General features: G+C 38.5%; 1 protein-coding gene and 1 pseudogene across 1 annotated transcript; both read right to left on the bottom strand.

The window, feature by feature from the left end:
- Positions 1 to 16646: 16646 nt before the first annotated feature.
- On the bottom strand, positions 16647 to 29050 carry IGFBP3 (insulin like growth factor binding protein 3). Its single transcript, XM_072598108.1, has 4 exons — positions 28126 to 29050; positions 23760 to 23986; positions 22236 to 22355; positions 16647 to 19291 (listed from the first exon to the last, which is right to left on the bottom strand). The coding sequence occupies exons 1-4, from the start codon at positions 28499 to 28501 to the stop codon at positions 19166 to 19168; spliced, it is 849 nt and encodes a 282-aa protein (XP_072454209.1). The 5' UTR covers positions 28502 to 29050; the 3' UTR covers positions 16647 to 19165.
- Positions 29051 to 50457: 21407 nt separating this feature from the next.
- LOC140532252 (cyclin-dependent kinase 11B pseudogene) lies at positions 50458 to 51665 on the bottom strand (annotated as a pseudogene).
- Positions 51666 to 72089: the final 20424 nt, after the last annotated feature.

Below are 72089 nucleotides of genomic sequence, written 5' to 3' on the forward strand. Positions count from 1 at the left end.
AACAGCCAGCCACTGGGTCGTCTCTGAATTGCCTGCATGCAAAGTCATACATGTGGTTTGTAGCCAAGAGGCAGACAAGAATCATGATGAATGGTTGATTGGGTTGGTTGTTGTCTGCTCTTGAAGAGGACCAAAATGACATCATTATGCTAGTGTCAAGTTACAGTGGCTGATCAAATCAATACAAGCTGGGAATACTCTGCCACAGGTGGATAGTCCCTGTAAACATTTGTGGTGGGTTCTCTGAATTTGCACGTCTCGCATTTCTTTTGAGCTGCTTCAATTCTGCTTTGCTTACAGAGCACAGCACCTTCTCTGATGAGGGCATGCCATGCTGAGTGGTCCTGTGCCAGTGTCTCCCATGTCACATAATCAATTCCAAAGTTCTTCAGAGACACCTTAAGAGTGTCCTTGTATCACTTTTTCTGACCACCATGTGAGTGCTTGCCATGTGTGAGTTTTCCATAGAATAGTCTTTTTGGCAAGCGTGTATTTGGTATTTGAACAACATTACCAGCATATTGGAGCTGCACTCTGTGCAGTAGAGTTTGAATGCTTCGCAGGTTAGTTCAAGTAAGAACCTCAGTGTCTGGTATCTTATCCTGCCAGGTGATCTTCAGAATCTTCCTAAGACAACACACATGGAAGCGATTCAGTTTCCTGGCCTAGCACTGGTAGACTGTCCAGATTTCATAGGCATACAACAATGAGGTTAACACAATGGCTCTGTAGATCTTCAGTTTGGTTGTCAGTTTAATAACTCCTCTCCCACACTTTCCTTCAGAGCCTCCCAAACACTGATTTAGCTCTGGCAATGTGTGCATCAACCTCATTATCAATGTGTACATCCCTGGAAAGTACACTGCCAAGGCAAGTGAACTTATCCAGGGCATTCAAAACTTCTTAATTTGCTGTAACTAATGGCTCCATGTATGGATGGTGTGATGCTGGCTGATGGAACACCTGTTTTCTTTTTCTTGATGTTAATTAACAATTAAATTAGCACAAGCAGCAGAGAATCAATCCATCCTTTGTTTCATCTCAGCTTCAGAGGCTGCATTGAGCGCACAATCAACTTCAAACAGAAAATTATGCAACAATACTCCCTCCACTTTTGTCTTGGCTTGTAGTCTTTTCAAGTTGAAGAATTTACCATCAGTATGGCAGCTGACCTTGATGCTGTGTTCATTTTCATTGAAGGCCTCTAATAAAATTGCTGAAAACATCATGCTTAAAAGCATGGGAGCAAGAACACAGACTTGTTTCACTCCATTGGTGACTGGGAAAGCATGAAACCATTGTCCATTATCCACAACCCAGGCAAACATGTTATTGTGAAGTTGATGTACAATGCTGATGAACTTCTCCAGGCAACCAGATTTTGACATAATTTCCCACAAGCCCTCACAACTAGCAGTATCAAAGGCCTTGGTCAAATCTACAAGCAATGTGTACAGAACTCTGTTCTGCTCCTGGCATTTCTCCTGGAGTTATCAGGCAAATAACACCATATCTACCATTTCTTGGCCCTTTCTGAAGTCACACTGGCTCTCAGGTAGATGACCATCTTCCAGGTGAAGGGTTAGCCTATTAAAGAGAACTCTGGTAAGAATATTGCCATCAATAACTAAGAGAGAGGATACCCGCTCTCTGTTGTAATTGTCACAGAGCAATCTATTTCCTTTACTTTTATAGAGACAGACAATGGATGTTCTCTTGAACTCCTGGGGGATAACCTCCTCTTGTCATATAACCTGGAAAATTTCAGTCAGCTTCTGTTTGAGCAATGGTCCCCCTACCTTGTAAATATCAGCTGGAATAGAATCAGCACCAGGTGCTTTGCCATGTGAAAGAAGCCTAATGGCCCTCAAAACCTCTTCTTCAGTTGGAGGTTCAGCTAAGGAGGGATTAACGTTAGACTTTGGTAAATGGTCAATGGCCATTGATTGATGCTGGTCTGTTGAGAACACTATGAAAATGTTCAGTCCATCTCTCTAGGATCATGTCCATATCACTAATTAATATGACTGTCAGCACTGAATAGTTGAGGTGCACCTTATGTCTTTGACCCATAAATAGACTTCAGGACATCATAAAAGCACTTTGGATCATTACATGCATTTCTTCTGCCTTCTTGCTGAGCCAAGAATCCTGCATCTCTCTAAGTTTTGCTCATACTTTACTTTTGATAGAATTAAACACTGACTTCTTAGAGATGGGTGAACTCTCCTGCTGGTAAATCCTGTGAAATTCTCATTTTTCATTTATTAGCATCTGAATTGCCCCATCATTTTCGTAAAATCAGTCTTGATGTTTGTGGGTGTTCTGACTCAGATGAGCAAATGCAGTGCTGTACACCAAATCTCTGAAAGCTGCCCATTCCTTTTCTGCTTCACTGTTGTCAGCAATGTGTTGACTCAACTGTCCCTCCAAGTTAGCCACAAATTGTTCCCACTTGGAGAAGAGCTCTAATGTGTTGACAATAATTCTTTTGGTAGCCCTTTTTCCTTGGGGCTGTCACTTTTGTCCAATGCAAATATTTAGCTTGGAGAGGATAAGTCTATGATCAGTCTAGCACTCTGAATCACACATTACCTTCATCTCTCTCATATCATGTCTGTCTCTTCTCTTTACAATCATGTAGTCTATTAAAGGTCAATATTTGTTGTGAGGGTGCACCCACAAAGTTTTATTGCATTTAGGTAAATGGACAACGGTATTGGTCATGAGATGCACAAGTCTTCAATTAGTAAGGGATCATGGCTGTTGCTGTTTCTAACTCCATTGCTTCCTAGTACTCCCTGCCAAGTCTGGTAGTCTGAGCCTACTCCAGCTTTAGAGTCACCCAGAATCATAAGTTTATCCTCTTTTGACACATTGATAATAAGGGTCCCTAGGTCTTCATAAAACTTTTCTCTGACCTTATCAGGGTTTGTCATGGTGGGAGCATAGGCACTGAGGAGGGTACATGGCATTTTCCTGCAAGTGGCAATTGCATTGTCATGAACCTATTGTTGACTCCTTTTGGTTGGCATACAAGCTTGTTGACTAAATTAGTTTTGATTACAAAATCTACATCAGCGTCCCCTTTACTTTGGTGACTACAGAAAAACATGTATCCAGCTCCAACTTGAGTAATCTGACCTTCATTTGCCATCTTTGTTTCACTCAGGGCTGCTATTTGGAAGCAATGCCTGCTGAGTTCTCTCACAACAAAAGCTTATCACCTTTCAGGTGTACTGGATTTTGCATTGTCTTTAAGAGTGTGCACACCCCATGTACTGATGGTGAATGGAATTCTCTTTGTTGAAGTTTTTGTGCATTTTGTTTGTGTTTCAAATGCTTGACACAGTAAGCAGGCTATTGTTGGGTCAGCAGACAATTTTAGGACACCTTTTCTAGCCCCTTACTCACACCAAGAGATGAGCAGTGTAATCCTTAAAAGACTATTCAGATACCCAGGGAGCTGCAAAATCCCACTGCTGCTTCCAGTGAGAAGATGACCCTCTGGCCTGGGTCACCTGTATGCAGGGTTTTGACTATAGCTCCCATAGTATCTGCACCTGTTGCTTCATCCCTTGCCTGTCACTACAAGACTTTGAGATAGGTAAAAATGGTAAAATTGTGGGGGTAATGTCTTTTGATTTGTGTGTAAATTGGACCTAAGTAAAGCATAGCTGAATGAAGTAGTGAGCCTCATTGTTTCCTCCACAGTCATCACAGTCCAGTGGCAGGACAGAGTCAAGATGACTGGTGATGGCTCAAGATGCAGCCATCTTGGATGGATGACCTTGGCATCTTTAATGTCTTGACCAAGCTCTCAGCACTCCACATCGCCTGCTTCAGCTGCCTTCATGGCCATTGGAACAAATTATTCTCATCCACTCATCCTACCAGGGGAAGAATGCTTCACATGCTTGGGGTACACACTCTCCTAATTCACTGATAGGTCTGAGATCTCTCCATTACTCTCAACCTGGTTTAGCTTGCCTGCTAAAAGTTTATCAGGGTGTGGCCGCTATGCATGCTATAGCTTCTTAGAGTCACAGGTGAGAGTTGGGTGGACACCAAAGGTGGAAAGCAACCCTGAAAAGAGCTCAACAGCCTTCCCGCCAAACGTTCCCTGACTATACCCTACACCCCTGATAGACAGAGTGCCAGAGATGGAGTCAGGACAATCTGAATTTGAATCCTGCCCCACATATTACTTCACCCTGGGCAAGTCACTTAATCTATTTCAGCCTCGATTTTATCATTTGCAAAATGGGCATAATAAAGGTGTCCACGTCACCAGGTGCTTGTCTTTAACGACCTATATAAATGTTAGCTGTCACCATTATTACCATCCTTGTGGCTACTGTTGTCATCATTTCTTTATTTGACAGAAGAAGGCAAGAGATAACTGTGCATGATTTTTAAATCCATAGTACACACAAATGCATGAAAGATTTGCAAAAAGGGATAGCTAACACACGACAGTCAGGAGTCAAACATCTCGACAGGTTATAACAGTATTCTTAATCTAATGAGATGAAATCCACCAGCTATTAACTTAAGTCTTTCAAGTAGGTATAAAAATTAATTCAAAATCTAAGACTGGGGAGGCATGGATGGATGGATAGTGCTTATTCTGAAAATGATCTGGGGGTTTTAGTGGACTGGGAGCTCAATATGAGTCATAGGTATTATATGGCAAGGTCTTTAACCTTGTCAGAACTCATCTGGTGCATTCAGTTTGGAGCTCCACTGTTGAAGGGGCTCATTGAGAAGTAAACGATATCCAGAAAGGAGCAGCCAAGATGTGAGTACATCACCTACAGGGACTTTGTGAGAGAGCTGGTCATGTTTACGCTGGAGAAGACTTGAAGGTAGAGTGGGGAGGGACATAATTCCTTCACTGAAGTATTTGATAGATATACATCTCTCCTGTAGAATATAACTTTTATAAGCAACATTTTTATAATGCCTGCTATGTACCAGGTACCCTGCTAAGCACTTTACAACTATTATGTCCTTTGACCCTCAACTCTAAGAGGTAGGTGATATGATTATTCTCATTTTACAGACAAAGAAACTGAGTCAAACATAAACTAAATGACTTGCCCATGGCCAAATTTGTATTTAGGTATTCCTGACTACAGACCTTGCACACTTGAAATGCCTAGCTGCCTCTAAAGAAAAACTCCCCAATGATCAGAGCTGTCCAAAAATGTAACAAACTATCTTCAAAGGGGATGTTTGGAGGGTACCCTTGCCCTGGAAGTCTTCAAGCAGAGAGGCTTCCTTTCTAGAAGGGTTTGTCCTAGGTTACTACTGAGGTATCTGCCAGCTCTCAAACTCTGTGCTTTTGCAGTTCTGTGTTTTGTGTTTGGAAGCTGAGGTCCAGCATTCAAATCCTGGGTCTGCTTTGCATTAACTTCGTGACTTTGAGCAGGGCATCTTATTGATCTGAGTCTTAGCTTTCTCATCTGTCAGGTAAGAAGTTTGATCTGCTGATGCTCTTGCTTAGTCATTTCAGTCATGTATGACTCTTTGTGACCCCAGTTGGGGTTTTCTTGGCAAAGATACTGAAGTGACTTACCACTTCTTCTCCAACTCATTATACAGATGTGGAAATCGAAGCAAACAGAGTTACGTGACTTGCCTAGGGTCACACAGTTAGTATCTGAGGGCATATTAGAACTCAGGTCTTCCTGATTTCAGGCCTGGCTCTCTATCCACTGCACCACCCAGCTTCCACTAGGAGTTTGTCTAGACAGCCTCTAAGATCTCTTTCTAAATCTAGGATCCAAAGTCCTTGGGCCAAACCATTTCTTTTCTTTGGGGCCCATGGGTTTTTTTGTTTTCAATCTGTATGATAATAGCATTAGGCTAGATGGCCAGTCAGAGCCCTCCAGGATTTACATCTTGCTTAAGTCCTACAGAGCTCCTGGAGATACAGGGAGGGTATGTCTAGCACCACCACAGTGAGAACCCAACTCTGATCTCGGATTCTGTCTACTAAACTAGTGCCATCTCTTCCTTCCACCTACCTCCTGCTTTTTAATGGTCTTTTCTTTTTTTTTTTTTTTTGGTCTGGGGAAAATACACTTAATCATTCTATCTCAACCAAATTGGTTCCTTAGTAGTGAGTAGCTCTCTGAACACCAAGTTGCCACATGCTGACAGAATAAATGGTTTACAGTTGAATTAATCTGCATATTCCCCTTATAAGAGAAGGCCAGAGGCCCCAGCCCAGCTGAAGGCACTGAACCAAGACACTTCATACATTTGCAAATGCACACAGCGGCCAAGCGCAGGTCCTGAATATTCAAAAGACACAGAGAAGCCTTTTGAAGGGTAGGTGTGATTGCCCCAGATGGGTCATTTTATTACTAGCTAATTTTCATTATGGGTACATAAAATAAGTTGTCATTTTGAATTGCAAAATGAGGCCTATGTGTAGGGCCCAAAGGCTGGAAGCTCACACACTTCGTTTCAGTGGGAAGTGTTAAGTCTTGGCATTCAGCTAAGTGGCTCAGTGTATTTAATGCCTTTAATGATAGTGATCATGTCAATTAAGATGAAGATGATGGTAGCTCACATATATTTATATTACTGTATACACACGATAACATTTGGTCCTTTCTAATAACCCTTAATGTCATGTTCTTATTTTGATTCTATAAGTCCAGAAACAACAGAAGAGTTAAAATTGTTTGTCTAAGGTCATATAGTCTGTAAATAAAGGAGCCAGGGCCTGCATTCAGGTAGCCTGACTCCTAGCCTAGGGCTGTCTTCACTGAGGATTCTTCCTTCAATTGTAATTTTTATAGCTAGCAAACATCTCTGTGGAGCCATCCATAGTTATTCTGTTAAAGAATAAATAGACAGAAATACAAAACAAAACCAGATAAACCAAAACAAGACTTCTAGGAGACCTTTATTTTTTCAACTCTTTTCAATAAGACTTCTATTGAATGTTGTCATGAGAAGATCAGATGCACCAAAAAAAAAAAAAACCAACCCTCAGCCTTTTGATTTTTTTCTCATTAAAGGTTTTTCACCCTAAGAACGAAGGGTGACTGTTTCATTCGTGAGTTTCTGCACTAGAATAGAATGGCAAAGGTGTTCTGAATTCAGTAAGTCAATTAAAAAGGAAGACTTTCTCAAGTAACAATAATAATAGACCTTCCTGTAAATGATTTTAATGTGACTTTCAAACATATTTGAAATGGATGAACTTTGAGACTGTTGTCTTCTGTCAAGAAAAGGTGCTGCTCTCTGCTCTGGGAAGGTAGCCACTCAAGAGAATTGATGGTTAAAAAAAAATTTTCCTAATAGGTTAAAGAAAATAACGTAATCATTTTATTCCCATCAACTGATCATTTTGGGTTGAAATATGTATTTTTTTAAAATGTTCTCTGTCCTAGCCTCCACCATTGATTTCCCTTATACTTTGACTAATTTGCTTATTCTACAAGGAGCCATGTTGTCATTAGTATGGTGCCACCTTCTACCAATGCAGAACAGATTCAGTCAGATATCTTCTTGACTTGTTGAAATTCATCATAGATTTGGAGATGAATCTCTCTTAACTTAGTTGTGCTAGACCACAGACAATAACAGATATAATCCACAACTGACACCCTACTCAAAGTCAAGGTGGGAAGGACCTATTTTGTTTGCTGGAGGATCCTAAGGTAAGTCAGCATCCCTTGCATGCCAAGGGAAGTCATCCAAGGAGGGTTCCCAATAGAATTTGAATTCCTTGAGGATAGGATTCATTTTTTAAATGTGTATTCCTAGTATCTAACACAATGCCTGTTACACATAGTGAGTGCCTTGAGTAGAGTATTCGTGCCTATTATCCTTTGTAAAAATAAACCAAAAATATTAGGTACTTTTTTATTTCCCTGTGTATATGTGATATCCCTTTATTTTGTTTTTAAGCTGGCTGTAGTGATGAAAACCACCTGTGCCTCTAAGATCTTTAGTTAATTGTGCAAAACTTTCTAATTATCAACTCTGGGTTTTCACTTGTATTGTACTTTATATCCATATGAATCAACATGAATATATAATGATACCAAGTGTGACAAGTATTGGGAGATTGTCATAACTCAGATATCTACCTCAGGTAAAAAGTAGAGTTGTAGAGTTCCCTAACTTACTACACACATAGATATGTGTATGTTAATACTATATATTTATAGAGCAATAAATACATAGACATACATGTATATGTGTATGTATGTGTATGTTTTATACAAAGATTGATATTTATTCAACCAATAATTGCTTCATTATCTCTCAGCTGGAAGTCACCAAGCTTGCCTCTACTTACTCTGACCAATACAAAATGTTAGCCCTGGGGAGGGGAGGTGACACCAGTAGATATATATTATCATTTCTCATAGGATAAGAAGTACTTCTTAATGCTAGGGTCCAGCTCTACCCTGTATGGGGTGATGAATACCTATTTCATAACTTCATAAAATTTTCCTTTTTTATATGTTGTATTTTTCACTTTATTTGCTGTTTCTTCAGATCTTTTTTCTTCTAAATTATCTGATTTTCTCATTTTTCTATTTTTTTCCCCAAGAAACTTTTTCTTCCCTGATAATCAGGAGAAAACAGAGGATGATTTTCTTTTTCACCTTTTCTCAGGTAAGAGCAACCTCCCGTATTGTGCTGACTGAGCTGTTTTTAAGTCCTAGAGGGAAAACTAGCAAAGTATACTTACTGTTCAGGGCTTTGTCAAAATTCCCCTGGAATTCATACTTGCTGGATACAAGAACCTCAGGTGATTGTCATTCTTATTGATAACTTCCATGGCTCATTCTCATGCCAGTCAGGTCTGCTAGCCACACTTTTCAATGAGCTCTATTGGTGTGTTTCTGGGGGCTATAAAAGCATCCTTTACTTATTTAAAGTCTGCTTTTGGCCTTTTGTTGTTATATAAGAAAGCTTACTCCTCTGCCATTGACTGTCAATTAGAAAAGTCTGCCATGGCCCAATACAAACACAAGTTGCCCTCAGGTATTATCAGTGAGGGGCTCCAAAGGTTTAATCAGTGACTTGGATCATGTCTTAGAAGGCTACACTTGTCCAATTTGCAGATGAAAGGAAGTGGGAGGGGAAGCAAATACTTGACTTCTTTCAGGATCTCAAAATAGGTTAGCAGATTAGAAGGATGACCTGACTGGAATAAAATAAAATAAAATTTGATGGGGATAAATACGAACTTCTAGACTTGGATTCAAAAAAATCAATGTCACAGAAACAGAATGTGAAAATCACAATTAAATAATAATCGAAATTTTAATAGATCAAAAAATCAACATGACACAATAGTGTGATAAAGTAGTAAAAAAAAAACAAAACAAAACAGCAAATTCTATTTTAGGTTGTATTCAAAGAGGCAAAATCTAGAGAATGAGAGAAATTACAGGTTTGTCATGTCCTGTCCTGCTCAGGATGCATTTGGAGCATTGTGTAAAGGGCTAGATACCACATTTTATGAAGGACATTAAAAAACAGATGATCTGAGGTGCATCTAGCACTAAGAAACTGAGGAAGAGAAGACTGGTAAGACTAGTAGGAGTTTTCATGAATTTTAAGGTCTGAAATGTGGAAGAAGGATTAAATTTGTTGTGTTTGGTTTTTTGAGGGTAGACTCCTGACAATGCATCTTAAAGGGAATTGGTTGTTTTGGGAGGTAATAGGTCTCCCTCATTGAAGGTGTACAAGCAGATACTGCATAATGCTATAATATAACAATTATATTATAATCTCCACTTGTTGGAGATAATTTTGGTCAGATACATGCTGGACAGATGGCCTCTGAGGATGCTCCCAACTTTAAGGTTTTGCAAAATAGAAATACATTATTACTCTCTGTGCAGCTCCCTGTATTTCCTTTCATATCTCTCTTAATAATATCACATTCTATCTTCCCCTTTGCCACTTTCTGACCATAGCACTCTGTTCCCAACTGAAATGCTCCTAATTCCCCTCACTGAATCATTTATTTTAGCATTTGTAGTCTATGGAACATAAGGTTCATAAAGGTCAATAGAAGTGTGATGTTGTAGAAAGAAAACCTAATTTGGAACAGTTAGTAAGCATTTATTAAGCATCTACTATGTGCCAGGTACTGTGCTAAGCACAGGGATACCAATGCAGAGGATAGTCTCTACTCTTAAAGAGCTCACTGTCTAATGGGGGACACAACCAGCAAGGAACTATTGTACCAAGATATACAGAGTATTCCAAAAGGCTTAGTGCAGTTTCGAACTATTCAAACAAAACTTCACTAAGACTTTTAGGATACCCTGTATACAGGATAAATCGGAGACAGTCAACAGAAGAAAGACACTAGTATTAATGTGGACTAGAAAAGACTTTTTGCAGAAAATGGGATTTTAGCTGTGATATGAAGGAAGCCAGGGAAATCAGAGAGACAAGAGATGAAAAGGTAGAGAATTATAGGCATGGGGGACAGTCAGAGAAAATGCCCAGAATCCAGAGATGGGTATCTTTTGCAAGTAACAGCAAAGAGTTGAGTGTCACTAGATAAAGACAGTACCTCATGAGACGCAAGGTATAAGAAAACTGAAAAGGAAGGAGGGAACCAGGTTATGACAGGCTTTGAATGTCAAATTTTATTTGATCCTAGAAATGGTAGGGAGTCACTGGAGTTTATGATATAGGGGTGAGAGAGATGATCAGAATTCATGGGAGCTAATGAGATCATCGAGCAAAATAGTAGAGAAGGAGAAAAGAAGAAAAGGGTTCAGGACAGAGCCTTGGACTATACTCATAGATAGCAGGCATGACCTAGATGAAGATATCCTAAAATTATCAGTAAGAATAGCAAGCAGCTAATCTTCCAGCAAGTATGGAGTGGAAAGGAAAGACAGGTAAAGGAGGAGAAGCAAGAGAAGGTAGTTTCATGGAAACCTAGAGGGAAGCAAGTATCAAGGAGAAGAGGGCAATAATCCACAGTGTCAAAGCTACTAAGAGGTCAAAAAGGATGAGGATTGAGAAAAAGCCGTTAGATTTGGTGATTAAGTGATCATTGGGAGCTGAGGGAGTGGCAAGAGAGGGAGACAGACAGACAGACAGAGATAAAGGGGGAGGAGGAGGAAGAGACAGAGAGTGAGAGAGAGAGAGAGAGAAGGGAGGGAAGGGAAGGGGACACACACAGAGAGATGGAGAGAGAGAGAGAGAGAGAGAGAGAGAGAGAGAGAGAGAGAGAGAGAGAGAGAGAGAGAGAGAGAGAGACAGAGAGTAGTTTCAAGTGATTGGTCAGTTTGAAAGCCAACCTGAAGAAAGCAGTGAGAAGAAGTCAGAGACACTGAATATCAGCAGCCTTCTCTAAGTGTTCAGCTACAAAAAGAGGAGAGATATGATTGGTGGAGAACAATAGATCAAGTTAAAATTTTTTGAGGATTGAAGACTCATAGATATTTTGGGAGGCAGTAGTACAAGATTAACTAGTGCATGGTTGAGGGAAGAACTCACAGTTCATGATTTATGAAGTCCAACATCCTTTCTCCTACTGCACACTGCCATGATTTGGGCCCAGATCACAATGGCTTGTAGATGAAGGATTGAGTAGTACAAAACTTCAGTAGATATTGGGGACTTTTCATCATAGAGACAATAGTATCAGAGCAAGATGCTTCTTGGAATGGTGGAGCAGTAGCCAGATTTGTACCTCAAAGACATGAGTTTAAGTCTCACATCTGCCATCTATGTGACCTTGGCCAAACACGTCACTTCATAATTCAAGGTTTCATTTTTCTCATCTGTAATATAAAGGGATTGGCATAGATATCCTCTATAATCCCTTCAGGATTCAAGTCTCTGATCCTATGATTAATAACAGCCATGGGTTAGCTAGATTGAATGTGACTGAAATTGGATGAGGGAATTCAGTTAGAATGCTTTTGTGATGGTCTAGCTGACAGGGAGTGAGGGCCTGAACTAGAATCATGGCAGTGGGAATTTTTTTTTTTAATGAGATAACAGATATTCACTTGAGGAAGAGAAGCTAGGTAGGTGATGGAGAAACTGAGGTCTGGAAGGTGGGAAAAGAATCAAGAGATTTTAGTCTTCTAGAAGTTAAGGAAGAAACATTTTCGGTGGGTAGGGAGCAGCAGTGTCATACAATTACTTACCTTTACCTTTGAGCTAGAAGGGAAGGAGTGATACTGAGGAGCTTTGAAATTCAGAAGAGGGGAGTCAGGAGGGATTGGCAGCCAGGTGGTAGAATGGGTAGAGTACCTGACTTGGAGCCAGGAGTTCAAATCTAACCTCAGAATCTTACTAGCTATGTGACCCTTGGGAAGTCACCTCACCTGTTTGCCTCAGTTTCCTCATCTGCAAAATGAGGGTAGGAATATTATCTACTTCCCAGTATTGTTGTGAGGATCAAATGAGGTACTTATTGTAAAAACACTCAGTGCAGTGCCTGTCTCATTGTATCTGTTACATGAATGTTAACTATTATTATTATTTCCTACCAGTTACATGACTTTTGAACCTCTTCATGCCTTCCTTCCCCAGGAAAATCTTAAAAAATCTTGTGTGTGTGTGTGTGTGTGTGTGTGTGTGTGTGTGTGTGTGTGTGTGTAAGGATTAGATATCTTTCCAGAGATTCATAATCTAGTTAGGGAGACAATATGAAGATGTATAAAGGACAAGTTCATGAAACAGTGGGCCACATAGCAAATTCTCAAACGACTAATGGAGACAATTGTCATAGGCATTCAGAAGAAGGAGAGGTCACTTGTGGGCTAAGGTGGCAAGAAAGAAGGATTTGTGGAGGAGATGGGATTGTGTCACAATTAAAAAGTTTCGAGAGACATAGTTTCTGGATAATTTAATCATTGTATTAATAAGGCCAGCAAGTTATTAATGAAAGGATGGTCATTGGCAGTCCATCTTAGACTAATGATCATCATGGTGGTGGGGTTTAAATTTATATACCTTAGTTAGGTGTACAATGAGGTGCTGTGTGTGGAAATCTTATTATCATGAAAGATCTAACCTGCCTGTATCGAATGACACCTTCTGCCCCTCTGATTGGATGGATCCTTTGACTGGCTATGGGCTCCAGTGTTTCTATTTAAGAAGAGGGCTAAGCCGAGTCTTCCCATTTCCCACCACTTTCACTGCTTTTGGATTTTTCAGGACTTCTTTGGACTTCATCTATTTCTCATCTTTCCCAGCCCCAATTTTTAACTTCCTTTTGTGTATTGTCTTTCCTCATTAGATTATAAACCACTTCAGGTCAGGGACTGTCTTTTTTTTTTTTAACTTGGATTTGTATTTCCAATGCTAAACACAGTGCCTGGCACAGAGTAGGTGCTTACTAAATGCTTGTTGACAAAATAAATTACTTCAATAATCTCATTAAAGCAAGAGTTACCTATGTGGCAAGATGGAGAGAGCACTGGACCTGAAGGCAGGAAGACAGTAGTTTAAATCTGGCTTCAGATACTTAGGACCTGTGTGACCCTGAGCAAGTCACTTAACCTCAGTTGACCTCCATTTTCTCATCTGTGAAATAGGGATAATAACAGTATCTGGCTCCCAGGGCTGCTCGGATATATTTATGAAGAGCTTAACGCATAGTAGGTGTTCTATAAATGTTAGTTGTTATTGTCATTATTAGATAGAACACCAGGCTTGACTAGAAGGTAAGAGTTTAAGATCAGACATAATAGGCACTGCTCTGAGGAGCATGTTGCCAACTAGCAAGAGTGTTTGGTGCATGGGGCAAACTTCATAAATACATTTAAAAATAGAGTATCTGCACAAAATGTATCTTTGAATAAGCTTTTAAATACAATTCAGTTGGGGAAAGAGAGGTAGCAGAATATACGAATCCATGGGAGAAGAATCCCTGGGACATTAGTACCCATGAAAAAACAGTTGCCGGGGTAGACAGGAAGCAGGGTCAAGAAAGAGTTCAGCTTCTGTGCAGCCACTGAGAGGGGAGGAAACATATAGTCTGGTAGTGCCTCACTTTAACCATGATTTTAACTAATATTCTTACTGATTCAGTGCTAAACTATGTTATTTCTATGATGCTGAAAGAGCTTCGGTGGTATCAGCACCATCTATTTTGGTGCCCTGGGATACCTTGGTTATATCTTTATCAGGGATGGGTGGAAAAAAAAAGTTATCCAGTCAAAGTGAGGTTAAACAGTATGAATTTAGAATGGATGCGGTAAACATAATCTAGCTCTTTCTCTGGTACTGTTCTGCTGCGGGAGAAGAAAAAGAGGACGGTGGTTTTTAATTTAGGATTGGGAATTGGTGGGAAAGTTGGAGGTCAAGGAAGTAAAAGAATGCTTAAACATATCCCTGAAATGACTAATATGAGGCCCAGAGGCATAAAAGGTAAGAAAAACTAGAGGGAAGATCGGAACAGAGAGAAAAAGAAAGGAGGAAGGATTCTGAGGTATGTGGAGAGGGGCGTGGAGTTTCAGTAATGGTGAAAAACAGGTTCAACTGGATTGAGGAATGGGAAGAGGTAGAAGATTAGAAGGTTGGGCTGGGAGTTCCAGAACTAATTGAGAAGTGATTATTAATAATCAATATCTTGGGAGGTTCAGAACTCTCCCGTTCTTCTAAATTCCTGATCTTAAAAAGTTTCTTGGAGGACTACTGATAATGAGATTAAATTAACTCTCCTTCTCTTAGACTCCATCCAATTTTACAAAGAATTTAATTAAAGGTGGGGAAGACCATTTTGTTTTACTCAAACTTGGGTGGAGACAGATCCTTTTAAGGCTAGAGTAGTTTGTCTGTCCAAGGATCGTTCTCAGCACCTCATTGTACACCTAACTAAGGTATATAAATTTAAACCCCACCACCATGATGATCATTAGTCCAAGATGGACTGCCAATGACCATCCTTTCATTAATAACTTGCTGGCCTTATTAATACAATGATTAAATAATCCAGAAACTATGTCTCTCGAAACTTTTTAATTGTGACATAGTCCCATCTCCTCCACAAATCCTTCTTTCTTGCCACCTTAGCCCACAAGTGACCTCTCCTTCTTCTGAATGCCTATGACAATTGTCTCCATTGGTCGTTTGAGAATTTGCCATGTGGCCCACTGTTTCATGAACTTGTCCTTCATACGTCTTCATATTATCTCCCTAACTAGATTATGAATCTCTTGAAAGATATCTAATCCTTACACACACACACACACACACACACACACACACACACACACACACACCTTCCATACCACCCAGTATAGTGCTTTGTATATAATAAGTGCTCTATAAATACTTAAAGCTCAAAGGAGAAACAACTCCAAAGGTGGAGTCACTAGGATCTTTTTGTAGTCCATTCCTGGACCTTATTATCTTTGTATTCAATTATCTCTTTGAGTCTAACTGATACTGTTCATACTTTAAAAACTTTTATCTTTGGACAATAGAACTGACACTTGGATAATCCCATTTTTTAATCTATTAGAGCTCTTTTTCCACACCTATAAAATAAAAGGACTGCTAAGTTGATATACTATGAACCTATGAGTCTTTCAGATCTTCCCTGATGCCCTCATTGAAATTTACCCATATCCTCTTCCTTGCTAGCTTATCTATTCATAAAGAATGAAGGAGAAAGTACCAGGGGACAAGGTGAACCACAATGGCTTAGAGATCAGTTGACATGTCTATGAGGTCAATGCACACAGAATTGCTTGGTCCTTTGCTTTATCTTAGTCTGGATTGTTCCAGTTTTTCAGAACCTCAGAAAAGATGACAGGTGTTACATACAAACCACAGAGACAGGGGATAAAGATGAGTCGTACCTCAGGGTACAAGGGGGGGGGGGGAAGGGGAGAGGACAAAAGCATCAAAAGAAAACAAAAACAAATAAACAAAAAAACCAACAATAAAGCATTCATAGATTTGTGGAATGTTGTTCGTGTGCCACTACTCAAAAGTGGTAAATATAAAGATTAGGCTGAAATAAATTCACTCGCATTTTAACTAACATCCTTTGCTTCAGGAAGGGGGAGCCAAGAATGATAGTGACCTTTACCTTGGACAGGGAATTGGAGAAGCTGCTATGACTTTTACCAACTGTGTGCATCTAGGCAAACCATTTGCCTTCTCTTAGCTGCAGTTTCCTTATCTATAAAATGGGGGTGATAATCATAATTTCAGTACCTATCTCACAGAATTGTTTGGGGAAGTGCTATGTGATATGATTATCATTCATTTTTATGAATCATAGAATTTCCACTCTCATGTAGTGTTTCAATGGGAAAATAAAAGAATATCCATGTAACTTGCTAGTTAAACCGAGCCCTTGTTTTAATGCAAATAGCAGCGAGAGAAAAGAGCATGTCTCCTTCTCTGGAATGAGTGTGTCTACAATAGTGATAAGAATCCTTTGCACTTCACACCAGGAATGTTTGCTGGGCATAGGGCATAGATTAGATTAAAATCCAGAAGCAGTCAACTCTTGGACAAGGGGGTAAGAGATTCTTTTTTTTAATAGCAAAACCAATTTTATTTACTATTTGTAAATACATTGCAAGACGATTTTTTTTTTTCAAAAAAATACCTTCTCTCAAAAACAAAATAAAAAACAAAAAACCTGGTCAATAGCCAGAATCTGCTGGTTAATCACGAATTTATTTCTTCTCAAGAGAAATCCATTTGAGTTGCAACGGCAGTACACTACACATATTCGGGAATCAAATCAACCTAAGGTATTGATGACTCCAGTTGCTTCAGTCAATCAGAAACCATTTGATTCAAGCTGTCAGTATTCTAGTGGAAATGAGATTGGCCTCTAAAAATAGAGCAGGTCTGTTCTGTAATATATAGAATCCTTTAATCAATTGTCTATATATTTATATTATCTAGTATTTCTAGCACATTATCTAGTGTCATCTAGCATATGTTTCTATTACACTTATTTTGACTATATGGTATATAATATGCTCAAAATTCATTATAAATGTTTCTTCTCTGCATATATTTGTATATCATAAAAAAGAAAACTATTTCAAACTTTAAAAATACAGATGATTCTCTATGTGCTGCTAAACACTGTGTCACTGATGAGTCTCCACTGTTTGCTTATCCTTTGTTTAGCTATTTTTACATTGTTTTAAAAGGGAAAAAATGAACTTTAAAAAATGTTATTGGTTTTTAGAGAACATATTCCCAACAAGAAGCTTGGTTTTAAGGTTGTTGGGTTTACAAATATTATTATGTAGACAGCAGAAAGATAAGATTATAGTTTCTTATGTAGCAGGCCAGAGCCTCAATTTACTCTTTGCTCTTTCTGAGTTATCTGACCTGGGAGCACCATAGAAATGTTTAGAGTTCTGAGCAGTGGTTAAGTCCATCAGAATTCTAAATCAAGGCAAAGAAATAATATTAATGATAACAAATCTGCATTGCCTGTTTTTTTAACTGCTACAAAGGGTCTACAACTTCTCAAAGTATCACTCCCCCTCTTTCCCCATAAAATTCTAGCACATTTCCTCAATACTTCACAAAGCAGTCCATGCTATCTAAAAACATGAAAACATTAACTTATTCACTTACATAAAACCATCTCTTTGCTTCAGAGACAGAGCCACAGAAGTTATCCTGTTACCCAATACAGGAGAGTGAGTCAGTATCTTAAGAAAACAAGAATTAAATTTCTTTTTCTCTTCCTGGTAAAGTCCATTTTCATTTTACAAAACATGAAAATGCCAGTATGGATTCTATTCAACCCACACCATTCAAAATTGTTTAAAAATAATGAGCAAAGTCAGAGAATCAGTCAGTTCAGTGAATATGCAGTGTACCATAGGCTAGTGAGCCATGGCAACATTTGGTTGATGCTTACATTTTCTTTTATATGAAGCAACAAGGACGATCAAATTGCTTTTCATTAACTACTGGAAAGTGGACACACACTCAACTTCCTATCTGCAATAATCAGGCATTCCAAGAACCTCTTTCTAAACTTTGGTTAAAAATCAATTCACCACGGCAAGAAATGAAAATCAAGGCTGTTGCCTGCAGCTGATCCATGCACATTACAGATGGCAGTGGCAGTCACTTGTGCAAAATAAGGCGCATTTGAGCTCCACATTAACTAAAACAAGAAGAAAAAAGAAATACATTGAAATAAAATTTTAAAAAAAGAAAACAAAGGCTCCATCTTGCCCTTGGGTACTACAAACACAAGGCATATACTGAAGGCAAATTATATGGTAGATGTACGATGTGGGATGAAATATCTTAATGGAAGAAATTGTGGAAGATAATTTGTCTAGATTTCATGGTCAAAAATCTATGATTTGAGGGTTTTTCTTAGCTCCAAAAAGTGAAACAAATTTTAATTCATTTTTTTCTTCCACTTGATAATTTATCTTGAAAGGAGAAGGTTATCGCTATTATGACAGGGTTTTTTTTTTTTGTTTCTTTTTAAACTTGCACAGATTCAACGGCATACTTCAAAATGATGGTGTAACATTTCATATTCACATGTTACATTTAAATAAAGTTTATTTAAAAAATTATATTAAATACAGACTAACAGAATATTCATAATATATTTTACAGAGAAAAATAGCCATGTCTTTATTTTAGAAACATGATTCTTTAAAAAGTTCTTTTGAGATTTTTTTTTATAAAACATTTTACCCGTGAAGACTTTTTTTCCCATCAGACCTGTTTAAAGAAAAGCTTAAAATTTTAAATTCCTTATTTGTTCCTTTTATATCTTAAAAAGTGTACACTCTATAAATTCTTTAAAATAACACACAGTATCTTTTGGGATCAAATGGGTCACAGGCTGTTTTCTGTTGTTGTTTTTAAAGTCAGTGGAGACTCCCTGAATCTTGTCTGAAGTGCCTTTTTCTCTGTCTCTGGGGATCAATAGTGCAGATTTACATGGGAATTCAGACCTCCCTCAGTGTTGTAGAGAAGGCAAGGAGGAAGGCAGGAGCAATGGCAGGGCACAGCTGCAGTGTCCATAGAGTTTAAAAAAAATCCCCTAAAAATCATTAAGAGAAGGCGGAACTTGAAACTTCAATGTGGTCCATGCCTTCTCCCAACCACTCCAAAGGTCTCTGATGGGTGAATTCTGTGGCCATACAGAGATTCCATAGGAGTTAGCATCTGGCACTTATTTGTTCTCCAAGTTGTAGCAGTGGGCATCTCCTTTCCCTTTGGCATCATATCCAGGGAGTGGTTGTCCGTATTTATCCACACACCAGCAGAAACCCCTCTTTCTTCCTTTGGATGGGCGGCACTGTAGAAGAAACCACAGAGGTTAGAGGTAGCCTTCTCTTCCTACACCACTATCTTACAAGCGTCTAATGATGACTCTTGCTCTGAGCAAAGGACGATCATCATCAATACTGTTAGGAAGGGAATGTAAAGAACTCCGATTCCCATCTGCAGAGGGCAAGGGTGGGGACATGTAGGCTCACTATTGACACCTCAAGATCATTAAGCATCTAATTAACACAGAACACAAATTATGACTCAGATGATATAAATCTCATAAATTTCATGCCTCTAAGCTATATTTATAACACAATGCACTGTTCACTGTCCATTTAGAAAAAAATGAATTTATATTTTTGGGGAAATAAATGACTATCCGAAGTTATGGTGCTCTACAAAGGCATTTTGCTGTAATGGCAAGACTATTGGATTTAGAGTTAGAATGCAGGGTTCTAAATCCTGGCTCTGTAAATTACTACGTAATTTACAAGCTGTTTAATCTCTCTGAGAATTTCTCATTTATTTTCTCATGTTAAAAAAGGCGGGGACGGGGGAGGGTTGGATTAGATAGCTTTTGGAGTCCCTTCTAGCTTTAATTCTATGATCCTAGGAAGCAATAATTCCTCAGCTGGCCTCTATTTGCTCATGCACTGATGTGGTAACAATACAACAAAAAAAAGTTTATCCATTATTTTGATTTTGAAAGCCAAGGTTAGGCAGGCATCTATTTACTCAGTATTGTAGCTTATATTTGCTAAAGGATCTTGCCAACATGTACCTGACCAAAAGTCTCTTTTACAATATTGCTAACAAGAAATCAGAATCCACTTGAATCTTTTGGCTGAGGGACAGCATGCTCCACCCCTCCAGGCAATCTATTTCATTTTTGCTTAGCTCTAGCTGTTGGGAAACTTTTCTTTACCAGGATTCTCAAACTCCTTCTCTATACCTTTTTCCACTGATCTTAGGACAGACCACTGGACAGCCCCAATCCCTGTTCTAGATATCAGTCTTTCATACATTTGAGAACCATTTTCATGTTCCCCTGCAGGCTCCTCTCCCCCTAGCTAAACATACTCTATTCCTTGTATCAGTTCTCTTCTGAAAGATAAAAACCTTAGATTTATCTCTTTCCCAACTGCTAGTTCATAGGTCATTACACATATTATTTCCCTTAAATGATGTAAGTCATGCTGTGATGATATATGGATGTCCAAAATAAATTATTTTGAAGGGAGTATATATTTGTTCCTATGTTTCTAATGCAATTTCACCTAAAATTTTAGAAAAATGCAAAATTTGGCCTTTTATTAAATAAAGAAAAAGAAAAGAAAGGAACTGGAAAAGAAAATATAGACTTCACACCAAGATGGGTAGGGAGACCACAGTGCAGGTAGAAAGATCCCCTCCATGACTAACCTGTGCATTCTGTTTTGCCTTGGATTGTCTAAGTACTCAGAAAATATGGACCATTTATTTACTTTGGTGTGGATGATGGTGATACCTCTGCATACATTTTTATTAAATTCAATAAAATGCTTCCCTGACCCCCCTCCCCCTCTCCAACGATATTAGTGGCTCTATTGTTTTTTCAGTTGTATCTGATTCTTTGGGACCCTATTTGGAGTTTTCTTGGCAAAAATGCTAGAGTGATTTGCCATTTTCTTCTCCAGCTCATTTTACAGATGAGAAAACTGAGGCAACAGGGTTAAGTGACTTGTCCAGGGTGACATAGCTAATGTGTGAGGCCAGATTTGAACTCAGAAAAATGAATCTTCCTGACTCCAGGCCCAGCATTCTATCCACTGCACCACCTAGCTGCCCATGTTATTAATAATGACAACTTATCTAGCAAGAATTCACATTTAAAAATTGATGGCTTTTTTTTCCCTCCAAAGTAAAATGTATACTGGATTTCAGGGGCATTCAAATTGCCAAAGTCATGCTTGGAAAGCCTAAGATTTAGAAATAACAGAGAATTTAAAGATCAAACGCCCTAAATTGAGAGTTAAAAAAAAAATGTTGAATGATTTCCAAAGTCACAAATGTGCTAAGTAACAGCTCTCAAGCCTATATCTCCTAACTTTAAAATCAATCCCAATAAATGCCTTTTCCACTATGTCAGGAAATACTTCCACATCATTGGAAACTCTGAAAGAGTACCAAGATGAATGAAGGAGGCAGGTCTAAACCAATTAATGGGAGATAAGTAAGAAAAAACTAAAGAAAATTAAAGTATTTCCACATAAACATACTCATTCATATAAGGAAAATCTGCTTTCTTTTTGCCAAAAACATGATTTGTACAATTAGGAGTACATGCTTTTTACTCACCTGACTTGTGCATACTCTAGACAGTTAAGAAAGATTTCTAAAGGAATGAATGACTCATAATCTTTTGATAGTAGTAACAGAAACACATCACCCACTAGTTTTTCTTCTAAGATCATTGGTTTAGACTAGGAGTAACCTCAGAGATCATTTAGTCCAGCCCTCTGTCAAATAATTTTAATCTGACCCAAACTGATTCCCTTTTTACATGAGTTGACCACAATTTCAAATACTGGTGTTGGAAAATGGCTCCATTTTCCAGTTATTTTGCCCCATGGGGCAGAAGGAAGCAGCCTCTGTACAAAAGAGTAAATTCCTACTGTGGTCAACTCATGTAAAAAGGGATGGCACTTCTCAAGGGAGTCAGCTGTCCTTAGTAATACAAATTAAATCAGTCAGTGGCTATTCGTCAATGACCTTGCTCTCCACTCCTGACACTACAATTTTGGCCTTATCCTGGGTGATATTAACTGTTTATTGACCCGAATGAGTGTGATATACAAACTAGAAGTGAGTAGAACAGTGTCTGAAATGAATTTGAGATATCATTGTGATGTCAGTCTTTCCTGAATATTAGTGAAGAAATGGGGTGGGGAGGGGATGGCAAGTAAAATTTCATGAAGCCCATCACTCACTTGCTTCTTCTTATAGAATCCTTTCTTGTCACAGTTTGGAATATGAATCCCTCTTGGGCTCAAGACATTCAGAAACTTCAGGTGGTTCAACGTGTCTTCCATTTCTCTGCGGCAAGGTCCCTGTTGGTTATTTGATAAATAGAAAAAAATTATAATTTCTTTCCCTCTAATATCTTCTAGTAAATTACTAATTTTAAGACAGCAAAAACTCAGAAAATATTTTCACTGATGTACTACTTTAAGTTTCCGTGAGGGCAGGTACTACACGGAATTCCTTCTGCATCATCTTCTCTTTCCTTCTGCCTTCCCTGCATTTAGTAGAATGCCTTGCATGTAGGAGACACTCAACTGATCGCTAAGTGAATGAAAAGGATAGACAGAAGGCTCCTGCTCCTGAGTCCCTATGGGTTTGAACTTGGTATGGGTCCTACTGGGCTCAGGTGTCTCCACTTAAGGATTAGCTGTGGATCTCATCTGATATGTAAGTACCCAAAAATAGGAACTTTACGTTTTCACACCCTTGTATAAACACATGCTTTTCCACTATTACATCCATTTCCCATCTCTGAGAAGAAATCCAAGGGTATTTATTTGTGGTATAATAATACTGCCTTCAAGTTTGCAAAGTGTTTCTAGATGCATCCTCTCTTTCTATGCTGACAACAAACCTGGAAGGGGTTTGTTAACATTATTACTAATATTATTGATTACTATTAATTGATAGTAATTAATATTAATAAGCAAGTAGTTATTATTATTACCATTTTAAAGATGAGGAAACCGATTAGTATGGTGTTGTAATTAAAATTGCTCTTCCTTTGCCTCTTCCTGTCCACATTCTACCAATTCTTCAAAGTCTAGCCCTAAGGTCAAGTCCTATAACTGAAAGATGTCCCTGATCCTGGAAATTAGAAAAAATGTCTCTTCCTCTGAACTATATTGCTTGCAATCCTCTGATTCTTATGAAAATCTATATTAGCCCTTAAAGACAAAATTTACATCTTATTGATCCTTGTATACCTTTCAGAATTTATTTTCATATCTTATACCTGGCAGGCTCCCAATATGTACTTCCTGGATGAATGAGTATGATAAAGCCAGGCAAAAGGGGTCCATGGTAGTTTTCAGAAGACATCACCTTCTGGAGCAGTGCAATCATTTAGTAAATCTTTCATGGTAACAATTAGTCTACCATGTGCTTCCCAGTCTGCCTTTGTGTAGATTCCAGGTGGTAGCCTTCCAGTTTTATAGATTTCAAATGTAGCTTATTGAGCAGAAATGCTCCTTACTAATACTCTTAACTAATAGCAAAGCTCAACTACAAAGTATTCTTTTCCTTACAGTTAAACACTTCAAATGCTAACTTTCAATGTAACTAATAACAGAAAAAAATACTTAATAATGAATATTTTGGATGATATAGGTCAAGAGCCAACAAACAAATCTCCACTACTGGCTGCCCCCCTGAGTCAGCGAGGGGAGGGGTAAAGAGGACAGGAAAGAAGATAAACTCAGAATCCTTACGTATTCAGTCTCCTGTTTGGATTCAGAAGAGAAGTTCTGTGTGTCTGTGCTTTGTGACTCATATTCCATTTTGTAGCGCTGAGTATCTTTGGCTTGTCCTTTCCTGATGATGTCTAGTTTGGTGTGGTGTGGATGGAATTTGGAATCAGGCACCCTGGGAACACTGGGGATTGCCTGGTTCTCCATGCTGCTGGTGTTCCGGTCTTCGTCCTCATCACTGGCATTTCCTTGAAAGAGACCAAACAAAAATGGAATAACTTAATCTTTATTATTAACCCAAGAGCAAAACTTACAACAACAGAGTTTCGGTTCCATAAGGATATATTATTGTTTATCTACATGGGGGCAGGGGGAAGCTACAGGTATTTTTTGAGACTATTGATTGTTGAGGTATTTAAGGGACCATATGGCTTAATAAATATTAAAGCCAGGAAGACTTGAGTTTCGGTTCTGTCTCCAACCCTTGTTGGTCCCCTGTCCCAGGCAAGTTATTTAAACTCTCAGTGCTCTAGGCCAATGATGTCAAAATCAGATAGAAATGGATCTCTGAAGTTACATATTGACTTAGAAAACCACAAATTAGCATTATCTATGTTGTATTTTTATTTATTTTGTTAAACATTTCCCAATTTCATTTAAATATAATTTGCTATACTGGAGAGTCTGGGGGTTTGAAAATTTGATACCTCTGGTCTAGGCTATTCTTGAATACCATAAGTTGAAAAGAGCTTTCTATGTCAATGAAATTATATATTTAGATCCTATTCTTATTTTTGAAACTAGTCATTTCACTTTTAGAACCTATAAAAACTTATTTTTCAATAGATTTATTTATTAATTGTAATATCTAACTATAATTAAAAATAGGGGTAATTTTTAAAGTTTACTTTGAAAAAAAAAGTCTCTTTTTACACAACCAGGGGAGTTTGTTTTACTTTTTGTCACTTTTCACCAGAAGGGGGCAGATATCATCTGGGTCAAGATGTGATCATTTCTAGAATCTGGACCCAAATCAGAAATCTGTTAGCAACACGACCAATGTAAGTTACCTAAGCATCTAAACACAGAAAGCTATTTCAGAGACCCATTCAATCATCAAATGGATTAGGTGAACTGAATTACCATTTACAAAATATGATACTTGAAGTATCTCTTGGTATTTCCAAGGTTACAAAGAAACAGCAGGTGTTAGAGTAGAGAGGCTGGGGGCTTTTAGTCAGAGGGTTTGAGTTCAAATCCTAACTCTGCCCTATTCACTGCCTCAGTGAGAATGGGCTGGACATTTCTTTTAAAATTTCCATTTTTTAGTAGTTTAAATGAGTGAAATGGTGTAGAGTCCTCTCACTCAAAATCTCATGATGTCTCAGCTCTTTAATAGGGAATATTAAATGTTTGATCTCTATATTTGGAAAAAAATGCTCAAAATAAGTTCTGATTTTAAAATATGATAAAAATTCCAGGATGTATATATGTATAGTATACCATTGTGATTCTCACTGTTATGGGATCACTACTTCAGGCACCAGGGTCTAAAGGGAAATCTGTCAGAACTTCCTACTTGTAGCTTCTGGGCATGCATCCAGCACTGAAATCTCTATGGAAGCCAAAAATAATAATAATATAAAAGAATGACATTCCTTAGACTCAGTGTATTTTTACCACAGGGACCTAATCTGAAAAAAAAAAGCCAGGACACAAGGTACCTAGTAATGGAGAGAGTTGCCTTAGTTTCAGAAGACATGGATTTATGCCTCTGCTTTTTCTTTAGCAATCTTGTGAAGGGGGCAGTCTCTTAGCTTCTCTGGACTTCATATTCTAAATCTGTGAAATGGGGCTAATACCTGTCCTACCTATCTCATAGGCTTGCCAGAGATACTGTAAAATGAAAAGTGCTCTATAAAGGGAAAGCATTATTACATATTATTATAGTCTATTACTAAGACTTTTAAAATAACTTTGATAATCTTGCTCTCTAGTCAATGGTATCTAAATCTTTGATTATGTTGTTTGTGGCTTATGGAGATTGTCTTCCGAACTACCACAGAAATTATTAATCACCTTTTGCATCTCTTAGGTTCTTCTTATTATTATATTGTTATCCATGCTTTTTAACTGTTACTTAGTTTTGTACATGCCTTCTCTCCCTAAGAAAGCACAGACCCTAGAAGCTACTTGGAGGGAGGGACTACTTAATATTTACTTAAGAATTTACTTAATGTTTAACATGGTGCTTTGAGCAGGTATTCAATAGATACTTTATTTGACTTCATGTCCTTTCTCCTTACAGGATATTAAATTTTTTTAGGATGGAAAAATTAATTTAGTGGATATGTAAAACCTTGAAAAGAAGGAATCTTCCCCCCCACCCCCCAAGATCACAAAGCTTCATTGGCTGATGCATTCTTAACATGTAAGTTGCCAATATGAAGTTAAAAAAATGACTGGCAATGTGTAATAATACCTTCCTTCTCTTGATAGGGTATATACAGCTACTTTTTGGATATTTTTCCAGATAGCTTTGAGAAGTCACCTGGATCTTTTTGTTTCTTTTAAACAATCACGATGCCCATATTTATAACAAAACCCTCTACAATCATCTTTTAAATCTCAACAAAAATCCATTCAGCATTTTGAACCAATTTAAAAAATAAACACATCTGTTCAGATGCACACTCAACAATCCTATCTCACAATCAATTCCTATCACCAAAAAAGACGATGATTCATCTTGCTGGACTAAGAGCTAGGTTCATATTGTACCTCCTGCACTTAGTGATAGTATAGTGACCTTGAGTAATTGACAACTTTTAAGCCCCAATTACCTAATTTATAAAGTAGGAATGACCATTCTAATACCTACCTTGAAGGACTGTGATATGAATCAAAATGAGAGAACGTGTGTAAAATGCTTTGTAAAACTTTACGGATTATTTAAACCGCAATCGTTACTCTTATTTGGTCTAGATGAATGATTTCATCTGTCGAGGGCACTCCCAGTGAGTAAGTTCCCTTCACTAACACGGATCAGCCAGAGGGCAACCTGAAGCCTTAGGGAGTTGTTGGGGCTCTGACAAGTTAAGTGACTTGCACAGTCAGTATGCGTCATAGGAGGGACTTGGACCGAGGTCTTACTGACTCAGAGGCCAGCCCTCTATCCACTATTCCGCACTGCCTCTCCATGTATTATTACCGAATGTAAATCTTCCGTCTCTGTAATCATAAGAAGTCGCAGTTCCCCTGTCCCCCACAGAGTCAGTTACCAAAGCACGTTGATGTTGGTGGTGAGTATTACTGGTGTCTAGCTTCCTAGGATCCCTGCAAAGACTTTCCCTCCCATAATTACAGTAAGTATGACCATCGGGGGTTTGGAATTCAGCAGAAAATCTGCCAGCTCCATTAAAATAAATAAATAAATGGCGAGCTACTCCCGCCAGTTCCCTTGCATGTTTGCAGCCGGCTCACAGACCTGCCAGCAGCCCATCTTTCTTAGCCTTCCCCGCAGTGCCTCCTTCAAGTTCAGCCAGATCCCTCCCTCTGCCCCAACAAGTCGTCTCCCCCACCCCCACCCCAACCCCCACAGCAAAATGCAGAATGGAAACGCTTCTTGAGCAGCTTCTTACCCGCCTCCCCCTTTACCTCGCCCTTCCCCCCACCCGAGGCCGTGTAATTGGTTTTGCAGCTAAACCAGGCAGGAGGAGCACAATTTAAGTCTCAGGCTTTCCCCAGCCAGGGACATTTTCCCTGCACCCCTCCCCCACCTCATGCAACCAGGAGGATCCTCCAGCACGCGCCTCAGTCCCCTTTCTCCCATTCATTTGCACCCATATCTGCCAGAATCAAGAAAATGCCAGGCTTCCCAAAAAGTTGGAGGCTTTCGAGTGACTACCGTGAGTCTCCTTGACCGGGGATTTATCACCAAAAGGAACATCCACTCTCAGACACCCCAACAGTTTGCCCTTTTCTTCTAGACTACTTGGTTTGGGGATGTTGCCTCCCTCCCCCACACACCACTCTCCCTTTTCTCCCCCCTGCCTCCTTTTCTCTTGGTGCCAATCATGAACCCCCTCTCCTGAAAAAAATACTATCTCCTTTTAGGATCAGATCTCCCTGCTAGTAGGACAGATGAGCATCATCAGAACCCTGAACTGGGATTCCCAACCTCTGAATATAGTTCCCTACTGAAACTTGAGCCGAGTCCAGGACTCAGTTTCCTCCGCTGTAAAACGAGCAGATTGGACAGGACGTTGTCTAAGTTCTCTTTCAGGTCTTTTAGACATCGCTACACTTTTGCAGACACATGGTAAACCCTTTTGCCCTGTGCTCGTTTTCCTCCGTCCCTCTTTCTGCTCCTCTCCCGGGTTCTTACCTGTAGCATGGGGTCCTTGCATCAGGAACGCCTTCAGTTTGCTGGCGGTCACATTGGTACAGAGGCCCCGGCCATCTAAGAGCGCCTGTAAGGGTCTGGGCTCTCCCGGCTGGGGCTGGCAGCTAAGACCGGCCCCGCAGCGCTCAGTGTACACGCCGCAGGGGTTGCCCTCTTGCAGGGCGCAGGTCAGGCAGCATCCGCAGCCTGGCTCGCGCACCAGCTCAGCGCAGTCTGGCACCAGCGGCTTGCACTGCTCCAGAGCCCGCGAGTCGCATGGCTCGCAGCGGACCACCGGCCCTACGGCCACCGCCAGCCGGCTTAGCAGTGCCAGTGCAGCTGCTGCCGCTGCCCAGAGCAAGTAAAGCTTGGACACCATAGCAACCAGCAGAGGGGAGGGCTAAAGGCAGCGCTGTAGAGGCGGCAACGAGAGAGGGAGCGAGGGGAAAGAGACAGAGAGAGAGAGAGGGGGGATAGGGGGGAGGGTGGGAAGTAGACGGACACACAATACACCCCCTAAACCTGGGAGAGAGCAAGGGTCTCTGCAGGAACTCCTCCGCAACTCTTCCTCTATAATAATCGTGTTATTATATACTGATACAATAAGACCAGTAGTAAAGAGCCAATTTTGGTTTCCAACTTCTCAAATTACAATCAGCCCTTTAAACCTCTTACTAAATCTATTTCTTCTACTACTACCTCCTTCCCACTCTATCTCCCTCCCCAGTAGGGGGGAATTAAAAAAAAAAAAAACCCAAGAAATATATAAGCTCGAGTCAGAAGATCTGCTACAAAACTGAGTGCTGGTAGAAGAAAAAAGATGCTATTTTAAAAGGAAATAAAATAAAATAAGGAAACAATGTTCCCTATTTTATTCTCTTTGTAGGCTCCTGCTCCCTGTAACTCTTTCCTCCCATCTGTTCTCTCATTCAGCTGAAGTCTTGCCTATATAGAGACCCAGCCTAGGACACGCCCCGGAACATGAATAATGAATAACTTGAAGCTCATGCTAAAGGGGAGTGACTAAGAAACTCAGGTTTTGGTTCAGAAAGTCCTACAACCCAGGGCTGGGCGCTTCGTTTGAGTTCAAGTGCGTTTCTTAGAAACTCTACTTTAAGGAGATGCACGGGATGAATCTTTTAAAGATGCATCATGTGTCTCTTGTTTCAAGGAAAAAGTTTCTCAATATTTCTCCTTTTTTTGGCACCGTGAAGTATATTACACGAGGACTTGATGGGAGTTGTCCTTCTGGATTTCCATCTTCCAGTCTGTGCACTTTGGCATTCAGTTAAAGCACAGACAACCTGGGAGGCGTGTGGCGTGTGCCCTCTCGACACACGCACCCTCGCGCACGCATACATACATAACATGCACATACACGAATAGAAGTGAGCTTTCCAGCAAATACTTTGGAAAGAATTCACGTTTCACATTTCACATGACATGCAATTCGTTAACAAAAACTGGAAAAAAACCTGACGTCCCCCCCTTTTTCCGCACCACACCCCTCTTCCCATGTTTCCAGCTCTCTCTGTGTCCCCAGCACTTCCACATGGCACTGTGGTTCTAACTGACACATTCGCCTTACCTCCTAGCTTTCTCTAGCTCTAAGACAGAACTCTTTGTTAAAGTGAATGGACAGAGTTGCAGCTAGGCAAAGGAAGCTGCTGGCGACAGACCCAAAGCGTATCGCTGGCGAATAATTAGAAAACTATTATTTATTATGATTCACATACTTGACCTTTTGGAAGACTATAAGTTTGCTTTCAAATTCTCTAACTAGAAAAAAAAAGAATTTAAAAAAACTCTAATTTGAATGGATAATGTGCATTTTTGCTACTGTTACTTTAAAAAAAATACCGAGCATGCGAAGGAAGGAGACAAGGTCTTCTGCAGGGTCCTAATAATCTAATGCAACTCCTGATTAAATCAGTATTAATTAATGTTGACACAATTTTAGACATGCAGAGAATTCATTTGAATATGTATATATGGCTTGCTTTCAAATCAAGAAATGTGCAAATAAATGAAAATATTCTTTTCTCATCTTTATTGTACCCAAATCTGAAGGGAATGTTTTATTATTTTTAGTTCTAGGAAAGGAAAATAGGAGAACAATTGAACTTAGTTTGCAAGCATTTTCTTATATGCACAAATCAGATCCTCTTTGTTATCTCATGTAAGTAATGTTTCATTTATTTTTAGTAGGGATGTTAATTATACTAGGTAATTAACAACTAAATACTTCCCATTTTAGTCCTTTAAATCAGATTATTTTTGAAATCCTAATTTCTAAATGTCACTTTCCTGCTCTTTACTCATTCTTTTCTAATGTCTAGAAATATAACTTGATTGCATTTCAAGGTCGCCAGCAAATTTTTTAAAAAATGTCACCTGTAAATGTTTCAAATGAGAAAACTCATTTTTAAACTGTTCAGATAACACATATCTAATTTGTTTCCTGGCATAAAGGGTGATTTACTGACTTCTTTGTCTTCTTATTCATTTCCCCAATTCACCAAGAGAGGTCGCTGGCTGTCCAGGATTAAATTTGCAAATTTAAGATCTGATGGAGTTCATTTACAAAGAGGGTATTGATCTATTGCTCAAAACTAAATGAATTTTATGTAGAAACGGTTGTGGAAAGACTTATTATTTTAATACCCTATACATTATTATTTTTAAATATGTTGGGGGCTAGATTGTATGTTTTAGATTGAAAAGATTACCAGAAACTTGGTCCTTAGGAAACATGAAATCATCCCACACCTCTTTCCAAACTTGCAAGAAACATTTTACTATAGGAAAGAGAGTGTATCAAAAAAAGCATGCAGTTCAGAAGAGCAAACACCATTTGAGTTACCCTCTTTATATGTGAAACAAAGATGTAAAGGAGTTTTCATTAAAAATAAAAAGAAAGAAAAAAAGGGGGTGACCAATGGTAAGAAATGAGAAAATTCGTCTCATTTCCCACATACACAGCATCATTTTAATCTTTCTGCTTTATCTTTCTCTGAAATACACAGATGGTGGTGGTGGTGGTGGACCTAACTTTATCTCTGGTGTCTATGACGCTATTATCATCACCTAGCATTTCCCCCCCCCCAATATTAACCTTTTTTCAGTTCTTTCAGGTTGAGAAATCTACACATTTCAATTATCCACTGATCAGTCTCTCCATTTCATGTGAAATGAATGGACAAAAGGAAACCTTTCCAGTTAGATCTGCTTCTTAAAAGAGCCATAATGACCTTGAGACTTAAAATAACTTAGTGGCTATGTATTCAAAATAAAATTGTTAATATCACATTTCTGCCACTCAGTTAAAGAAAATGTTAACTCTGAGACCTTGACTGATAAGTATTCTCAAATATGTGTGTATATTGGGCCAGATAGATTTTCTTTTTTCACCTATGTCCTTGTGAAATGTAAATCTCAGAAAATGAGAAAAATTAAATTTAAAAAAAAACATACCTAATTACTGTTTCCATTCCCGTTAAAAGAAAATGACATTTATTTTGCAGTTCTCAGTGTTAAAGAAATACATATTGGGAACATTAGTGCTCTGGAGGGTTTAGGGGGAGCCAGAGCACCATTGTTCCTGGATGGCTTAGATTAGCTGTTCTGAATCTCTCTTGCAAACCTAGAGAGAAGGAAAAAAAGTGTTACAGATCAAAAGCTAATTGAAAGTTTCCAAAAATCATTCCAAAATGTTAATTGAATTTTTATACAGTTTTCAATCACTTTGATCAATAAACTTTGTAATAAATTAACCATATATCTAGCATTATATATATGTGGCATATATGTGGCATAAATGAAACTTTTGCTTAACCTGAAAAAAAATGGAGTCCAAAAAAAGCAGATGTCATTGTGTGAGCAAATTTAAAATAACAAACATTCATTAAACATTTATTATGCTCTAAGTATTCTGCTTAGCACTGGGGAAGGTGAAAAACAATCCCTGTCCTCAAGGAGCTCATGTTCTAAAGGAGGAGACAGCATGACAGCAACTTTATGCAACAGAGATAGTATCAGAGGGAAGGTACCAGCACTGAGTCAGACAGGGAAAGGTTTCTTTCAGAAGGTGGGATTTTTAGCTAAGACTTGCAGGAAGGTAGGGAAAGCAGGAGGCAGAGGTGAGGATGGAGAGAGAGCATGGGATTCAGACAATGAAAAGGCATGGAGATGGGGGAGGGAGTGCTGTGTGTGAGGAGCAGCACAGAGACCAGATTTATGGATTGTAGAGTCTAGGAAATTCGGAAAGGTATGAAGGGACCAGGTGATGAAGGGCTTAAAGAGACAAAAAGACCATTCGATATTTGAGCCTGGGGACAGATCCGAACTCTAGAAAATCAGTTTGGCAACTGAGTGGTAGATGATCTGGAAGGGGGAGAGACTTTTGGTAGAGTTAACAACCAGAAAGCTGACTGTAATTATAATTGTCCAGGTGTGAAGTGATGAGGGTTTGTAATGGGGTTATGGCAACAACAGAGGAGAGAAGGGAGTGTATATATACATACATACATACATATATATATATACACATATATATAGTGTGTATGTAAATGAATATATATAGATACAGCAATATCTATATACATATATGTATGTATATGTCTTTGTGCATGTGTGTGTATTGCCAGGGTAGAATCTACAGGACTTGGCAATAGATTTGATATGGGAATGAGTGTAAGGGCAGAATTAAAACTGACATTCCGGTTTCTACCCTAGAGGGGAGGATAGTGGCTCTCTAAATAGCAAATTGAATTGGAATCAATCCTGATTTTCAAGATTTTTTTCTTGGACCAAATCATGTATACTTGGTTAATTGGAAAGTCAATAGTTGTATATGGAATTATAATGACTAAGTCTGGTTATAAGGAGATTTTTTTTTAAATGCAACTCCCCCTTGCCCACTTTGCAGAAGTGGGAGACTGTGAATATGGAACACTGCCTAGTGTTAGGCTTGGTCTAATAAGGTGATTAAGAGGAAGTCTTTGACCCTGTCCTAATAGAGATAATTTAGGCCTGTTTGACTCTTTATGACCCCTTTGGGGATTTTCTTGACAAAGATACTGGAGTGGTTTACCATTTCCATTTCCTTCTCTCACTCATCTTACAGATGAAGAAACAGGCAAACAATGTTAAGTGACTTGCCCAGGGTCACCCAACTAGTAAGTGTCTGAGGTCACATTTGAACTCAAGTCCTCTTACATCTAAAGTTGGAGCTCTATCCACTGTGCCACCTTACCTATTAGTTCTATGGGACCATCCCAGGCCTGATCAATTTCTCCTGGTCACTCAAATCATGCTCAAACCCTTAGTTTTGTTAAGTTTCTTCTGTTTGTCTGTTACAGTTGTCTCTGCTTCCTATTTCTCTTTGTGAAAGGAATGTAGAGATATCTAGGTGTATACATGTATAATATCTCTGCATACATTTATATACAATATACATATATGTACATATATTATATATATTCAGAAATGAATGTTATATAAAAGCAAAATAAATAACGATTCAAAATAAAAAATATAGCTGTGGTGATAATTGATTTTTTGTCGGGGGGGAAGGCACTTCTAATAGAAGCTATTAGTCCTGTATCTCAATACCTATCATAATGTCTTGCCTATTAGCAAGCACAGAAGATGGGGAACAAGCCAATGCAGTATTATTCACACAGATCAGCCCCCAACTTTATCATTACTGATTTCACCATATAGCCTTTCCCAATCTGGCCCCACTCACTCCTACTTCCCCAGACTTCTTACCATTTACTGCCTTCTACACACTCTATAATCTGATATAACGGCCCTGCTCTTCCTCATCTGTAACAGGGGTTGTTTCCTACATCTGGAATGCTCTCCCTCTTCACCTCTGCTTCCTGGGCTTCCTTCAAGACTCAACCCAAATCCTTCCCTCCATACTAATGTCTTGCCTTATTTCTTTCTATTTACAATGAATATAACTTGAATGTACCTTTTTTTTTTTTTTTGCATGCTGTGTCTTCCACTGGATTGTGAACTTGTCGAGAGTAGGGATCGTTTTTGCCTTTCTTTTCTCTCCAGTGCCTAGCACACAGTAGACACTTACTAAATGCCTATTGACTGATTGTGTGGCCTCTGGAGAGGCACAAGCCATGGTCCTGGAGCCTCACAGACACCCAGCTCAGTACACTGAATTCACAAAGAGAGAGCCTAGAAGATAATACCAAGATGGACCCAGTGGCATGGCTCCTCCCAGACTCAACATCATCTCTACCTATAATTGTGCTACTTTCTTATAGAAATAGGAATAATTCACATGTCTATAACACTTTCAAGTATACAAACCACTTTGTCAATGACAATTCCATCAGATAGGCAAACTGCCACACCTCCCTACAGTTTAGTTTCCTCTTCTAAAATGAGGGGGTTGGAATACATGGAATCTGGCATTCCTTCTAACTCCCCAGATCAATGATCCAATAAGGTGAGGGCAAAGACATTTCCCCTCCCTTTCTTCACTCCCTCTTACTCCCATCCTGTGAAAATATCAATTACTTGCTTACTTTTCTCTATCAAGTAAGTGTCTGCAGTTATATCTTGCATCAAACTACTTTTGGGACCTTACATTTGCACAGTTTAAATGGGTTTATATCTTACTTGCCAACATTTGGCATGAATTTGATAGGTTAACTACATTTGCATGGTTTGTCAAAATGTCAATTCAAGGAAAGCATAAACATGGAAAAGGAAAAGGAGAATATTGAATTTGATTAAGGATGCCCATACCACATGGACTTGGGAACAAAATCTGACATGAAGGGAAACATATGTTATAGACTGATATCAAATCGCTATGTTTACAGGGTATTTCCTTCACTAAAATTTGGGTCAGAAGGATAGGGCCACACGGAGACTTTATTTTTTAAATAAATGAACCACAGGGGATAGCAAAACAGACCTCAAACCCTGAATAAATAGTTAGACCTGGGCACAGCAGATTAGCAGGGCTGCAATTAATCCTAATAATTGCACTGATTATACTAGCTAACATTTGTGTAGCTCTTGAAGATTTGTTATGACATATATATGAATTCAAATGAGATAAGATATGCCTTGTATGCATGTATGTATGTCTATACACATACAGCTTCCTATGTTATTCAAAGAGGACCAATAGACAATGACATCACAAGGCTATCTTGACTTGCACGTGAACTAGCTTCAAGTGAGGTAGACCTGTGCAAAGTCATTAGCCTCATTGTCTACTCCAGAGTCATCAAAGTCCAGTGGCAAGTCATAAGGCAAGACGACTGGTGATGGCCCTGCATTTCTTATGTTCTGAAAACAATGGAAAGGCAATTGAGGGAAAGGAACAAAACAACAGGGGAGATATTTTGTTGTTGTTTTTTTTTTCTTTCCCCTTGATTGAAGTCAAAGGAACACATGGCTCTTTGAGAAGACAGGGCAGAGATATAGGCAGAGGTAAACTGATAAAGAGTTATGAACCAAAGACACCATTTAATGATGCCTCATTTTATTTGATCTGGAGAGAAACAAGAGAGTCAAAGGAGGTTTTTGAGGAAAGAGATAACATGGTCAAAGTATCTAGAGAATTTTGATAGCAAGATTAGATTTCCAGCACCAGCCTGTCTATCACCCTTTCCCACAAGCTAAGCTTTCATTGGTGCTGACACATTGTCTCTGACCATACTTTGTTAATAACATGGCCTGTGATGGAATTTGTTTTTAAACAAATAGTTATTTGTTCACTTTTTTGTTTTATTTTCAGAATATATATTGTTTTTTAGACATGCCTAATACTTCTGTTAAAATACAGTCATTCTAATGTCAATGCAAATGCCACATATACTTATAAAAGTGCATCTTATCTCATTTGATCTCATGTATGTATTATGCTTAGTATGTGCAAGGAACCGGGAAAGGCAATGAATATTCCTGTTCTCCATCACTCCCTTTCCCACAGTGAAACCTCCCTATTCTCAATGAGCTTGCTTTCTATCAGGCTGCAAGACTCAGTTTTCCTGCCTTCTATCCAAGGCACAGGGAATGCCATGGAACCTTCACAATGGGATACCTCTATAACACCACATTAATTACATTCTTTTTTCTTCCCTTAGTCATATCAAAGTCAGAGACTGGGTAATCTTGAAACTCCTAGAATTTCCTTGCCCTGAGTTCTAATCAATCAATCACATACATAAACTTATATAATCTATATATAAGTGTAAAATACACAACAGAAAAAAATAAATATAAAATAAGTGCAAGGTAATTAGGTTTAGAATGAATTAGTGAATAGGGAAAGGGAGTCTGGAAAGGCTTTGGGGAAAAGGTGATGATTGAGTTGAGTCTCAAAGAATAAGATGGAGGTGAGAAAGGAGAGCATTATAGGCATGGAAAATAGTCAGTGCAAATGCACAGAGAAAGGAGATGTATGGAATGTAGAGAAGGTTAGTTTGGCTCTACCTTATAGTTGTATGATGGAGATTACTTCCATTGCTTGTTTGCTTAATAAAAACCTATACTTTATTTCTTACTATATTTATTCATAATTCAATGGTTATCTTATACTATTATTTGATGGCTTCTGCTATTATCTCTACAGGCAAAAGCTCTGGCAAGTGAAATTCTACCTTCCCTGATGTGCTTAAAGAGAATCTTTAGGGAATCCATTTCATTTAAAAGTGAAGTTGGTTTATATGTCTTTGTCATTTCAGCTTTTCTAGAAAAACTGATGCCTTTCCAAATCTTGCCTTGTGGGTGGCACCATCCTGGGGATAAAGCAAGAATTCAGAGTCATTCATTATTCATCATTTTCAGAGAGATTTGCCTAGATTCTGAATATGTTTGGATCATTATGGATCTGGAGGTCATTTCCACCAACCTTCTTCTTCTATTTTACAGTAGAAGAGACTGAGACCTAGAGCAGTAACATGACTTTCCCAGGGTCACCTAGGTAGGAAGTAGAAGAGCCTGGCTTCAAGTCCAGTTCTTCTAACACCAAACTCAGTGTTCTTTTCACTGTACTACGATGTCTCCAAATGCTTAGGAAGTATAAATAAAATTCCCTGCATGGCAAGGGGCAACCATCAATCAGTATATACAGATTAAGTGCCTGCTATTGCACATTGCTAGATACTGGCATAGTAGGAAGATCACTGACCTTGGAATCACAAGACCTACTTTCCCATATTTCATTTGCAAATTACTTCTTGTATAACTTTAGACGGCTTATTTCACCTTTCTAAGCTGAGATATCCTTAACTGTAGAAAGAGGAAGTGATTTGGTGATTTCTAGCTTCCCTTGTGGTAATGGCTTTATACCCATAAGGTCCAAGTTGAAACCTAATAGAATTATTTCTTCATGAAACAATGACTGGATGGTGAATTTGGCTATATCGCTTTGCACTTGTAACTACTAAGTCAGAAACTACTCCATAATAAGGACCAGAAAATATTTCTAGGGACTACACTTGAGTCTGCTGGATACTTGTATTTTTCATAGACATCTTAAAGTTAATATTTTCAAAACTGTACTCAATATCTCTGCTCTCTCTCAATCTCTTCACTTACTAATTTCTTTATTTAGAAAACCACCATTTTTCTAGTTACCCAGGTTCATAGCCTTGGAGTCATCCTACATACACATTCCCCTTTCCCTCACCTCCCATATCCAATCAGTTGCTAGCTTCACTGATTCTACCTCCATAGTTTCTCCCATTCAACACCTCCTCTCTTCTCCCATCTCCACTATCCTAGTTCAGGTCCTCTTCATTTGTCAACTGTACATTTCAAAAGGCTTTTAAAATGTCTCCTTTCCTCTAGTCTCTCCTCTCTCCATACAACTTCCATACAGATGCCAAATTGATATTACTAAAATGTAGATATAGCTGTGTTCCTCCCTTGCTTAAGAAGCTTTAATAGTTCCAAATTGCCTTTAGGATAAAATACAACTTCCTTTTTTAGACTTTTAAAGTCTTTCATACTGCTTTTTCACATTTAATTCTACTTTTCTAGGCTTTTTACACATTGTTCTCCCTTTGTATTCTATCCTAACTGATCCATTTGAGGTTCCCAGTACAAAATATTTTATTTCCAACCTCTGTGATTTAATGCAGTGTGTGCCACATGCCTACAATTTATTCTCACCATATTTCAACTTCATAAAATTACTAGATATCTTTAACATTTGGTTTTCTAAGAACACCTCACTCTATGGCTCGTGTCCCTTTCATAATGGCTTGTGTCCCTCCCCCCACAACTTGTTATTGACTTTACATGTTATTTGTATGTATTCCTCTGTGTTCATGTTGCTTTCCTCTAGGAGAATGTGAGCTTCTTTTGTGCAAAGACTATTTAATTGTTGTCTTCATATGCCCCACATCTAGCGTGTTCATCTACATTAATCATCCAAGGCTACTGGACATGCATGCTAGGGTCTGAGGATACATTGACAAAATGGCCATATTCAGTGCCTAATAAATGCTTGTTGAATTGAATTAAATATTTAGAAAGTATTGTGTGGTGACCCTTTTCCTTGGAGAATCATGTTGGTTTTCTTATGTATGGATTTAATTTCAGCTTCTCTGTTAAAAAGATAACTTCAGATTTGGAACTGACGCCAAGCTTCATGCTCCTTTTTGATACAGTAGCACCTATTTGTACAATATGCTCAAATAGCAGATTTAATTTTTAAATGAATAATAGTATGATTGATTCATAGAGAGCTTCATTAGGTATCCTTCCATCTGAGGGTACTTAGGTGAAATACTCTTAGAATTCACATAGTGCTTTCTCATGAGATACCTATGGAGCACACATTATCATCCCCATTTGCTGAAGGACAAAACCGAATTACAGAAAAAGTGAAATGACCCACCCTGTGTCAGACCATTTCAGACCATTTCAGGATGGGAAACCAAATCCTTTGACTCTGAATTCAGTTTTTCACAGAGGTTTCAGTTCCCAGAGATGGGTGAGTAACTGGACTGACAACAACTTCTTAAGGTACCTTTCAGGTACAAGATCATGAATCTGGTTACCTTGCCTCAGGAAGAAGAAACATGAGGAGAGAGAGGTAGAGAGAGGGAAGAAGAAAGAGAGAGAGAGAGAGAGAGAGAGAGAGAGAGAGAGAGAGAGAGAGAGGGAGGGAGGGAGGGAGGGAGGGAGGGAGGGAGGGAGGGAGGGAGGGAGGGAGGGAGGGAGGGAGAGAGAGAGAAAGAGAGAGAGAGAGAGAGAGAGAATCAGAGAGAGAGAATCAGAGAGAAAGACACAGAGATAGACAGAGACAGAAGAAAAGCCGTTTAGTACAGGGAATTGCTACATTTTCATCTTTGCAGATATTTCTGCCTGTCACTCCCTGACAAGCATTTATTTTCTAATAAAGTACCATTTGTTGTTCTTAATTAACTCAATTGCTTCTTTATGGCAATATGCATTTTTCCTTTCCCTCTTCTTTTGTTAATACAATTACTTTAATTACTTATCACTTTAATTACTTTATCACTGATTTTTTTTTTTTACCTTTCTCGCCTTACTCCTTTTTTTCTGTTCTTTTTCAGTTTCATCTTCCCTTTAGTTATTTGTTCTTCCTGTCTTCTTCTCTGTCTCGGCCCTTCTTCTTTCTTTCCTCTATCCTTCTTTCTCATGTCCATTCTTTCCTTCTTTTCTCCCTGCTTAATCTAATTCATCCCTCATTCATTTTTAGCTGACCTTTTATTTTCTGTTTCCTCATCTTTTATTGGCCTTTTCTTGAATTCCAGTTACAAGCAGTTCCCAAGTTACCAATGCCTGGCACAGAGTCCCTGATGTCACTGCTTTAGAGTGTGCCAACATTGCCACAGTGGCACTGGGGCTCCTGTTTCTTGGAGGACCCATCTGAATAGCTTTGGAGTTGTTGCCAAGAGCCTTGCAGTCCCTGAGGGCATTCATATCACCACTGGAGACCCAATAACTATTCCCACAGAGGAAACTCCCCCCCCCCTCACTTTCCCCATATCAGAGATCTGACTTCACCCCTTCCAGCTCCTCTCATTTGCATATTCTATTGCTTGAACTTGGATTCCCCCTTGCAGGGCCCAAGACAGTCAGACTTCAGACATATCCCTCCCCAAGCAGTCCTTCCCTAACACATGAACCTCAGTAAGAGTGTCCAATCATCCCTATACCACATCCTAAACCCAAGGAGTAAGAAAAATCCTCTCTCCCATGGTCAGAGTCCACTAACACTAAGAGAATCACTGCTATGTCTTCAATAAATAAAGACTCTCAAGGACTATAAATTATTTTCTCCACATCTCTGAGGAGCACCATAGTCCCCTTCATATAGATGAGAAAATTGAAACCTAGAGGACTGAAGTGACTTGCCTAAAGTCCCACACCATATTAGATACTAATAATAAACTAACATACAAATATACTTGGGCTCTTGATTCCATATTCAGATCTCTCTTTAATATACCATTCAGGTCCTTGTTCTTCCTCAGCCAGAGGTCAAGACAGAAGCTGGGGAAGAGTTCATAAAGCCAGAGATAATAGCATCATAGATTTGTAACTGGAAGGGACCAAAGGGGGCATCCAGCCCAACCCCCTCATTTTTCAGATAGGTAACTAAGATCTGGAGAAGTTAAGGGATTTGAGTAGAGCTAACCAATATCAAGTGAAAGGACCAGAATTTGAACCTGGTTCATGTGATCCTGAAACCATCACAATGCCATTCAAAAATCTCCCTTTGAGATAGGCACAGGATTCTCCATTCTTCACCCAAATCCCCACAGGATCTCTGCTCAGGGAGCTGAAGAAGACTTAATAAATGCTTGTTAAATTGAACTAAAATATATATATATAGCTGTACAAATTGATTGGAATTTTTTTCCCAAGGAGTCTTTTGTTAGGGGGCATCAGTCAGTCTACAGAGCTTTATGAGAACCTAACATGTACCTAGGGTGATGTGAGATGTTGGAGATTAAAATATATAAATGAGTTAGTCTTTGACTTCAGGGAATTTTTTCTCTTTTTTTTCCTAGTGGCCAGATTGAATTAGAAATGTAGAGGTACCATCAAGGTAATATGGAACCTTGGTAGGCCTTCCAACCTAACTACTGGCCTGATAGGTCCTTATATTCAGAGTACACTCCTCCAAAGCATACTCTTTGGATTTTGTATTGCTTGTGATTAATAAGTTCCTATGCTAGATACTGCAACATGAATATGAATAATATGAAAATAATAGTATTAATATGGATAATAAATGCCTTCCTACCTTCATGATGTTTACACTCTATACAAAAAATGCAAATAAATAATAAGATATGACAAATGAATGTTAGAGTTGTAAACAAAGCACTCTAAGACTTTAAGAAGGGAGAGATCATTTCCTACTGAGGAGCTCAGGAAAAGCTACCAAACTTTTTGACAGACATCTAATACAGAACTTTTCATGTAGTAGAAATTTACAAAGAGGGCTCAGATACCAACAGGCTTATTACTGGCCTTATATACATAATAAAGGAAGGAATTTGGAACAAATGATTGAAGTAAGTAGTGATAGCGTGATATATTTCCACTTGATTACTGACTTGTGGCTTTCTCCATGCCCTAAGAGGAGAAGAGGGGTGATGGGTTTGAGAAAAAGCCTAGAACCTAACAGTCATGATTTTTCCTTAGGTATGTACTTTTTCACTCTTCTTGTGGATGGTGCTTGAATTTCAGGGAGTGTCCTCCAATTTTATGGGGAGAAATATTATATTGCTGCTTTTATTACTATACAATTTAAATGCTTTTAATGTGAACTGAGAATATCGTCTGGCTCACTAGTAAATGTAAACACATTGGTGGGCGCTCATAAGCTATTTTGTGAGTAGATGTGGTATTGATGGAATCCTAGTAAAGCTGCCCCCCATCCCAAATATTCTAACTTCCTTGTGGGCCCTACTGAACAGCAGGCATGTTCTGATTTAACCACACAATCTGGCTTTAATCACACCACAGGCCCCTAGATTCAATATAGCCATTGCCCCTAGCTAGCCACTGCCCCTATATCCAATTCATATATTTGAACAGGTGTGTTCTTACACTCAACTACAATCACATTATTCAGTTAGCCCAAGACACGACCACAATACCTAATGATCCAACCACCAGACAGGACTAAATAGCTGGCCAATCAGAAAGCACCATGACGTGGATATTTAACCAATGAACCACAGAAGGGACTACTCTTGTAATACCCCCTCCTACCTTTTAAATATTCATAATTTCTGTTACATAATTGCATCTTTACCTTATAAAAATCCATCTTGCTTTCTCTGAAGCTGGCAGTTCCTCTTAGAATTTAACCTGCTTCATGAGAGGTGTCAATCTTAATAAATACATATACTTGGATTAGAAGTGGTCTGACTGAATTCTTTGAGACAGTTCTGCCATAACACATCATGAAACCACAATAGTTTGAAATAGTTTTCTGGTGGTCCCATATGCTCCACATATTTTAGTGGGTGCTACATATTTAGTTACCGTATGTGGAATTGAAATTGAGGAACTTTCACCTCAGCTGGGTCTTCAATGATAAGTAGATATTCACATATGCTGTTTATCTTGCATGTAACATCATCCCCAAAATATTAAAAATGCAAAAGATTTTAGAGTTTTTCTAGTCCAAATATTTTTTTAGAGGAGAGGAAGTTGAGGCCCTGAGAGAAGTCAATCAACAAGTATTTATTAAGCAATTATTTTCTATTGACTGTGCTAAGTGATGGGAATAAAAAATCATGTACTCGATGTAAAGGAGGTTCCATTCTAATATTGAGGGAGAAAAGCTACATGCAAATAATTATGTACAAACAAGACAGATATGTTACAAATAAAAGGTAATCTTAGGGGGAAGGGACAAGCTGGGAAAAGAGAAAGGACATCTATTGAAACTGACAATTAAATGAATTCTGGAAAGAAGCCAGGGAAACTAGGATTTGGAGGTGATGAGGGAATACATTCCAATTCCAGGTTTGGGGAAATGTCAACATGAATGCATGGAGTTTGAAAGTGGATTATCATTTGTAAGAAATAATATTTGATTATAGAATGTGTGTGAAGGGGATTAAAGGGTAAGAAGACTGGAAAAAGTAGGAGGGATCCAAGTTATATAGGGTTTTAAATGATAAAAGATTTAATATTTGATCTTGGAGGTAATAGGGAGCTCCTGAAATTTATTGAGTGGGCTAGGGTAGGGGAAGGGGAGTGACATGGTCAGATCTGTGTTTTGGCACAGATCCCTGTAACAATTGAGAGGAGGAATAGTCTGGAGTGGGGAGAGACTTGAGGCAGGGTGACCAAATAGAGGGCTATTAACATAGTCTAAGTAAGAAGTGATAAGGGCCTCTACAAGGGCAGTGCCTATGTAAGTGAAAAGAATACATACACACACCAACACAAACATGTGCATGCGTGCATTATGAAGGTAGAAAAGACAAGATCTGAGAACAGATTGGAAATGTGGGGTAAGTATAAGTGAGGAATCAAGGATGACACTAAGGTCGTGAGCGCAGGAAACTGAGAAGATTGTGTTATCCTTGATAGTGCTATGAGAGTTAGGGTAAGTTCTCTATTGGACATGTTGAATTTTAGATGCCTAAAGGATGGTCAATTTGAGGCAGATATGGGTTATAGCTCAGGAGAAAGACGAGGAAGGGCTAAATACATTAATTTGAGAATTATCTTCACAGAGATGAGTTGAACCCATGAGATCTCTAGAGGATATAGTAGGTGGTATAGTGCTGGACCTAGAATCAGGAAGAGTCATCTTCCTAGATTCAAATCTGGCCTCAGACATTTACTAGCTCTATGACCCTTGGTAAATTACTTAAATCACTTTGCCTCTTTTTCTCTATCTGTAAAATGAACCAGAGAAGGAAACGGCAAACTATTCCAGTATCTTTGCCAATAAAACCCCAAATGGAGTCACAGAGAGTTAGACACCACTAAAAATCATGGCATGAAGAGAAAAGAAGAACGCAGCCCAGGGCAGATCCTTGAACAATATCCATTATTACTGGGTATGACTTTAAGATACAGTAAAAGAGACTAAAAACTGGTCAGAGAGGAGAACCAGGAGAGAGTGAGACTAGTGCTAGGCTAGGAAAAGAGGAAAGAATATGCAAGATAGGATGGGTGACAATATCAAAGGCTTCAAAGAGGTTAAGGTTGAAGATTGAGAACGGATGATTAGATTTGACTCTTAAAAGATAGCTGACATCATTGGAAACAATTTGGTTTCTTTAGTAAGCTCAAATGGACCCTCATGCTGTAAGTCTGTTGAGCAGGATTTCTGTTTCATGGGTTTCAAAACTGAAAGGAACCTTAGAGATCATAAAGATCCTGTAGTTTAAGAGGGAAGCTTCCATTTGAATAATGAGGTTGGAAGTCAGATTGCCAAAAGTTGAGAAGCAGGAGGAGAAGTAGAGGTACCAAGTGTAGCTTGTGAGACATATAAAATTGTAGCTATCATGAATGGTCTTTTTTGTGTGGTTGTTTTTGTTTTTAGAATAAAAAAGAAAGGGGCATGTTTGTAGGCAGAAGAGAAGAAGTCAGTAGATGGGGGATAGACTGAAGATTTATTTAGAGAGTGGAAGTGAGAGTGAGGGCAGTCTACAAGAAAAGGTAGGAGGTCATGGGATTAAGGCTGTATGTGGAGCTTTGTCAAAGAGAAGGGCTACTTCTTTATTTGAGACAAGGGTAAAGGAGGAGAAATGATTTGTTTATGGTTACACAAAGAATGACACGGTGGATCCTGGACTCAGTTATAAGTCTGACTCTAAATTTAATGCTTTACCGTTCTACTGTACTGCTTAATGTTAGTCATACGTTAGTAGCCTCAGTTATTGCTTACTAGCGTGAGGTCCATCCAAGTGTTTCTAATTAGTACTTGACTCCAGAAAAGTCAATTAAGGGGAGAAAGGGTTTTTCAATAAACAATACTTGGGTATGGGATGTTGCCAGTCAAAAAATGAAATATTGATCATGTGCTTGCTAAAATGACATCAAAATAATTATGTCTAGATCTTTTGCATGTTATTTACTTATATGTAATATATATATGCATGCACATTTATGGACATATACATAAATATGTTTATATCACAGAGTTCAAAATTTACCCCTTTTCAAATATAATAGCAAATTACCCAACACTCAAACTCCTTGTCAAACAAAACAAATAAGGACAAATTCCTGAGTGAAAGCTTGCAACTCCAAGTATTTCACCACTGTCCTTTTCTGTGTCCACACAGGCTGACTGTTCTGCAAGACCGGTTCCTTTGGAGAGGATGCTATGCAGGTGTTCTTCCTACATGATTAACCATGTGACAAATGCTTTGTTGTTACCAAAAGAATTCTAACTTTCTAGCAGTTTTGAAACTAATGAGTGGCCATTTTTTTTGTAATAGATAGAGGAGTCAGGTATACCATTAACTTGTTTGTGGACTTGGGTAAATTACTTCTCTTCTCCAGTCCTAAGATTTCTCATCTGTAAAATGTGGGGCAAGGACTGATCCTTTTCCTAGATGCATTTTGACTGTAATATTCTATGACTATGTATTTGGTTTAAAGCAACAACAACAAAGTCCATTTGGTTCCTTTGGTAAGCACAAATGGACTCTCATGCTTTAAGTTTGCTGTGCAGGATTCATGTTTCATGGGTTTGAGGGCCAGAAGGGAACTTAAACACCTTAAAGATCGTAAATATCCTATAGTTGAAGAAATGGAGAAAGGAAAGTGCCTTGCCTAAAGTTACACATATAGTGAGTAAAAGAGACAGAATTTGAACCCAGGTCTTTGGTTTAAAGTATTGAATGACCCTTAAAAAGCACATTTTACCAGTGATACACACTCATAAACATATACTAGCATAGCCTCTCTTATGGAATCACTGTCACCATTCTCCATGCCTGGAATAGTCTCTCTCTTCACTTGAATTTTTTTGCCACTTTCTTCAGGGAAGTCTTTTCTGATCCCTCCAGCTGGTGCCTTCCCCTCCCTGGCTGATTGCCTTCCATCTGAGTGTAACTAAATATATCTCTTTATGTTCATATTGACTCCCCTTTGAGTATGTAAGCTCCTCAGTGACAGTTTTTTTCCTATATATACAGAATTTGGCACAGTGCCTGGCACATTGATGCCCCTGTTTAGTCATGTCTGTCTCATCATGACCCTGTGGACCATATTGTCCACGTGGTTTTCTTGGCAAAGATATTGGAGTGGTTTGTCATTTCCTTTTCCAATTGATTTTACAGATGGGGAAACCGAGATAAACAGAGCTAAGTGACTTGCCTTATATAGCTAGTAAGTGACTGAGACCAAATTTGAACTCAGGTCTTTCTGGTTAAAGGAATCCATCCTCTATCCACTGAGCCATCTAGTTACCTGGCACATACTGAGTACTTAATGATTTTTTATTTATTGTATGTGGAAATTTATATGTCACAGCATACAGCATCTTTCATACATCTATTACTGCTTCTTGACCATGAAATCTGATAAATTGTAAAAAAAATAAAAATATTAAAGGCAAATAGAAAATTAATTAAAGGTAAGAATTAGATGTGGTAGAAATAGAGATATTATGCTGAGGTAGATTTACTCATAGAACACAAAAGTGGTGGATGAACGGGCTTGAGGTTGGTGGCTGGGGGTTTCCGTTTCCAGCTAATATGTATCAGTTTAGAAAAATCATTTTCCCCCCATCATTAAAGAATAAAATTTATTTCCTCATTGTCACTAAGTGCTTCATGATAACATTACATTTTTAAGTTTCCAGTGATTTCAAGGGCCCTGGGGAATTTTCCTTGGCCCTGCGCTCCTTAACCTTTCTTTTTCTTTTTAAATCAGTAACTTGGATCAAGAGATAGAAGTTTTGTTTGTCAAACTTTCAAATGACAGAAAGCCAAGGAGGATAGTGAACACAATGGTTGACAAAGTCAAGATTGAAAAAGATGTGGCCAACTCAAACTATGAGACAAATTTAATTTGAGTTTTAACAGGAAAAAATGTAAAGTTCTACACTTAGAGTTTAAAAAAACACAAATCAACTTTATAAGGGGAGACCTGGCAAAGCAATTCATGAGAAATAAATCTGGAGGTTTAGATGAGCTCAATCTATGTCAATTGCCTTGGGTGGTGTGTTGGCATGAACTACTGGGTTCAATGGATTGATAAATTGTGCATAGTCATGCTGGTTTGCTTACATAGGCTTTCCTGAAAGACACATAGGCATGGAAGTTAGCAATCTCTAGATGATCCTAATGACCTTCTCTTCATGGTATTTTTTTTTTTTAACCACAAAATGATCTGAAACCTAGGGAGGCAATAGTTAGTGCTAGCCACGAATCTTTTTCCCACAGGAGGCAGAAATCTGTTAAAAGCTGAGAAACCCACCCTTTTTAAAGGAGGTTGTGCTTAAATAGAGATTCTAAGGATTATGTGCAATGAAAACTTCTCTCAAGCTTTAACCATTCCAGATAATTTTTACCTCTCAGAGTTTTTTTGCCCCCACCCTGGGCATGTCCCAAGCTCAAGTGATATAGATAAACTGGGGGAATGTATAAGTTGGGAGTGTAAGGAATGGTTCTTCGCCTATACCTACTTTCCCCCCTCTCTCTCTTTCCCTTCTCCCTCACTCTTTGTTCTTTCCTTTGGCTTGCTGTATTTCTTTTATAAATTTTAAAAATATTTTATTTAAAGTTTTGAGTTCAAAATTCTATCCCTCCCTCTCTTCCCTTCCCCCTCCCTGAGACAGTAAGTGTTCAGATATAGGTTATACATGTGCAATTATGTAAAACATTTCCATATTAATAATTTTGTACAAAAAGACTCGAATAAAAGAAAACAAGAAAGTGAAAAACATTATGAAATCATTCCGCTTTTCATTAATAGCACAATAGTAATCCATCACAATCATATACCACAGCTTGTTTAACCATTCCCCTAACTGATGTGCATCTCTTTGATTTCCAATTCTTAACCAACTTGAAAAGAGCTGCTAGAAATAGTTTTGTATAAATAGATCCTTTTCCCTTTTGGGGGGATATAGACCTAACAGTGGTATTGCTAGGTCAAAGGGTATGCACAGTTTGATAGCCCTTTGGGCGTAGTTCCCAATTACTCTCCAGAATGGTTGGATCAGTTCACAACTGGAACAATAACACATTAGTGTTCCAGTTTTCCCACATCCCCTCCAATATCCAACATTTTCCTTTTTTTGTCATAGTAGCCAATCTGATAGGTATAAGGTAGCATCTCAGAGTCGTTTTAATTTGGCTCGATCTGTTTCTAACCTGCACCAATTGATCTTCTCATTTACCAACAATCTCCCTTCCAGGGTTTCACCATGTTGTTGCTGGATTTATAACACCCACCTGACCAGAACTCCTCAGCTCAATGGAACTGTCAGGCTCAGCCTCCTCAGTAGCAGAGTCTATAGGCATGTACCACTATTGGCCACAACTACATCTTCCTTTAGAGATTTTCTGGTCTGACCTGTCTCTGGTCAGTCACTGAGCTTCATTTGGCTGAAACCTACAGCTCTTCCAAAGCAAATCAAATCATTTTGTTTTCTGCTCCTGGCTCTCCAACAGCTCTTTGTTTTCTTGGTTGTCTCTTTTGTCTATTAGGTCATCAACCTATATGGATGACAGAGAAGTTATATTCAAAACTCCTGACTTCAGTAGCTTCTTGAATGATAAGATCATCTGAATGAAACTGCAAAGAACCTTAGAAGAGAATGTTTTCTAGAGCCTATGTATGTATGTATGTATGTATGTATGTATGTATGTCACTACGTCTTTCTGTCTCTATCTCTCTCTCTCTTTCTGTCTTTGTCTTTCTCTATGTATAATCTGAAACTAAGATTTTTAGAAGTAGAAATGGTATTAGGCATAATTTAGTTTAGCCCTTTCACAATGACATAGTTCACAGCCAGGGATGTGCTGGACCCAGCCAGTACTAGCTTATGAGAGCTGATGGTTAAATTTTATCAGCAAATGCTACAAATCTGGGATTGGTTTATCGTTTTGTTGATTGTCTAGACTCAAAGTGATGGGATAATGTTAAAAATGCTGAGAACTGGCCTTTAAAGTTTACAAAGGGCAGCCTTCACAATAACCATATGAATAGGTAGTGCTAACATTATTATCTTCATTTTACAGATGAGGGAACTGAATTTCACAGAGGAAAAGCGATTTGTCCAAGGTCACACAGACATAGATGAAATTAAGACTTAATTTAAAAGCTTCCCGTCTAGTGCCCTTTTCACCATACAATTCAGATTCATAATTTTCATAGTCATTTTGAGTCCTGTACATAATTACTCTCCCAGTAATTAAAACTCAGCCAAGAACAGGGTTAGTCTAGACTGATGATTCCTAATGCAGAGAGCTGAAATAAATTGCTATCAAGTCTTTTCAGCCTCACTAACTGTTATATCCCATGTAGCTCGCTGAAAGAATTTCACGTTGTGATTCTGTGTAACTGGAAATTGCTAATTATCTATGAAAGTTATTGGAATTCAGAAACTAACTCCATTCCTTTTAATTCAGAGGATTAGTTCAGCACTGTAAAAAGACATTATAGATTATAGTCATCATCTTATTTCTCCTCCAAAAGGGTAACATATGGGTGAATGTTTTTATTGGATTCATAAATACTTTTCAAAATTATTATTTGTTACAATTAGCAAGCATTTGCTATGTGACAGGAACTAGGCTAGGAGCTCGAGGTACTAATGAAAAAGTCCCTACTACCAAGGAGCAAACTACTTAGTCTGGTCCAATCATTCTCTCCATTTTTAGGTGCCATTTTCACTTCATCATATGCCAGATGGAATACAGGTGTCAGAATATAAATAGTCTAGTATTATTGCTGGATAGCTAGGTGGTGCAATGACCTTGAGTTAGGAAAATCTGACTTCAAATGTGACCTAAAATACTAACAAGCTGTGTGACCCTGGGCAAGTCACTTAACCTTGTTTGCCTCAGTTTCTTCATCTGTAAAATGAGCTGTTGAAGAAAATGGCAAATCACTTCAGTACCTTTGCTAAGAAAACTCCAAATGGGGTCATAAAGAGTTGGACATAGCTGAAATGACATAACAACAAACGTACTATTGCCACTGATGATGGGAATAGGTCAACCTGAAATTACTGGGATGTAGGTTCTATTTCAAGTATGCTATTTTGTCTGTCTTCAAGTTTCATAGGCATATTTGGGTTGATCTGGCTGAGTGTTCTCTCTTCTTCTACTTTTCATTGTTTTCTGTGATGATATTGCTCACAATTTTCTGTCATCCCTCTCCATTTTGTTGTTCAGTTGTTTCAGTCATTGACCTATTGATCTGGTCATTCTCTGATTTCCCTGGAAACAGGGGCTTCTAAGTTAACAGTTTGCCAAATATACAGCCCACTAACCACATATCTGTTGCACTGGATTATTACTTAGCTCCTAGTAACAGCTCTGGGGCCCAGTTCCACAGGGTCTACTATCAGTATGTAAGTTTTTAGTGGGGAGCTATGTTCTCTGGCCAACCCCAAATCACTAAGTTCTTAAATGCCCACTGAGGAGCAGTGGTCTTTAGATCCTGGTGAAGGATCCAGTTGTCATGAAGATGCTTCACTTTTCACAGAAACTGGATTATTAAGTGTCTTCATTTTCCGTGGCAGGAGGGGCTGCTTCACTGTCTCCATGAAGCTCTTGAGGTCATGCTCCATATAATTCATCATGATGTGGATCTTGTCCATGTTGCTGTCCACCACAATCTCTCAGCCAGTGACAATGTTTGGGTGTTGAGCTTTCAGGATGGTGTTGATTTCCCTGAGGGAGATAATCAGGAAGCCTTCTTTCACTTTTTCCATTTTCAACCATTTCAGAGACACAGTTTCATCAGTCTTTATGTCCTTTGGTTTGTATAACACAGCATATGTGCCTTCTTCATTTCTGTTCAGATTCTGATATTCTTATACACTCCAACAACTCTGAAGGGCAGAGAGATATTTGGGGAGTTCCTGCTTTAGCTCAATGGGAGATGAGGCTGGAGAGTTGGGATGTAATCTCCTTCTGCCATGGTGTTGGATTGCAGCATCCTCTCTCTCTCTCTCTCTCTCTCTCTCTCTCTCTCTCTCTCTCTCTCTCTCTCTCTCTCTCTGTCTCTCTCTCTCTCTGTCTCTCTCTCTCTCTGTCTCTCTCTCTGTCTCTGTCTCTCTCTCTGTCTCTCTCTCTGTCTCTGTCTCTCTCTCTCTGTCTCTGTCTCTCTCTCTCTGTCTCTGTCTCTGTCTCTCTCTGTCTCTCTCTCTCTCTGTCTCTCTTTCTCTGTCTGTCTCTCTCTGGCTCTGTCTCTCTGTTTCTCTTTCTCTCTCCCAAATCTCAATCAAACCTTGACTCTGTAACAACTAACATATGGTTTCCATTCTCTTGCTCCTCTTTTTCACTCATTTCTTCTTCACTCACTTCTCTAGGAGACTACTCAGAATTATCTCCTGTCTCCTCCTCTTCTTCCTCTTCAGAGCCAACTCTGCTGATGAAGACTCAGCTGAGCTGGTCTTTTTTCTGTCGTTGCTGATATTTAACAAAATAAATAAAAATGCAATAAAACATAGATAATGCTAATATATGGTTTTCTAAGTCAATAGATGGCCTGCAACAATCCTTACATATGGTTTAGTGGCTCTCATTTCTACTTGAGTGTTACATCACTGCTCTACACCATCGCAGAGTCTCTATGTCACAAACATAGGTTACAAAAGCCACCAAGAGACAGATTGGGGTTCAGAAGGGATCAGTATAGTTAGATAGTATTCACTACAGAGAAAATGTTATTTAATGATGGTGGCACAGTAAAGATTTGAAAATGGTCATTGGGATGATGGAGGATAGGGTATGGACATTAGCTTCTAAAGCTATGAGGTGGAGAGAGAAAAAGAGTAGCCCACGAGAGAGGGCAGCTGAAAATGTAGTTTTTAGGGAAAAGGCAGATCTCTGTTAGTGGTAGGCAAAAGAATAATAATAACCCAACAGTACAAAAAAAAAGGGGGGAAGGAAGGCCCTGTGAAGCCAAAATAGAGCATAAATATCTTTAAAAAGCTACTCAAGCTCTCATTCATAGCCTATTTGCTCTTATTGAGACGTACTATTTCAGGCTCAACACATAGTAGGTTCATTATAAGTACTTATTAAGTTGACAGGACAGAATCAGAAGAAAAAAACTATAGCAAGCAGACAGAATTCAGTCAATAAGAATTATTCATATCTCTACCGCACTTAGCTGTCTGAGTCTATTCAGTGTAAGGAAGGTTAGGGTCTTCCTACCATGTTCCTACACTGGTCTTCAAGGCAACACAGCAATTCTCTTGCATTGAAATTGTTGAGACTTGTAATGACCTTGAGTCATCAAAAGACTGTTTATCACTTTTAGTGTAAGGTTTGAAAAGGTATTGAAGAACAACAAATTAAAAAAAATCAAATGTCCATTATATAATAATTAATGCTTAATTAAAATAATTTAAACACAAAATACATACGCTGACCAAATTTTGCAAATTTTTAGCTTTAATTACCACTGACAAAGGGATGGTAGATTAAAATCATGAATGACAGTATGTTTCATATCTATATCTATGTCAATATTGAGCTATAGATATCTATTACAAATATATACATATATATTTCTTCTACAGAATGACAGCTGATCAAAAACTCTTACATAATTTGATTTGGTTTCAAGTTTTCTTGATGCTTTTTCTCTGAGAGATCAGCCATTTCTAGAAATATACTCCAAACCTCTCAAAATTGAAAATTCCCTTATAGTAAATAAACAGCCAAAAAAAACCAAAACCCAAAAAAACCAAACCTCAGGTAAACAAAAATACCTGACATAATGACCTTATATGACAATATACAAAATGGTCTGACCTACCAGTCCTGCCTGTCCTCTCTGCCATGAGGATGGTAATCTACTTCACTATCTCTTCTCTAAGCTTCCATCAGCATTTGGCTTCCTTTTAGTGATCTTTCCAAAGATGTTGCTGGAGTCACTGCCTACAATGTTCTTTTGGTTCTGCTTCCTTCATTTTATATCAGTTCATACAAATTTTCCCTGAATTCTTCAGTAAACTTTTAAATGTATGTACCTATATTTACAAAATAGAGAGAAAAGGGAAGAGTTATAAGGAACCGGAGGGAGGGGGGAAATTATTTTGGCAACCAAATCTTAGAAAAAGGAGGGGGAAGCTATAGGTTTGAGTGTTATATGATTCAAAGATATCAAATGGGATTTAAAATACAATGTCACTTGGATCTGACTTCTCAGGGAATTTGGAACAGAATTAATGAAATAGCCTTTCTGTGGAGCTTATCTCTGGGAATTTTAGCCCAGTCAAGAAAGACCATAGAAAACCAGAGCTGAAAGGGATCTTAGAGGCCCTCTCATCTACCCTCACTACTTTTTCCCCCATCAGCCTCTTATTTTACAAACAGGAACAAAGAGGCAAGGAGAGATTGAGGGATTTCCCCAAGATTGCAGAAGTAGAAGTATTGAAAGTGTGGTTTGAACCCAACTACCCTGGATTCTAAAATCAGTGCTGCTTCCACTATCCTATGATGGCCCTCAGGTTACTATTCACAAAACTTTAACACTTTTCGGTTCCCATCATCCTTGTAAGGAATGGCAGGGCAAGGGCAATTTTCTCCATTTTACAGATGAAGAAACAGGCTCACAGAGATAGAACGAACTTGCCCAAGGTTTCACAGTATGTAGCAGGATCACACTGTTTATGTTGCACGGTATCGACCTGCTATCTTTTAGTCCCATAGCCAGGTCAATTTCCACTATATGCTGTTACACTCCTCACTATTAGAGAGTAAAAAAAAAGTTAGGGATGTTCTTTTGCTAATTCCACTAGATTTGACGGTGTAAATTGAAGCATAGGGAAAAGAATCGGGCACTTTTTTAAAACCTTAATTGAATGATTATAAGATTCAGAGTTCTGAAATCATCTAGCCCAACACCTCCTATAGATGACAAAACTGAGGCACCACGTTAGGTGACTAGCTCAAGATTGTACATTACTGAGTTCCAAGTCAGTCACCTTTTTCAAAGCACCATTATTATCTAAACTTATTTGGGGATGCCACTCTCAAACTCTTTTAATTATCTTCTGTCGTTACACAGTGATATTTCCAATGACATGCTCAGCATACAAACAGGCATATGGGTTGTATATAGTGTGCATATGGGGAGGGGCAGAATTTGTTCATTAAAGGAAAAAAAAAAAGACTAACATTGTTTCCCTACACCTCCCACGACCTGGCTCCAGTTTGCACGTTTCCCACATAGTCCTGGTCCCAGAGCTGATCGTGAGGACCTTGTCTCTGGAAGCCATGCAGAGAAAGCACGATTACTTTGTGTCTGTGTGTGCGTGCGTGTGCACACGCCTGCATGCTGGCTACGTGGGGCTTGGCTGATGGAGGGAGTTTGAGTAATGAACGTAATACAAGGAAGGAAGGAACGGAAAAGTGGAGGTGCCCAAGGGGCCACTAATCTCTAAGTCACCTTCCTCTTGCATCTTTCCGCCCACTTGTTCTGGGAGTTTTTTATGGTCAGCAAATCTTTGCAGAGCAGGAAACAGAGTTTAGGTTTTGTATCTTTCCTCCCCCTCCCTACTCCTTTTCCTCCCCCTTCTCCTTCTCCGGACTGCTTTGATTGTTTCTTTGTGTCTTTGTTCTCTTTGCACCGCGTGCGTGTGTGTGCGTGTGTGTATACAATTTTTCTTCTGTTTCTCTTTCATACTGGGCTTAAAAGGAGAAGGCGGGTAGGGGAAGAAGGAGGGAGGAGAAGGGAGGATTGAGGAGAAAGCAGCTAGCAGGGAGAAATCTGATTCATGCAGGTCAGCTCAGGGTTGGAGTGACCTTTGCACGGGGTTCAGGGGTTCCCCCCCGCTGCCCCACCTCCAGGGTACTAAGACTCCCACGTGTAAGTGTGCATGTGCTCAGGGTCTGGGGGCGGATGGGGAAGTGGAGCTCCAGTGCAGCACGTTCCCCTCGTAACCCGTAGTGAGTGCCCTTCTGTTAGTGGTTACAGCTTCCTTCCTGGACCTAGGCTGCTACCCTGCTGTAGACCCAAGCAGGTGTTCGTGTGTCCTGTAAGAACGGGGTGCTTTTGGAGGCAGAGGCTGCTGCATCTCTTGAGTTCTGGAGTTCTGCACAGCAGCCTTGCTGAAACTAGGTGGATGTGTACTTTAAGTCTGGCATCAATATCGTGAGCTCCTCTGGAATGGGGAGGCAAAAAATGAGGAAAATGAAAGCTTTTCTGCTGGTCCAGCAGTAAGGTAGAGAAGCCAGTCTCACATAGAGGGGAAAACCCTCCATTAGGAAAAAAAAGTCAGGAGCTCTGGGTTTTAATAATGTCTGTTTCACTAACCAGCAGTTAAGGACGAGCATATGCTAATTTCACTAAATTTGAACATGTAAAGGCTTATGTGGAGCTCTGGTAAATCCCATTCTCTGTAAGATTCAGTTGACTTATTTATAAAATAAAGTCACTGGATTTGGTGACATATATAGTCATAGCTCGCTTTCAGTATTCATGTTTTTGAGTCAAGGCTATAGGGTGGGGATTCTTTAAGTCAAGTTTACAAGCATTTATTTCAATGGTTACTATGTGTCAGGCACTGGGGATAGAAAGCAGAGCAAAAACAGCCTTTGTCCTCAGATAGCTCATGTTCTTATGGAGGAGACAATACGCAGACCGTTATACAGTGCTAACTGGAGGTAATCTCTGAAGAAGGCACTAGTATTTTTATTTATTTATTTTTCATTTATGGAATAAAACACATTCCCATAGCATAGTATAATAAAAAGATGATTGCACATAAAACTGCAAATCTGTGGTGTACAACTTGCTATTCTTTTAAAATATGTAATAAAGTTATCATGTAAATTTCTTTTTTTTCTTCCCTCTCCCTCTCTCCTACCATGGCTACCATTAGACCCAAATAACTGTATACATATATATACACACACATGTACATACACACCTATCTAGATACACATATGCACATGTGTATACATATATACACATATATACATACACACATATTATGTGTATAGAAAATTATTCTGTGCATACTTCTATTTACCAGTTCTTTCTCTGCATGTAGATAGCACCTTTTTTCATACATCCTTTATAGTTAATTTGTGTATTTATAATAGTCAAAACAACTTATTCTTAAAACAATATTGCAATATTGCTGTTACTGTATACAATGTTCTCTGGGTCTTGCTCATGTGTCTCCACTCTTTTGTGCAAATCTTTTCACATTTTTCTAAGATCGAGCTCATCATTTCTTATAGCTCAGTAGTATTCTATCATAATCATATACCACAAATTGTTCAGCCAATTAAACTGTCTATACTCTTTTACCCAGAAATACCACTAGTAGGTCTATTTCCAAAACTGATTAAGGAAAAAGAAAAAGAACTTATATGTTCCAAAATGTATATAGCGACTGTCTTTGTGTTGGCAAAAAACTGGAAATACTAGTATTGAAGGTGAAAAGCTTCTTGTAGACTGACTTTTTAGGTGAGATTTCAAGGATATGAGGGAAGCAAAGAGGCTGAGATGAGGAGGGAAAGCATTTCAAGCATGGGAGATAAAGGGATGGAGAGTCTTATGTGAGAAACAACAAGGTCGGTGTCACTGAGTCACGGGCTAAGTAGAGGTGAGTAAGATATAAGAAGACTGGAAAGGTAGGGAAGGACCTGGTTACAAAGGGTTTTAAAAGTCAAACCAGCTTTTATATTTGAGCCTGGAGTCATAGGGAGTAACTGGAGTTTGTTGTAGAAGAGAGAGACAGAGACAGAGACAGACAGACAGACACACACACACACAACACACACACACACACACACACACAGAGAGAGAGAGAGAGAGAGAGAGAGAGAGAGAGAGAGAGAGAGAGAGAGAGAGAGAAGAGAGAGAGAGAGTGCCTGTGTGATCTGCATAATAGGAAGGACTATCATTGAGTCTACTCCCTGCCTCTTCCGACAATAAAATAGCTCCCAGGGAAACAAATTGGCTGTATGTCTTAGTTTGAAAATCGATCACAGTAGGGACTGGTTCCATGTAGGGCTAGCCTTGGGCTGCAATACGGATTTTGTGCTACCTGAGCCCCTGAAATAATTGTATGAGCTGCACCTCTGGAAACACAAGAACATTAGAGAACACTATGGAATTCTCAGATAACAACTTCATGTCACCACCAGAATTTACTTAGTAGGGAGATTATTGAGAAACTTCCAAGTGCAGCTCAGTTATCCACAAATGGGGATTGTACCCTAATATGGTTATGGCTCTGATCGAACATGTTAGAATCAGTATGCTTATTTTCAGCTGTTTCTGACTATTTAAAATAAACTCCCATGAAAAGAATTTGCAAACAAATTACCTGAATGCATTCAAGACAAAGATTTAAGAAATAAACATATTAACATCTCCAAAATATAATATCCCTTCATGTAATATAGCAGCATGAATGAACATTTGGGGTCAGAAGAAACGAGTTTGAATTCTAGCTCAATGATTTAATATTTGGGTAACCTTATACAAGATATTTATGTTCCTCAGGCCTCAGTTTCTCCATCTGTAAAATGAGGATAATTGATTAGATGACTTTTAATTCCTCCTTGGGCTTAAGCTTCTTACTTATAAAATGAGAGTGTTGGACTAGATAGTGTCTGAGGGACTATTTCAATTTTAAATCTATGGTCCTAGGACAATTCTGCATTTTAATCTTTTCTGAAAAATATTCTACCATAAATATTTTTGTATATATGGATGGAGTCTTTTCTTCTTTCTTCTGTCTCATTGTGATGGCAAAAAAAATAACGGCGACAAACAAGAAAACCCCTGAAAACTAATAGAGTGCTCTTCTATTTGGGAATGCAAGTGAATGACATTAAATACCACTGTGCTCTAAGAAATTTGGAAAAAGATCACTTCAGAGACATGGAAAAACATGAACAAAGTGAAGTGAGCAGAACTGGAAGAACAATTAGTACTGTGGCATCAATATTAGAAACAAAGGAATAATTTTGAAAGACTTGAGAAGTCTAATCCATTAAACGATCGACCACGATTCCAGAAGACTGACAAAGAGTGCTACTGACATCATAACAGAGAGATGCAAAAAATGCAATTTTGGATGTGACTAATGTGGGAACATGTTTTGCCTGATTGTACTTATTTGATACAGGAGTTCTTTTTGTCTCCCATCCTGTTCCCTCCTCTTTCTGTCCCACTTTTCAGCGAATAAAATAATAGATATTAAATTAAATAAAAATAATATATTCATAAATAAATAAAATAAAATATTAACAATATTATAATATCATGTAACAATATTAATACAATATATATATAATAAATGAAATTAAAATAATAATAAGTAAATAAAATAAAAGCCTAGTATACAGGTGGACAATAAAGAATCAGGTTGAAATGAATTGACTGGATAAGAAAAATTCAGGTTGATGGAGGCATCATAGTGAAGGGGAAAGAACACTACTGGATTAGACATTAAGAGACAGACAGAACACAGGCTCACAGATTCTGGAGCAGAAACTATGTTATTATTGAAGAAACTGAGGCCCCAAGGTAACAGATGTAGTAAATGTCAGAATTTGGTGTTCTACTCATTGACCTGCTACTCATTAGTAATATGACCTTGGGCAAGTCACTTATTCTTTATATCCAGGAATCCTCCCTTTTTTATCTGCAAATTGAAGGGGTAGGTTTAGATGATATCTGTGCTTTCAGTTTTTAAGTTCTCTTGTTTTTATGGCTCTGGCTACAGAGAGCATAGTATTATCTTTGTGACTTTCAGCAAGTCAGCTGAGACTCTATTATGTTATTCTGAGAGGGACAAAAGCAATGTCAAAGATATTGATGTTTTCCCAACAGTTCTTTTGCAGGAGAATGAGACATACCAAGAGAACTGAATAACAAATAAACACCAACATACAGGTTATCAACAGAACTGTGAGATCAAGGGAAAGATTCCAGAAAGATTTGGGTTCAGTGGAGTCTTGAAACTAGCAGGAAGAGTCTTTTAAGCAAGCCAGTGGCCTAAGGGTAAGTCTACAGCAATTCACTTAAGTGAGGATGGATATAGAAAAGGACTGCCTGGCAGTCAAATAAAAAAAAGTTTATGTTAGATTAAGATAGAATACAGACTTTTCTGGAACCCCAGTTTGTACTTAAGGGGTGTTGGACTGAGGGAAAAGGAGAGAATTCTCAGTTGAGCTATTTCACCTAGTTCTTTAAGGTATGAAGAGTCTCAGATGAACATACTTAGACATTAGTCTTTAGAACATTTAGCATTCATAGCCATCCTATCCAGAATCTTCCTCAGCCCAGCTTCAACCCCTGCATTGTATTCTGTTACCTGCTACCAACACACGGATGCAGACTAACAGGCTCCAGCAGAAACCCCCTGTTCTTCTGGGAAAGTAAAGATAAGACTCAACTCCCTTAAGTCAATTCCTAAGGTGTTAAATCAGAAACACAGACACAGACATACACACGCACACACACAGAGGCATCATTGATCAGTTCTCTGCCTGGACCTTGAAAGGTCATGGTTCCTTTGGATTACTAAGATTGTTTGATTGTCTTCTCCCTGAAAGCAAACAGAATCCACACTGCAGGAATTTATTGCAAGCTGAGATGCATGTAGCTTGTTGGATCATCAGTGATGGAAATAGCCTCTGCTGCTGGCTGGCTGACACAGCCCCAGTGTAACTGCTTCTGCATATGGCAATAGCGAAGGAATCTGATGGCTCCAGCTGTACTCCTTGTAAGACTTCTGAGGCCATAAGAGATGACCTTGAACTTCTGGGTGTTTTATTCCTGATAGCCTAGAACCCCTGATAATTGATGATTGGTGGTTCTAATTCTAATAGGAGTTACTCATATAAAAGATGGGTGGCCCAAGCACCTCAACATCAATTAATTAAGGAATAAGATGTTTCTGCCCAGATAATTTTATTAAATGAGAAATAATTAATAGAATTAAGGAAACAATCATCCACAAATGTAAAACTCCTTCACATCACTACTGAATGAATCATCCAAACCTTAATCCAGCCCTTAATCAGGTTGGAAGAAGGAAGTACTTGAGTCAACTGAATGAAAACAAAGAAAGCCATGAGCCTATGACTTGAGACTGGTAGAAGAGAAATCAGGCTTTCCCTGTGGAACTTAGTTATAACAGAGAGGTTGGAATCTGAAATTGCAGAAAAAACAGGCTGGTCTAGCAGTGGAGCAGTTGCAGTCAAGCTCCTGCCCAGGTGCTGAGGGGGAGAGACTGGTCTTGGGAGAGAGACTTTGGGAAGGAAGGGGCTCTGGAGGACAGAGCCTCTCAGCAGGCGGCCAAGGTGGGGGGTAAAGGTGGGGAAGTCATTCTATACCTATGGAACATGGAGCAAGGGTACAGAGATGAAAACAGGACAGAGTGACCAAGGCACCTAAGAATTCAAGTTTCATTGTGTAGGCACCAGGGAGCCAATGAGGGTGGGTGGGGGAGATGGTAGGGTGGAAAGACTTGAATGCCATGGTCAGAAATTCAGGTTTCATTGTGGAGGTGCACGATGATTGGCTGGCTGGTGGAGCCCACGGACACGGGGAGACCAGAAGGTGAGGGAAGACTTGGTGGCCCTAGATTATTTGGGAAGCCAAGAAGTCTGGGCCTGGGAGGGTCTAGAGAAAAGTCCCTGTCCCTGGAGCAAAGGTTTCCTCTATAGAAAACTCTGGGCAGCCTGAAGCCACCAACTGGCTATGGAGAGGCCTTGGACGTGCCACTCACATGCATGATGTGATGGCACTCTTGGGCGCCCAGGTACTGTCACCATGGCCAGGAGGCGGGGTCTGGGCCAGGAGGGAGTGGGGTGGCGAGGTCATTCTGCATCCCAGGGCCGTCTTCAGGTGGCCACTCTCAGCAGGGCTCCTTCCTGTCTGAAGACAGACTACAGACAGCAAGGCCAAACACAGGATTCAGGAGGAACTTGTACTCTGGAAGCCAGCAGAGGGCTCCACACCCCAAAGGGGAACCTCAAGGAAACTCCACAAAGTGATAGAGAGTACTTCAGAAACCAGGAACTGTGGGAAATCCCTTCACTCCATGCTATCTCTAAGCCTGGACCCACTCTCCCCAGAGAACTTTGGTGTATCTGGGGACAGTGTGATCCTGACTTTTGGGGTGTATTTCTATACCAACCATTCTTATTGCATAACATTAATAAATAGCTCTTCCTATTTGGCTAGCTAATGAATATTAACTAGTTAATTGACATTGGGGAGTAGACTGGATAGCACTCCCAAGCTAGTTCTAAAATTTTTAATACAGCATTAAGCTATTAGAACTTAAATAAGCACCAGTTAAGTTCTAATTAATAATTAAAGCTATTCAATACAAGGATCTAAGACAATTTCAAAAGACTAATGGTGGATAATACTATCCACATCTAGAGAAAGAATTGTGGAGTCTGAATGCAGATCAAAGCATACTATTCTCTCTTTCTTTTATTTCTTCTTTTTCATGGTTTTAATTCTTTTTTACGACATGACTAATGTGGAAATATATTTAATATGATTATACATGTATAGCCTATATTGGATTGCATGCTGTCTTGCGGAGGACAGTGCAGAGGGAAGGGGAAAAATTAGAACTCAAAATCTTGTAGAAGTGAATGTTGAAAACTAAAAAAAAATTAAATAAAATTTAAAGAAGAAAAATAATTAAAGCTATTAGCATTTTAAGCTCTATTAGCTTAAAATTGCGCTAAGAATTTTGGGATACTTTGTATCAGAAACACCTTCAGGGTTACTACCCCTAGGACTCTGGCGGGAGAAGAAGGTGGCTCCTCTCTATGGCCCCAGCCCACCAAAGCTGGGAAGGAAATTCAAAGTTATTAACAGCTTTTGCTGGGCCTCTTTTCTTGATGTAGAAAAGTCTCTTCTTGTCTTTACTCATCTTTTTTTTTTTTTTTTTTCCCCACAGTCACCTTCTTTGTTCAAGTCCTCATCAACTCATTCTAGGAGCATCTACCTAAAGTTTCCCTGTTTTTTGTCTTTTCTCTTTTTATCCCAGATAATTCTACTGCTAGAATAAACTCTCTTGAATGCATTTTTTTAAAAGTCATGTTATTTCTTTGCTTCAGAATTTCCTTACTACATGAAGCTTCAAGATTTCTGGTCTTCCACCAATTCAATATACACACCTCACTAACGTCATTGATTATTCCTCAGCAGGAAGTCTTCTATTCACCTGATAAGATCTCCTTGATATCCAGTGAATCTGTTCAGTTTATCCCTATCTTGGTCATGCTATCCTCCAGTGCTGGCTGACATGAATTTGTTTCCTTTTCCTATCTGTCAATCTCTACACTACAGCTTTCACCTCTACTTAAAAAATTATTCCCCATATTATCACATCCAAAATAGCCCTTTACTATGCATTTCTTAAACTATGCCTACATTTTATTAGTTTGTACCCTTGTGGAATTGCAGAATCAGTACTGAGTTTCATGATGTTTTGATATTTTGTACTCTACAACATGGTATAGTGAAAAGATTGCTGGGTTTGGAATCCAGATGTTGCCATGGGGGTTTATTTTGTGTATGTGTTAGATCACACAGTTGCTATAGACCTTTTTAGCACTAAAACAATTTGACTTCATGAATTTGTGATTCAGAGGAACTAGATTCATATTTCATCTCTGGCATTTACTTCTTGTATGACCTTGATTAAGTTATTTCTCTACGACTCAGTTTCCTCATCTGTAAAAATCAAGAGGGTTAGACTGGATAGACTTGGAGATCCCTCCAGCTATAAATTTATAGTCCTGTGAATAACAGTATAGGCTCCTTGAGGGCAGGTCATAGAGCAGTTTTTTTCTTTGATACTACTTCATATATTATTCTACATTCAATTTCTTAATAGCTGTTGCAGACTACTAACACTGACTGAAGGGAAAGTCTCCAGAAAATATAAAATATAGTACAATAAACATTGATCACCTTACTGTTTGTGGTTTGAGAGACTGAAAAAAATGTGGCCATAGTGTTGGAACTGGAGTCAGGAAGACTTGGATTCCAGTCCCACCTGTGACATATACTACCTGTGCGACTATGGGCAAACCCCTTAACTTCTGTGAGCATCAGGAAACTCTCTGAGACTATAAATTATAATCTGCACACTTAAAGGAGGTTTCTACACTGAAAAAAATCACAGTCCTAGGAATATTGACATGTTGACATGTTGATGTATGTCAAGTACTCAAACTTCAGAGAGCGCAACTCCGATGAGCTGGCCATGTTGTTTGAACGCAAAATGTATGCTTGCCAAAAACACTATTTTATGGAGAATTCACATGGGGCAGGCAATCACATGGTGGTCAGAAGAAATGATTCAAGGATACAAGGACACTCTCAAGGTCTCTCTCAAGAACTTTGGATTTGACTGTACAACATGGGAGACATTGGCACAGGACTGCTCAGCATGGCGTGGCCACATCAGAAAGGGTGCTGTGCTCTATGAGAAAAGCAGAATTAAGATAGCACAAAGGAAATATAGGATGTGCAAATTTGGAGTATCCACTCCAAATATTCACATACCCAACCTGTGGTAGAGCATTACAAGCTCCTATTGGTCCTATCAGCCACAGTCGGACACACTGAAACTTTACTTTATCATGGTGATGTCAGTTTGGTCCTCTTTGAAGATGAAGGACAACAACCAACCAAATATATATATGATGTATAAAATAAGATAATATTATCCAAATATTCCATTATTTTGCTTTAAATTTTCTTACATCGTAAGAACATGAGTTGTAATGTGACTACAGTGCTCAGGGAGACTTCCTGTCTATGCCCTGGTATGAAATGAGGCAATGGGTCTTGGGGGGAAATGAGGTTCAATAGGTCTCTTCTGGCTAACATGTCATTTAATGCCCTTGCCCACTGAAATCCACATTGCTTTGTTCAGTGAGAATTCATCTCAGTCATGAGATAGTATTAGCTTGTAAGCATCTTCAGGATAGGGACTCTGTCTCCATTCTAGTGCCTGGCACACTGAAGTAGGTCCTTAACAAATATTTGAAGAATTTGAATTGAACGTAGTACCTAATACTTTGCTTGATTTTGAAATTCCTTCATAACTTGGCCTCGTCTTACCTGTCTGGTCTTCTTGGACCTTAATCTCCTCCATTTACTCAACAGATCCAGTAACATTGACCTCTTTTCTTTTTCTAGTACAAGACACTCCCTCCTCCCAACAGCTTGCCTTCTTCCATAGGAAGACTTTCCCAGTCTTTTACAATGCTGGTGTCTTCCTCTGAGACCTCCCCAGTTTGTCCTGTGAGTATGTTGTTTGTACATAGCTATTTACATGTTGTCTCCCCATTAGAATATGAGCTCCTTGAGGACAGTGACTATTCTTTCTCCTTGTGTCTTCAGTGTTTACCACCTAATCTGGAGTGTAACATGCCCTTAATAAATGCTTGCTCACTTGACTTGAGCACGTTGCCTGGCATACAGTGGAGTCTTAGTAACTTATCATGGATTGAGAAGTGCTAATGTTTTAATAAGTGATAGAAGAGGCCCTTTTGACCCAACTTCAATTGTTATGTTTTCCTCCTTTTTGAAATTACTCTGATTTACTTAACTATGTGCCATGGCTGATTGCAAGTAAGGCACAATGTCCTTGAAGGCAGGGAACATTTGGTTTTTGTCCTTATGTCCACAGTACCTTTTGCACATAGTTGCTGTTTAGTCATTTTGGTCATGTCTAACTCTTTATGATGCCATTTTGAGTTTTTCTTGACAAAGATATTGGAATAGTTTGTCATTTCCTTCTCCAGGTCATTTTGCAGATGAGGAAACTGAGGCAAGCAGGGTTAAGTGACTTGTCCAGGGTCACACAGATAGTAAGTGCCTGAGGCCAGGTTCTAACTCATAAAGATAAGTCTTTCTGACTCCAAGCCCAGGGCTTTATCCATTGTACTACCTAGCTGCCCCCTGTACATTGTAGGCATATACTGAATATTTGCTGAATTAACTTGAATTGAACAGCTTATTATCCCCGGAAGTGTTGTAATTTCTAAAAAAAATCTAAAATATTTAATATATTTGAATTTAAACATCAAACAATTAGGTATATGTCATATATCAATTTACTAGAGACTTATTATTCCTCCCTTTGACTCCCATATTTACCAAATAATTTACTTTGCCTATGTAGAGAACATTTTATGTTTAGATTTTTAACAAATTGCCTACTTCATCCCAAAAGCAATATGCGGTACATAAATAGTACTAAGATAGTTTTTCAATAGGAAAAAATAAGGAAATAATATTCATGTGTATATATGTTGATTTCTTTTAAGGTTAATAAAAACAAAAAAACCCAAAATATCTTTCCCCCAAATTGGAATCAACTTGTACAAAATATACAGATATTTTAATCTTCCCCATCTGTCCATCTTCTTATACCAAGAAGACTTTCAACAGTCATAACTATGTAGATTATAGCTCTCTACCTACTGTTACAGTGAGAACTAAAAGGGCAATAGTTAAGATCTATTCAGTGATCATAGAATCAGAATGTAAGCATTTACAGGTCATCTAGCTGAACCTATACCTGAAAAAAAAAAGAATTTCTTCTATGACGTATCATCTCTCTCTAGTAGGTTATCCAGCCATTACTGACCTCTGAAAGTAGTTCATTTCACTTTTGACAGCTCAGATTGTTAGGAAGTTTTTCCTTATAAGCCTAAATCTCCCTCTCTGAAATTTCCATTCATGTCTCACAGTTCTGCTCTCTGGGACAAAGTAATAAAAAGATCCAATTGTCTGAGTCATAACTAGAGCAAGGTATATTTCTTTTTTTGTCTAGGTGATAGCATAAGGGGCAGGGGGCAGGATACTTGATCTAGAGAAGGCTGTCTCCATGCCTCTTGAACTTGTACTAGTCCTTGTCTCTGGACAGGTTGATAGGAGAAGCAGTCTATAGGATAGGACAAAGGAGTGGTGTCAAGTAAACAGAGATGAAGTGAGAACGAGGGCAAGGAGAGAAATAGTCTTCCTTACTTTTTGGGCAAATGCCCAGTGTTTGTATAGATAGTTTCTTGAGGTCTACCTGTATATTTTCCTTAGTACCTCCCAATTCAACTTTATTTATCCCAGGTGCTGGGATTTTGAATTATAGCTCTAAGAATTCTTATCCTACATTCATTTTATGATGATTTTCCTTCTGTTTGTAGAGGAAACTTGGAGAGCTAGGAAATTTCTGACCTACTCCACCATCTTCACAGAATCCTCCATATGACAGTCTTTCAAAAACTTGAATGGTCATAATATTCATTATACTGTTCCTGTTCTCCAAAGTAAACATGCTATTTCCTTTGACTGACTCTCCACTGAGAACTACTGTAGCTACGTCTCAGAAATGTTGACATCTTTTTCTTTTTCTTTTTCATTTTCTTTCACATAATTAATTGTTGCTATGGCTTGTTCATTGACTCATTCATATAGTATTTCATTGTTAAATTACGAGTTTGTGGTCCTTGAATGAATATTTTATTGTGATATGGTCTAAAAAAGGATATATTAATGATTTTTGACCCTTTTCAGAAAAGGTTTTCTCACTCTGTTCTCTATTCACTTTCTCTTTCTGTGTACTCTAGACCTTCATTCTCTGCTTTCTGGCCCCTATAATTATCTAGTCACTATTGTTTGTATTCTTCATGGAAGCATAACTTCTAAGATATTCTGGGTTTTCCTCTCCTTGCAGGGGATATCCTTCAGGCTATCCAACTCCCTTTTTCCTGAAATGGATCAAGTGGTCTTCATCCATAGAAGCATTCTTCAGTGAAATCATCTCCCTCTACTAAAGCATGGCATTTCTCGTTTCCTTCCACTTTTCCAATCCTTTTATTCACCTTTTTATTTATTCCCCTGAAAGCTCTTCTCTTCCTGAGACCACTAGGGTCTTCTCCTCATTGCTAACTCTTGATCTCACCTGTGTACATTATGAACTCCCCTCTGTTTCACCGTTTCCCCTCCTCCCCTTTCATTCATCCTGCCATTTTGTAATGTAGAACCACACAAAAAAACCCCAAATAAAACAAAACAAAAGCATTGATTCACATGTAGGTAGGGCGTCACCAGGTGTAGTCCATAATTCTTTGGATCTACCTCTTTACTGTTACTTCTGATTCTCACCTTCACCTCTGTTTCTTTATATACATTTAGAAAGAAGTCTTTACTGTCAATCACTTTATTTCTGTTGCTTTGCTTGGCTGCTGCATTTGTTCACACTTCTGAATTTCTGTTGTCTGGGGTATTTAAAAAACAAATAATCTCTTCAGGTTTGATTTCTTTCTAAGAATGTTTTAAATGCCTCTTTATTATTGAATATCAATTCTTCTTCATTTATAGTTAGGTTTAGAGTTTCAGTGTAAGTCACCCTGGGCTGTATCATGAGCCCCATTTCTTGGATTATATTATTCCATTCCCTCCTGCATTTTATGATGATTACAGAGTAGTCTTGTGTTATTCCATTTCCTTTCTCTTGTATTTGAAAGTATTTTTTCTGAGGGGAATATCCAGAGATTCTGGTTCATAATAATAATGGTAAGAGACAATCTTGGATGATCAGAGAGAGATAGTATTTTGAATATTTGACCACTATATGCCAGTTATCTCAGTGGCATTTTTCAAGAGACCTCCAAAGGTCAAAAGAAGCAAGGTCGTTTGCTTTCATGGTCTGCATTCCTACTAGATATCAATATCAATTGGACTTTGATTTTCTGGTCTTTGAACAAATTTGTCCTTCCTGAGGGTGGCTTGAGGTAACCTGTGTTACAGTTTGATAAATAGTCACACTGTGCCATTCCAAATTCCTGACAAGTTCCTCAGAGCAGGACATATCTGATGGTCTCTAGGACCTTATCTCTTTGAGATCTAGTTTAGTGAAAACAGGATAAGTTAACAGGAACTTTTTTTCCTCCTTTGGTAATTGAAATATTCAGATTGGTTTATAGGATCAAAATAATGCTTCACTGAGGCAATAAGGTACAGTAGGAAAAATGCTAGATCTGGAGTTCTCTGAAATTGCTTCCCATTTACAGTGTATATATCTGGTATATACACTGTCTTTTTGCCTGTTGTGCCACATTAGAATGTGAGCTCCTTGAAGACAATGATTTATTTTTCTTTCTTTACCCAGGCACAGTGCCTGGCACATAGTAGGTACTTAATAAAGCCTGCTGTTTGAGTTGGAATGTTTGTTGCTTTCTGCTCATCTGACCTTGGGCAAGTCTCTTGTCTCTCCTGTAATATAAATTTTGAACTAGATGAGACATCTGATCCCTTCTAGCTTGAAATCGCTGCCCCTGGAACAGGGGAATTATGCATCACTATCCATGACAAAAACTACAGAAATGCCAGACATCCCAACATTAATGTAGGGTTTTAGTCTTTATCTGTACATCATTCTATCTATTTACTCTTATTAATCTATTATCATTATCATATTTAGTATCATTCACCAGGCCTATTGTATAAACAATGGATTCTTTTATGTTATGCAGTAACTCTTGCCCTACAAATGATTCATATTATACCTAAATGTACATATGGAATGTAGTGAGAGGTGATCCTGGAAGTTGTCTATGGCTACATTCTAAATGCTTGATTCTACCTCGTTTCTGAAGCTAGTGATGAATTTTGTTTTGGAGAAACTTTTCCCCCCATTTTATTCTGATTTCAGTATCTTCTGAGACTTAGGCATGATTAAGTAAAAAAGCCCATATTTCCCAATTTAAAAAAAATACTTTTTCCCATTGAAAAATGTTAACTGAAGTCATAATTGTCAAATTTGGCAGAAGTAGGAGCCTCAATTTCAATGTGAAGAAAATTGGTTCAAAAATGTTAAAAAGTAGGTTGTGTTACAGGAAAGTAGCAGCAAGATAATCCATTCCTTATTTTTAGTACAGTCAGTTAAAATTATTTCATTTAAGGATATCTGATTATGCTGTCCTTTGTTAGAGTCACCAGGGTCATTATTCATTAGATTTCTTTAAAATGCACGTATTATAAACTAGTCCAGTGCAAAGGTCTCTGAGTACAAAAAAGAAATACAGATATATAAATTCAGATATATAAATTTAATGACGTAGTAATTATTTCCATATAAAAAAGTCTGCCAGTAAAGTGAGGCCAGATGGAAACACAAACACATGCAACTTCACATAGTTTGGACTTCTGAGATAAATTAAAAACAAGTTATTTCAGAACACTAAGAAATATGCCTCAGAAGCAGCAATTCTTTACCTCCACTCCAAATGTTCTCTTTGATACCTCTGAATTCAGGAAATATTAAAACAAAATATTCTAGGATTGTGAAGAGAGAAAAAGGAAAGCTCTCCCCCCAGCCCTACTCCCACCCCAACACATGCACCTTGGGTGAATTCTTAATCTTCAAAGGTAGGGTTTCCTTACCTTTTTTGGTGTTAGTAGTGCCTTTGGTAGCCTAGTGAAAGCTATGGACCCCCCCTTTTTTTTTTCAGAATCATTTTAAATGCATAAAATAAAATACAGTGGATTGCAAAGGAAACCAATTATATTGAAATATTGTTATTAAAATGAAAAAATTAATAAAATTCAACAATCTGGGTTGAGCCCATTATCTAAGACTTTGTTGACCATTTTTCTATTTTTTTATTGTATTTTTAACTTACAGAAGAAAATAAACATTTCCACAACATAGTACAAAAAAATCTACTATCTCTTCCTTTCAAGTATACAACTAAATCACGTAATTTTTTTTCTTTTACCCCACCTTCATTACAATGTAACTTGTAACCCGAGGGTAATTAGTTTAATGTTCCCTAGAAGTGTATTACTTCCAGAACCTCATGAGATCATCTTCTACAGATTGAGTTAGAGTGATTTAAAGTATAACTCAGTAACATCAAGACAGCTCTACTTTCCTGGGCTTTGACATCTTCCCCCTACCCCCAACTTTGTGTGAGATTAATGACTACATTAATTGATTTCATTGCCCCAATGCTTGGTGCTGGTTTTCCTGGTGTACTATAGTAATGTTTTTTGAACATCCATGGAGCTGTTGTTTCTAATAGCCTAGTCTTGCCCAGTAATATTTGTGATGCCAAGAAACAAGTTTCAGTGGACAGAATTACAGAGCTCCTGATGCCAAACTTGGCCTAATCAGTTGTTTACTCTTGTGTTAAAATTAGGCCTCAGGCTATACATTTCCATTTGGCTTCAAAGATTGGCTCAAGCAGCACTTTCTTGGGAAGTACTCATTCCTTCTCCCCTACTCCCTTCACTAAATATCCTGTATTATATTTAATATATTTATGCATAAATATGTGTATATAATTATAGTATATATATTTATATGTCACTCACATATCATAGATGTATGTGTATATATGTGCATGTGTATGTATATATGTATATATGCATATACATATATTTATAAATGTAAATTACTAGAAAGCCACAATTAAAGAGCTGAGAGAGAGCACTAATCAAAATTAGAATTTCTTTGTGAAGCATCACTATTCATATCTCAGAATCTCCCCAGCAAGAAGAAAGATTATAACGATTGGAGAATAGTAGTAGAAGAGGAGGAGGAGTATAGGTGGTAGTAGTAGCAGTAGTAGTAGCTAAGTTTACTTAGCTTACTATACACCAGGCACTGCACTAAGGGCATTACAATTGCTATCCCATTTGATCCTCAACAGCATTAGGAGATAGGTGCTATTATTATCCCCATTTTAAAGACGAGGTATTATGGGTACATTTTAGCTCAATGGTAGCTCAGTGCATCTCAAAGTGAAGAACGTCAAACAATTCTAGGGATGAGAATAGGTACTTTTGGTTTGAATAGGGAGGGCATCTTCTTAATGTTTTGATCAAAGCACTCAGATGACATTACTAGAGACAGTATTAAGAAAGAGTTTTTTTATTTTTTTTCCCAATCATCCACATGTTCAGGCTATTTTGGTCAAGATGGGAATTGCAAGTTCCTTAAGATCAAGGAGTCTCTCTGTCTGTCTGTCTCTCTGTCTCTGTGTCTCTGTCTCTGTCTCTCTCTGTCTCTGTCTCTCTTTCTCTCTCTATCGCTCTGTTTCTCTGTCTCTGTCTCTCTGTCTCTGTCTCTCTCTCTCTCTCTCTCCCATAAGGACTTTAAAAAAGATAATTGTCACAGAAGATGCAAAGAAGAACACTTAAGGTCGAGGTTAGGAAAATTCATAACTAGTAGAGCTATCCCATAGTCAAATGACTTGCTTCAAAAGGCAAACGGATCATTCAAATTCTTCAAGCAGTAATTAAGTGACCACTTCTTAGGGATGCTGTAGTCTAGTGGTATCAAACTCAAATAGAAATGGGGCCACTAAACCGTATGTAATGATCCTTGTGGGCCACATATTGACTTAGAAAACCACACGTTAGCATTAGTTATGTTCTATTGAATTTTTATATATTTTGTCAAATAGTTCCCAATTACATTTTAATCTGGCTCAGGCCACACTCAGAAGTGTTGACAGCTACAATTTAGCCATGTGTTTGACACTTCTGTTAGAGTGGGTCACAATTCTTTTTCAGTGTGGATTGGATTAAATGAATACTGAGGCCTTTCCAACTAAAAAAATTCTGTAATTCTAAGATTTTATGTTAATTTTGTCAACCACCACTATTCACTTTGATCATACTGACTCTCATCAGCCAGGAGGGTATTATTCATGTTATTTCTAGGGAAATTTGATTGCTTAGGATTAGCCAGAAATATATTAGTAATCTCTCCATTTTAAAGAGCTGTGGAAAAAGGAGGA

Source organism: Notamacropus eugenii, chromosome 3 (assembly GCF_028372415.1).
Source record: "Notamacropus eugenii isolate mMacEug1 chromosome 3, mMacEug1.pri_v2, whole genome shotgun sequence".
NCBI classification, from domain to species: domain Eukaryota; kingdom Metazoa; phylum Chordata; class Mammalia; order Diprotodontia; family Macropodidae; genus Notamacropus; species Notamacropus eugenii.

Bases quoted from the DNA above. Each gene is read 5' to 3' on its own strand.
- IGFBP3 (XM_072598108.1), bottom strand. From the start codon at position 28,501: ATGGTGTCCAAGCTTTACTTGCTCTGGGCAGCGGCAGCAGCTGCACTG. The intron at 23,987-28,125 runs GTAAGAACCCGG...GTCTCTTTCAAG, and splicing joins GCAAGGACCCCATGCTACAG to GAAATGCCAGTGATGAGGAC. The intron at 22,356-23,759 runs GTAAGGATTCTG...AATAACCAACAG, and splicing joins CCAAACAGGAGACTGAATAC to GGACCTTGCCGCAGAGAAAT.